The following is a 72,089-nucleotide window of genomic DNA, read 5'->3' on the forward strand; positions in this document are numbered from 1 at the left end:
ATTTTTCTCTCTTATTATTTGGTTTTTCTCTTGTTTTCGGGAATAGAATCCTGGTTATCTTGCAGATTTCAGAAAGCAACCGAGGCTTTCTTGTTGCAGTTTTTTGTTTCTATTTGTTCCTGGTTTAACACATTTCATAAATTTATTATCGAAGCAGAAGCAATGCGGACCCGAACCAGTTTCTCTCTCTTTCCCAAACCACCAGCCATCCAAAAACTGACAGGCCGAACAATACCCTAATCTGACATTTGAGGTAGGCTAAATGGGTATAGGTTTTGTCGGGTTGAAATCATGATGACCGATTATAATAAGAATTGGTGGTTTTTCATTTGATTTCGAAAACGGGTAAGAATTTTTGGGTACATTTTGTTTTTCATTGGAGATTATAGGTTTGGTCCTATTTTTGTGATTTCTTTACTATTTTGATGGAATTTGGATGAATGATTTTCGGATGGAAGGTTGATTTTTGTTGAGTCTTAATTTCCTTGGTCAATGTGTTGAAATTTTTTGGAAATTTCTCTGTTTAAGCCGAATGGATTTGGGAGAAGCTTTCTTCGGTTATTCTTTGGTTTTGGTTTTATTTGCACAAGATCAATTTGCTTCTTTCTCAATGGAATTTGTGTTTTTGTGGAACAAGAAAACTTGCTTTGTGCTGTGATTTAGGCTTCTACCTCTACTTCCTAACTTGAAAATTTCTAACGAGTTTGTTGCGATTGCTACTATATATTTTTTGATTTTTTGGTTTCGGTTTTGGTTTCGGTTTTATTTTAAGAACGGAAAATCAAAACAGCTCTATATGTTTTGATTTTTTTTGTTCACAAATGAAGATTGAAACTATATATGTTAGGAGGAAGACAATGATAAATAAATTTCAAATTTTGTAAGTGATTTATTTTAACTTACCTAGCTCCAAGTTCTTATGGTAAGCCACATGTAGTAGCTTTGATCTTCTTAATCAAAAGAATGATTAACATTGTTGATATGATATTTCTATTGAGCTGAAAACTATAAGTTTTTCCCCTTGCAGGCATTGTTGATCAACTTCCAAAGATGACCATTGTTCTATTAGTTGATGAAGGCACAATTCCTGATCATTGCCAGCTTTGTGACGATATAATGGATTTTCTTATGCTCATCAAGGATGCCATCATAGCAAAAGGTTTGTCAAGGATATTGGCGGCTTCATATTTTATATAATTTTGTACCTTGTTGATTTAATTGATTAGTTTAATGGGATATTTGGGCGAAAGGATTTTTTGTATTGCTGAAGGGTTTGGCATTTATTGGTAATCCTGATACCTTTGGGAGATGATTTTTTTTTTTTTTTTTGTATTGCTGAAGGATTTGAGAATTCCGACTTAATAATAACGGCTTCATATTTATTGTAATGTTAACGGCTTCATATTATTATATAATTTTGTACCATGTTGATTCAATTGATTGGTTTAACTGGATATTAGTGGGAGATGATTTTGTATTGCTGAAGGGTTTGGCATTTCTGGATAATTCTGATAACTCCCATTACATAACAAATTAACTCTCCCATTACAAAACAAGTATTACATAATTTTCAATACACAATACATATTAACACAAAATATTAAAACAAAAAATCAACTTCAAGAAAGGTACATAATTTGTTTTTTTGTTCTATCATCCTCAAAGAGTTACAATAAACAAAACACTAGGAACTATGACTAGCAAAACCCTCCAGGTTTACTCATTTATTTTTCATGTCTTTTATTTTTGACATAGCAAGAATCTTATATATTGAAGGGAAAAACATTATAAGAACTAGACAAGACCATGAGCAATTATCAAAAAAGAAATTTACAGGGTAGATTACCAAAATTAAATCACCATTCGTCTCTACACAGAAATTTTCCATGGTGATCACCTAAAAAATCAAGACACTCCCAACACTAATCCCATCTTATATTACAAAATAAGCCGTGCTCTCCAACAATACTTGGAGCCTGTTGCACCTATGAAGCAGATAGAACTCAATACCAATAATGAAAAAAAAGGAAAAAGGCTATAATATGCAGTAAAAAGATATTGCAAACAACCTACAGGCCGTCAACGTTAATCTGAATACTAAACTGATAATATTTAGAAGAAAGTATGACTACATCAACAGTAATTGAAGTCATTAGAACCACTAGTAACCTTCTCACTATCAACACCTAGAATCATTACACCACAAAAAAGGCTAACTAGTCTATACAATACTAAAAAAGTGCCAAAACATCAAAAAAAAAAAAAAAAAAAAAAAAAAAAGCATTGTAACTTGCATTCTGTCCATTCTAATTACCGTTCCAATAGCTCATGTGGCCACATATCCTACAAAATTACAATCAAGATTTCAGATAACAATGTAAACCAAATAAAATAAAATAATTATTTATTTTCATTTTTAATACCTAAGTACTTGCACTCTCTTGGGTTTCAAAAACATCACAAGGAGCTTTGAATAAATATAAAACATCATCTCCATGGGAAGTCTTTAAGTAAATGTTTTAAGTGGTGCAAAAAAAAAAAAAAAAAAAAAAAAAGGAAAAATGTTAAGAAATGCAAAAAATGTTTTAAAAATAATAATTAAGCACTAGGGGAAGGAAAGTAAGTAACCTTATTTTTTCGTTTCCTCTGAATGGGATTAGTGTTATACGGCTCATTGCATTTTCTTTGTGATTTCTTCACTGTCGCTTTTTCCACTACAGATATATTCCTTTTATGTGGTAACTTTCCTCTTTTTTGAGCTACAATAGGACTATGAACCTCATCACCATCTACCGCCAACTCAACATCATCAATGGACTCATTACATGTTAAAGATATGCCTGGAAGTGGAAGAGAAGGTGGACTAGGTTCACAACTTGAAGCACGTAATTCCTTGGTCAACATATCAATATGCATCCGAACTTTTGTGTAGTGATTCACGTTTCTTGCAATGATATCTGCTAATGTATGCATAACTTTGCACAAGCTATCATATCTTTGTACTTCGGGGTTGGCACTCAACGCATCAAAACTATATTTAATTAAAGTATATCTTCGCTTCACATCACCCCTCTAACGGTCAAGATAATATTTGGGGGGGCAAAGATGTAATGTTATGTGCACACAATAGAGCAAAGATATGTCTGCACAAGATGCCTCTTGAGTCAAAGGAGTCACATGTGCATTTTACTTCAAATTCATCTCCATCTTCCTTGAAATCTTCATTGAAGTAGACAACATATGTTACTACTTTCACGTATGCATCTTCAACTACTTCATTTTGAACTTTTACCTGTTCAATCAGTTGTTAGGTGCAAATTGCACCCTCTTTAGTCAAAAGGGAGACAATACAATAAATTCTGTCAATTATCTCACGCTGAACTTCTTTGAATTTGGCAATCGTCAAAACTTTTTCAAATTTTTCCTCAAAAGGATAGAAGGTTACACATCGAAGCTTGGTATTAAAAGACTTGAAATATGCAAGACTCACATTCACAACCTTCTTCCGCAAAGCAACATTATATTGGTCAACAAATTGCTTCAAAGTGGTAAACGGACGCACATAGCCATCGAAAAAGGCATTCATACTTTCACTCCGCTATGTAGTTCTCATACAAGCCCAAAACACATGTGACATCCTATAAATTTTACAGATTTAAAATAGAATTATAAAGCATTTTGTTTATATATATATAAGTATCTACGTAGTTGCTGAATTTAATTCATGTGATTATACATAGATGTGAATATTTATACACACATATATAGCAATAGCCATTAGAATAGAACTTTTATGTGAGTTTTTATCCAATTAAAATATCATGTAGATCTCTTAGAATATAGGAAGAGATTTTATCTCTCTTCTCAACTGGAAATGCTAGAGATCCGGACATTTTTCCCGAAAGTAATTTCCAGAATGATGTGGAGCCAACGTGGTTGATGCCACGTCTGTTAAATTCAAACAAGTAAAAAAAAAATAGATGGCCCACAGAGATTGCGTTTTGGTTTGGCATTGGAGAAATGGTGTGTCAGGAGTGATGGGCGACAAAGACTATTGGTGCATAAGATGACAAAAATTCAATAAAAAAAATTTTCCTTCTCAAATTCATTCTTTTTCATTTCGCCCCAAAATTTTTCCCTCCCACCAAAGAGCGCCTCCCGCCCTCTGTAACATTCTTGTGACCCACCAGCCTCTCCACTACCAGACACCTTCACCTGCAATCCATCATCTGTAAAGGTAACTGTTTTTTTTTTTTTTTGAGATATATATTTTTTTAGAGATTTTTTAATTGTTGTTGACGACACATATGGTTGTTTGATTGCTTTCTAACTAGGACTCTCCTACAAAAATTTAGACAATTTTTGTAGTATTTCACTTAGTTGATTTTGTTTTATTGATAATATAATATCTCTCTTTTGTTGGTTTTTTTTTTTTTTTTTTTTTTAAATCGTATACTGAATGGATTTTTTTTTTTTTTTTTTTTTTGTTAATCTTGGATTTTTGAATGGAAGAAAATAACTTTCTTGTATAGGGCAATCGTTTTGGTGTATAAAAGTATTTTTTTTGGATTTTTTTTTTTTTTTTTTTTTTTTTTTTTTTTTTTTTTTTTAATGTTGATTGTGGATTGACAGGATTGAAAAATGTTAAAGGGTTAACCTTGGTGCTTAGAACTAATGAACATTGTTTGACTTTTGTTTCTTTGATAGAGAGGTTCTTTTAGCACAAAAGTTAAAGAGTTAATTTCTCTCCATCAAGTTAGGATCTCCTGTAATTTGACATTGATACCGAGTTCAATGATGAACGTGAGCAACAATGAAGCTCTTGACCTTCCTCTTGGCCCTCAAATTGGTTAGTTAAAAAAACAATTTGCTTGTATAGTATGATTTGTTAAATTTATGTTAATTGTTTTCTTTTAACTTTGTTTAGATATAACTACTCTTGAAAATCAAATGGTTGAAGAACCAACAATTGGTATGATGTTTGATTCTGAAGAAGAGGTTTTTTCATATTCTAAGCAATATGCCAAGCAAGTAGGTTTTGGTGTGACAAAAAGATCTCATAGACTTGGAGATGATGGAAATGTAAGATACTTCACCATTGCATGTCTTCATGAGGGCAAGTCAAAAAGCAAGGCATCTAATATCGTTAGGCCAAAAACAATGGAGAGAATGGGGTGCAAGGCAAAGATCAATGCAAAAGTAAGTCTAGATGGAAGATTTACATTGTCTAGTGTCGTGCTTGAACACACTCATGTAGTTAGCCCAAGCAAGACAAAATATTTTAGATGCCATAAGAAGTTAAATTCTCGTGTGAAAAGAAAGCTTGAACAACTAGATGATGCTGGAGTCCGTCCGAGTAAAAATTACAAAGCTCTTGCTATTGAAGCGGGTGGGTATGATAATCTTCCATTTGGAGAGAAAGATTGTCGAAATTATATTAACAAAGTAAGGAATGAGTTACTTGGAGAAGGAGATGCAGAAGCATTGCGTAACTATTTAATGAGAATGCACGAAGTAGGGCAGCATATGAATCTTTTGGAGACGTCATAACATTTGACACTACATACTTGACTAATAAATACAAGATGAGTGAATCACCATGGTCAAATCCATACTTTTTGGGTGTGGGTTACTATCAAATGAGAATACCGATACTTTTGTGTGGTTGTTCGAAACATGGTTGAAATGCATGTCAGACTGTGCTCCAAATGCAATTATAACTGATCAAGATAGAGCTATGCAAGCTACAATTCGGAGAGTATTTCCAAGAGCTAATCATAGATTTTGTTTATGGCATATAATGAGCGAAGTTCCGCATAAGCTTGGATCTTACTCTCAATATGAAAACTTTAAGGGTGTTCTATTAAATTGCGTATATGACTCTTTGACTTGTGATGAATTTGAAAGAAGATGGCAACAAGTAGTTGAGAAATATAATCTTCAAGAGAATGCATGGCTATGTCAATTATATGGATAGCGGCATCAATGGGTACCGGCATATGTGAAAGGTATATTTTGGGCCGGAATGTCCACTACACAACGAAGTGAGAGTATGAATGCCTTTTTTGATGGTTATGTGGGACCAAAGACTCCGTTGAAGAAATTTGTTGGGGATTATAACAACGCTTTGATGAGAATGGTGGAGAACGAGCGTCTAGCTGATTTTGGTTCGTACAATAAAATGTTTCCACTTATAACTCTTCATTCTATTGAGCGTCAACTTCAAGCTATTTACACAAATGAAAAGTTCAAAGAAGTTCAAGAAGAGTTTAGGGGATTCATGATGTGTTTGCCATCCTTACTAAAAAGCGAAGGTGCGATTTCTACATATGAAGTTATTGATCGTGTAAGAGTTAGTGGTGACTTCATAAAAGAAGTAAAATATTGTGTTTACTTTAATGACACTGAATGTGAGGTACAATGCACTTGTAGATTATTTGAATTCAGAGGAATCATGTGCAGGCATGCCCTTATTGTTCTTACCTTGGTGAAAGATGTGAAAGAGTTGCCATCCAAATATGTTCTTGACCGATGGAGGAAGGACTTGAAACGAAAATATACTTTTGTTAAAAGTAGTTATGACAATTTGAGTGGCAATCCTAAAGCACAAAAATATGCTGATTTAGGCAATGATTTTTCTGAAGTAGCATTTCTCACGTCAGATTACAATGAAACCTATATGACAATGAAGGCTTGTATACGTAAGTTAAAGGAGGAATTGCTTTGTAATGGGTTAAGAAGTGAAAGCTGTTTGAGTAGTGCACCTTCTCTTCACATTCCGGGTGCATATTCGATTTGTACTGAAGCAACTGATAGGAGGTATCAGAAATGTAACAAGTTGCGGAGTCCTTTAGTTGCAAAAAGTAAAGGAAAGCCCTCGTCAACACGAAAGCTATCCATTGTAGAAAAGGTTGTTAGAAAGTAAAATTAACGAAGGTGAAGAAATGACAAGAGCAAGTTGCAATTTGTATTCCTATTTTACTCCGTGTATTCCTATTTTGATCCTTGATACTCTACTGTTAGGAATACCTTGAAACTCTATAGTTTGTATTCCTATTTTGATCCTTGGAACTCTACAGTTTCAGTTTGTATTCTTGTTTTGTATTCTTATTTTGATCCTTGAAACTCTACAGTTTCAGTTTGTATTCATGTTTTGTAGATTTGCTTCTCTTTCTTGTTTGTAGTTATGCTTCAAGAAAAGCAAATGTACACAGCTGGTTTTTTTTTTTTTTTTGAGGATGTCATATCCAATGCTATAAAACATTCATAGCTAGAATATAGAAGAAGAAAGATTTATTAATGTCATTTAATAAATATGTTAATGATGTATATAGATCTTCGAGTTACAAAATCCATGTATGATGTATTCAATAGCAAAAAATTCTGATTTCCAGCAAGTGTTTTTTTTGGATGACACTATAAACAAATAGACAAATATTAGTAGTTTCATTGTATATGACAGACTTTTTAACCTTCTTTACAACAACAATGATAAAAATATGAATATGGTCTTCAATCCCTCAAAACTTCAAGGTCTTCAATCTCTCAACGACTGCAACCTCCCAAGTACAGTAGACTACTGCAAAACCAGCTTTTTAATCGGACATACTCCAACTTTATCCATTACTTCAAGCTTTCTTTTCACACAAGCATTTATTCAACCAATTGGAGAGCCAAAATGAAAGAGCTTCATCATTGATCCTACTTCACAAGTTACAATAGATCCTGACAGATTATACCAAGAAAAAAATATCAAGATTGGTAATTTTTTGAAAAATGTATGCCCAATAACATTGCAGATACAATTAATTAGAATACACAAACAGAAAACAAATTAAAATCAAGCATCCCATTTGTGTTTTCAAGTATTCTTAGTCGTCCAAACAACAACCCACTCTACACAGATAAATCTCACAAAACAATCAACATTCAAAAGAAAACTGCCACAACCTGTAACAACCAGAACCCCATTTGGTTTGGATTCCAAAAACAGGAAAAACTGCCCAGAATTTCTCAAAACAAGAAAAGTTGTAGAAAAAAAAACTAACAAACCCAAACCACCGTCTGTAGAAAAAAAACGAGAAACCCAAAAGCAAAAAATAAACAAGCAAATCATCAAACAAAGCAGCTACACATGTAAAACTACCACAAATCCAAAAGCCCAACGGAGCAAACAATAGCCAAACAGTAAGTGGAAAAACATAAATCTTCTCCCAGATGGAATCAAAATCAAAAAATGAAAAGAACAGAGAAAATTCTCATACCCATTCTGTCGGTGGGAATTTTGGTGGTATTGGTGGCCTGGCTCGTCGGTGGTGGTACGCCTCGGGTCGTCGGTCAGCTGCGGAGGTGTGTTGAAAGGAGGGATTTGACCAAAATCCATTCTTCGCCGGTGGCCGGAACGCTTTCGCCGGTGTGAGAGAGAGACAAGAGTGACGGAGGGAGAGCAAGGCCCGTTCTTCTTCGCCGTGGCCGGAACCCTTGCGCCGGAGTAAGAGATACGGTAAGGGGCAGAGGTGGCTGTTGGCCGTAGTGGGAGAGAGGGTGAGCGAGGGATGGAGAGCGGGAGAGGGAGAGGAGAGGGTTTCTTGTGATTTTTGATTTAGAGAGGCAGAGGGAGAGAGAGCGAGTTTCTGATAGAGGTCGAGAGGGGGAAAGAGCAAGAGGGAGAAAGGGAGAGGGAGAGAGGGTGGGGAACTTCTGCCGACAGAGGAGAGAGAGATGGCTTTGCCTTTTCTTTTTTCTTTTTTTCATTTTGAAATGAGTGTGCTGCAGAGGAAAAAGACAAAAGAAAAAATAAAATGATGCAATTGGGACTCGAGACAATGTGGCATCAGCCACGTACGTTCCACGTCAGTTCGGAAAAAACATTCTGGAAAATATTCGGGACGCGTAGCAGCTCTCCTTCTCAACTCAACGTGGTGATAGGAGTATATATATATATATACAAAAGGACTCTTTTAATTAGGAGATTACTAGTGGGGTTATTAGCCAATTAAATACTTGAGAGTCTTCTAGATTCTAGGAGGATTTATTGCTTCCATAAAATCTTTAAAAAAAAAAAAAAAAAAAAACCAACAACCGTAGCCTCCAAGCTAATAATATTAACGTGTCTCTTCCCCTTTCTTTCTTGGACACCTGTATAGCATGCACAACCCAATCGATTTTTGACAAGCCACCTAGCAGCCACTTGTCATTCCAAAATATGTGAGTACTCATTCTTCTCCTCTTGGCTTATTGTATAAATAGCCAGAAGCCTTCATTTTTTATTCCTCACGTACTCAGAAACTTACCTAAAAAATTCCCTTACCTCTGCAGCAGTTTATCTAGGCAAGAAAATTCTACTATTTTTCTCTGTTAATTATTCTGTCACCTTGAGAATGTTTATATTTCTTGCTTCGTATGGGTTGAATATATAGATACTCATGTCAATTTTCTTTATTATTATTGGGTTATATATTTCATATTAGTTGTTGGATCTTGGGAACTCTAGTGGAAATTATGGAGTTTTGAAGTTTGATTTTTTTGATTTCTTGGGTTCTTGTTTAGGATTTCTATATGGGTATTTGTTTTAGGAATTATGTGAAATACTAATTAAATGAGTGTTAGTTATTGGGTGTTAGCTTCTGTAAATTTTCTAGGTTCAGTATTTTAATCAATCAAGCAATTTAGTTATTTCAATATAGGAGTTTTTAAGGGCTGTGCGTATATATATTTATGCAAAATGACTTGGACATAATTTTATATATGTAGGTTAGTATATTTATGTGTAGTAATTTTTGTGGTTAGATTTTATGCATCACGTAAAGATTGTATATATGTAAGACATGTAGGATAATGGAATAGCACCACACATGTACATCTATATGTATAGATTATCTATGCTATATTTTTGGATAAGATTTTGTATGTTCACACGAAAGATCTTCATAGATATATATGTATATTTACAATAGTTTAGACTGGATTATATGCATCACGAAGGGACTAAATAGATATATGTAGTAATCTTTGAATAAGATTCCTATCGTGTGCAGTGATTTTAGGTAGGATATGTGTGTATATATATATATATATATATATATATATATATATATATACCTTGGAACTATAGAATCAATTTAATTTTAATTTTTCCAAAGATTTATGCCTTATAAGATTAAACCTTAAGGGTACCTTTATTTAATTTTAGATTTAAAATTCCAGAATGCTCCTAAGTTTATTCTTGCAATTTATTTAGGTAAAAGAACAACTCAACTTAACCTATCATCAAATGCCAGGTAAGGGGACACAACACCAAAAACCTCAACAGATTTTATTATAAATGTTTTGAAAAATGTTGAGGATTTTATAAATCATTCAAATGATTTTCAATTTCACTTGTTTTCATATTTTAAATGACAAGTTTTATTCATTCATATGTCATTGTTTAAGAATTTTACGTGTTATAGTTACCCTATTTCATGATTTATGCATGATTGTAATTATGAATAAAGAGAGCTCTCAAAGTTTATGGCGTACTATACAGTCACAGATAAGCTTACAGATCATATGAAATGTTAGATGTGCATTCATGTTTATAAATGTTTAACCCGAGGGACGATTATAGTCCGATCAGTGCCGCATAGGGTAGCATGGCAAGCACACCGAAAGACGGTTATGAAAACGTGTGTGCTACTGTCCAGGTGGCCTTTACCTAGGGAAGTTTCCAATCTAGTAGCTCTCCCCTGTGATCACAGGATGAACATATAGGTCCTTCGGACAAGCCAACGTGCGCTGCTTACGGTAAATTTGTGGTGTCGGGTCAAATGGTAAAACAATTGTTTGGATGAAAAGTGAAAGGAAGTGCTTACTCATTTTGCAACTATCATGCTTATTTTGCTAATTATGTTATTCTGCATAAATTGTTATTGTGCATGACAGAGATTTTGACATAGATATCTACATAGCATGTTTTATAGCTTCTTGGTGTTGTGGCTACTTACTGAGTTGTTGAACCCACCCCTTCTCCCTATACATATTTTTTAGATTGCCCTATATATCATAGTACTGAGGACAAGGGTACCGGTGGGCCTCTTGGTAGATAAAGTCTTGATCAATTGGGGCTAGCAGGAACAGTAGCAATAGAAGTGTATGAAATTCCATTCTATAGACTAGACCGCTTGGGACAAGCATAGACTGTGTAACTTTCTTGCTTATGAAATTTTTGAATACTAGTATATTATGTGTTTGTAATTTCATAATGAGAGTTTATAGTACTCTAGTGATGTTATGTTTCTGTGGTGATCATATGATGAGAGTATATTTTTATTTTTATTAAGAATATGTTACAATTGCTCCCAGTCGCTCTTCCTCTAGAACTTGGGGTGTTTCAGGTGGTATCAGAGCAAAGAGGTTCAGTTGATTGAGAGACATCTGTTACCTAAGGATATACGAGTATGGATTAATTTGGTGATGATCACAGCTGAAGCATTAGGTTTTAATCAAATGAGTAAGGATAAGAAGAGATTTTGGGGAATTTGGACTTACATTAATATGCACCCAAGAACAAGTTGATTGATGCGACACCAAAGTGGATGCTTTATAATGGTACCAATTTGTCTAATGCTTTACTGGCATTGATTAAGGGGAAGAATAAGACTCATGTTGTCATAATGACTAGGTTAATAATAGGGGAAGGTTGCTAGGTTTCAACCCCAATAGTCAAATTTTTATGTGGATAGCTTATTTAATATCAATGATTCTTAATATGTTATTAGTGGCCAGAAAGAAGTAATGTAAGTAACAACCTCTAGAAACGATTGCATTTAAGTTGATGTTTAAGGACTAAGGTATAAAGGATCTAGAATTGAAGTACTTACATGAGTTACGTTCCTAAGATTGATGTCGTTGACAGATAATGGTTAATAGGAGATTTTGAGGTCCTAACCAAGGTTAAGAGTTTCTATGGAATGGATTTAGAATATTCTATAATTTGAGGACTAAGTTTTTAAGAGTGTGGATCTTGTTAACACTACAATAAATCTTGCGATAAGTGCGATTTATGATTCTTACAAATGGATATACATTCTGTACTGGTATGGTTTAAATTATCTTAGGACGTGTCTTAAATTCAAGGTATGAGAAACTCGTAGTGATATTGTATTGAGGACTTTGAAAAGAATGCTAAGATTGGTTAAGATTTAAATTATTAGAATTATATCAATAATGGTCATTTAAGTGACCAGATCATTAGTTAGTCATCATGGGTATTGATGTACATAGACTCTGATATCTAGACTGTGCATTTGAGATTTTTCGGGTTGGTGTTTAATGATTAAGGAAAGGATTTGAGGTTTCGAATAAGACTAGGAATTCTTATAAAAATCGGGTTTATAAATCTGCATGATTCAATAATCTTCACTATAAGGGTAAGATGGAATTATGATGAATATGTTTGGTAAAGTGGATAAGTAATTCATTTTGACATATGGGAGTCATAATTTTTTAAACATTGTGGTATTTTGACATTAGACTTTAGTTAAAGACGTATTATATTTTGAGACATCTTATTGAGTCTTTAGAATGTGATTTAGGGTTCAACATAGACATGATTTCCATGGACTAGTATGGGTTGCTAATTCTCATTTTCGAACTCGGTTGATCTTAAGATATAAGCGGCTATCCTTTATTTTGATTATGGAGTATAGATACTAAACTTAATTGATGGTTCATCTTTAATGGCGTTTTGAGGAATATATTTCTTTGAGTAAAATTGAATTCATAAGGACTATAGGATTATTGTTATGGAGCGAAGTGGTGAATTTATGGATGATTTCCTCAGAGGAAAATATATCAGAATTTTATTGCAATACTTTGTTTGGAAGTTGTTTTTCGCATAGGTATGATCAATGTTACAGTTGAGGTAGATAGGAGGAAAGATTACTATCGGCCAACAAGGAAAAATGTTAGTCTACATGTTTAATAGAACTAGGTGCAACCAATGAGTAGAGGTTCAATCAATCATTTATCAAAGATTAATTTGGGGATTACAGAAGAAGATTAAATTCATAAATTATGATATGGGACTGTCTTTCTTAAGGTTATAGGGCAGATTTGGTAAGTGTGGGTCGAGGTACGATCATAGTTTAATGATTTGATTAACATCATGGCAATATGGTAGGAAGTTCATTATTGTATCTTGGAAATTAGGAAGGGAGAAAGCCATTACTTGAGCCCAATTCAAGGAAGCATTTCACCGGCGGTAATCATCTATCTTTTAGACACCATATGACTTGTAGAAAGGTGTAAGCGACTAATAGGAAAAGGCTAAGACATAAGTCAGAGTATGTGGTTTTTAAGCCATTAGTCACATGTTCGGAAGAATATGGGTTAGACATAACTTTTGAGGTTGCCTAAACTGCGTCAATCGTAGGCTAACTGAAAGTGTTGTACTGGAGTGATTGACTTTCTAGGATGAGTTGGCATATAATTTTACTTTAGAGATATAGTCATGAAAAGATATTTTCAGAGACTTAAATTACTGAATTTTGATGCTTACTAAGTTTGCAGATTTATGGAATGATAAGATTGATAAATTAGCTAAGTATCATATTGCTGCTCTATGAGTATATAGAAGAAATTTTTCCTTACTTTGATTTTCTAGAATGGGAATAACTTTAGAATCAGGAAATTAAATATCAAGGTTTTAATAAATGCTTGATAAACTCTAAAAAATTAGAGAAAAATAGGGTATTAAGGATTACTGATTAGAAATTGATTTGGTGAATAGGATTTAAATCAATAAGATATGAAGGTTTCCTAGTACACCAAGAACTTACGTTAAATAAAATTAAGAGTTTGGGAATATGATATATTTGGAGTAGATTTCTCGGAAAGGATCTCTATTATTAGGATAAGCAAATTGTATGTCATGGTTGAGGTACGAGTAAATGCATGATCATGTAGGATCAGAAAGATGTATTTCATTACTGTATCTTTTGAGGATTATAGTAACTATGTTTAAACAAAAAACAAAACATGGTATTATGTAAGGATTGGTGCCTAGATATGAATTGAGGAAATAAAAGTTTGGATAATTTTGTCGAAGGTGTATGATCTCGAATATTAAGAGTTAATTTAAAGTAGTATCTGTACAACATGTTAAAGAATAGTGTTTGAAACATATGCATACATGGAAGAAGAGTTTATGATCATGCGATGTAATAGTACAGAAATAGCTTTAAGATTTGTGGAGAGTATTGGAGTTATGCTATACTTCTAATTGTGCATTTTGTATAAAAAGAAAAGACATATGTCTATAAGGAAAGTTATGGAACTAGTGAATTTGATTGACAAGTGTATAGGTGATGACACAAGCATATTGATATTATGTTGGTAAGACTTGACAAAACATGATGTGAGGCTTATAGGGAATTGATAATTCATATTGATTGATGACGATGTAAATGATCCATTGATGAGAATCAAATATTATTGAGGTTATTTGAGGAATGAATGATCGATATTAAAGTATGGAATAAAGCGTAGAGATCATCTATTGGTGACAGTATGAGTGATGCAAGCTAATGTCATTAAGGTTGTTTATGGATTAGTGTACTAATTAAAATTCTGGGGATTAGATTCTTATTGCAACCAAGGATTGCTTACTAGAGATAATGAATAGTTGATAAGATCCACAAGGAGTAATAGATCACAATTTATTGAATGAAGAGATTAGGTCTAATTAACATTAAGTCATAAGAATGAAGAATGAGCTTCAAAATAAGGAAGGGTGGCTCATGATAATGTTTGTTTTGAGTAAACTAAATTCTCGTGGAATAAAAGTGACTAGTAGGTAGTCCCAGTGGGAGTATTAAGGTTAAGCTAGAGTGTCAAATGTCTCCTTAGGATCAAGAAATAGAAGCATACTAGGATTAAAGGATGATAGCTAGCATTAATACGCAGTACCAGGTATGTTTTGATTATAGAGCTTGAAGAATTCTAGTTGTCAGTTGCATGTCGCATACAAATTGATAAATTGGAGACCTTAGAAAATAAATGGATACATATTAGAGTGATATAGAATAGTGATTGTAAGAAGGATCGCTAGATGTGAGGAGTTATCAAAGTCATAATAATAGTTAATGAATATTGATCGTAAGATATATTGTAACATGTGGGGGATTGTTGTGATGTTACAAATATTGATTTTTATTTACCTATTAATTTTTTGACCATTTGATGATAAAATCCATTCATGAGTTTTTATTATGGAAAAATTAGATTTATGGTTGTTGGGGAATAAATATCTTTTACAAACTATTTTTAATTGCTGGTTTTAATGTGTTTTTTTACCGTTGGTTTTTATATTAAAAACCATTTGTCCTCAACATATAAGCCTTGTTGACCGTTTGTCTTGAATAAATGGATTATATAGCTGTTGCATTTTAACCAATGGCTTTAAGAAAAAAAAAAAAAAAAAAACTCCTCTTTTTATTGCCTTTTAACCGTTGGATTTAAGAGGAAAAATTGCTCTTGTATTGCTTTTTGACCGTTGGTTATTAATGGTATTAGTAAAAGCAAGGAGCTCAATTTCTTTTATAAATTGAGCCCACCTACTAGCTCCAAGTATCACTTCTTTGACTCCAAAAGAAAAGTATCGTACAACATCTTTCTTCTTCCAACAAATTTTATTTTCATAAGCCTTGAGCTATATTTTGCTCTTTCTTTCTTTTTTTTTGGTTTGTCCCTCATCTTCTTTGATCAAACGGTTGTTCATTTGATCTTCGTTACTTGGAAGTGCGTCCTTAACGAAGGTAGACGCTATAGTCTAATCCTGAGAGGTTGCGTGTCAAGAGATCCAATCGCACCGAGTTATACACTCCGAGAGGCACGAAATCAACCTTTAAGGACAACGCTCTTGCGTGATTCTATAGCTTTGTGAGATTTTTCCTTGCTCTATTTTTTATTTATTGTATTATATTTATTTTATTGTTAATTGTTTGGATTAATATTATTTAGCATCAATAAGAATTTTTGCACCATCCATTTAATTTTACAACAAGATGAATATATAATGACCTTCATAAAGCCATAGGTAATATAAGATGTGATTCAAAATGGGGTATACAATATGAGCTATATTATGGTGATAGAACTTGAGGAATTTCAAGGGTAAATCGCAGGTCGCATGAAGTTGAGAAAGTTAGGGACCTCGGAGTATAATATGAAGATTGAGGTACATGGATTGCAGGTAACATCACTGATGCAAGGAGTCACAAGGTGATATGGCAAAATTACTAGATCGCAAGGTCCAAGAGCTACGCACGAAAAGCATTCCACTAATAAAAGTTTTGTGGAGGAATCATGAAATTGAAGAAGCATCGGGGGAATTAGAAGATGATATACGCAAGAAATACCCCTCTGTTTGCTAAGAACAATTAGAATATAAGGTATGCGCTAATGGATAGATTTATGCTTGCTGTTGCGATATGGTGCATTTTTATAGATTAAGCAAATTCCTCGGATGGAATTTTATAAGGGGGAGGACGTGACATCCTATAAATTTTACAGATTTAAAATAGAATTATAAAGCATTTTGTTTATAAGTATCTACGCAGTTGCTGAATTTAATTCATGTGATTATACATAGATGTGAATATTTATATACACATATATAGCAATAGCCATCAGAATAGAACTTTAGGTGAGTTTTTATCCAATTAAAATATCATGTAGATCTCCTAGAATATAAGAAGAGATTTTATCTCTCTTCTCAACTCAACGTGGTGATAGGAGTATATATATATATAAAAAATGACTCTTTTAATTAGGAGATTATTAGTGGGGTTATTAGCCAATTAAATACTTGGGAGTCTTCTAGATTCTAGAAGGATTTATTGCTTAAATAAAATCTTAAAAAAATAAAAAATAAAAACAACAACAACCGTAGCCTCCAAGCTAATAATATTAACGTGTCTCTTCCCCTTTCTTTCATGGACACCTGTATAGCATGGACAACCCAATCGATTTTTGACAGGCCACCTAGCAGCCACTTGTCATTCCAGAATACGTGAGTACTCATTCTTCTCCTCTTGGCTTATTGTATAAATAGCCAGATGCCTTCATTTTTATTCCTCACGTACTCAAAAACTTACCTAAAAAATTCCCTTACCTCAGCAGCAGTTTCTCTAGGTAAGAAAATTCTACTATTTTTCTTTGTTAATTATTCTGTCACCTTGAGAATGTTTATATTTCTTGCTTTGTATGAGTTGAATATATAGATACTCATGTCAATTTTCTATCTTATTATTGGGTTTTATATTTCATATTAGTTGTTCGATCTTGGGACCTCTAGTGGAAATTATGGAGTTTTGAGGTTTGATTTTTATATTTCTTGGGTTTTTGTTTAGGATTTCTATATGGGTATTTGTTTTAGGAATTCTGTGAAATACTAATTAAATGAGTGTTAGTTATTGGGTGTTAGCGTTTGTAAATTTTTTGGGTTCAGTATTTTAATCAATCAAGCAATTTTGTTATTTCAATATAGGAGTTTCTAAGGGTTGTGCGTGTATATATATTTATGCAAAATGACTTGGACATAATTTTATATTTGTAGGTCAATATATTTTATGTGCATTAATTTTTTTGATTAGATTTAATGCATCACGTAAAGATTGTATATATGTAAGACATGTATGATAACGGAATAGCACCACTACACATACATATATATGTGTAGTCACACACACACACACACACACATATATATATATATACCTTGGAACTATAGAATCAATTTGATTTTAATTTTTCCAACGATTTATGCCTTATAAGATTAAATCTTAAGGGTACCTTTATTTAATTTTAGATTTAAAATTCAAGAATGCTCCTAAGTTTATTCTTGCAATTTATTTAGGTAAAAGGACAACTCAACTCAACCCATCATCAAATGCTAGGTAAGGGGACACAACACCAAAAACTCCAACATATTTTATTATAAATCTTTTGAAAAATGTTGGGGATTTTATAAATCATTTTCATGATTTTCAATTGCACTTCCTTTCATATTTTAAATGACAAGTTTTATTCATTCATATGTAATTGTTTAAGAATTTTACGTGTTATACCCTATTTCATGATTTATGCATGACTGTAATTATGAATGAAAAGAGCTCTCAAAGTTTATGGCATAGTATACAGTTACAGATAAGCTTACAGATCATATGAAATGTTATATGTGCATTCATGTTTATAAATGTTTAACTCGAGGCACGATTATAGTCACGATCGCTACCGCATTAGGTAGCATGGCAAGCACACTGAAGGACAGTTACCAGAAGGTGTATGTTACCGACCAGGTAGCCTTCACTTAGGAAAATTTCCAACCTGGTAGCTTTCTCATGTGATGACTGGATGAGCATATAGGTCTTTCGGGACAAGCTAACGTGCGATGCTCAATGTAAATTTGTGGTGTCGGGTCAAAGGATAAAACAATTGTTTGGAAGAAAAGTAAAAGGAAGTGCTTACTCATTTTGCAACTATCATGCTTATTTTGTTAATTATGTTATTTTGCATAAATTGTTATTGTGCATGGTAGAGATTTTGACATAGAAATCTACATAGCATATTTTATAGCATCTTGGTGTTATGGCTACTTATTGAGTTGTTGAACTCACCCCTTCTCCCTATACATCTTTTTCAGATTGCCTTATATATCATAGTACTGAGGACAGGGGTACTGGTGGGCCTCATTGTAGATAAAATCTTGATCAATTGGGACTAGCAGGAGCAATAGCAATAGAGGTGTATGAAACTCCATTCTATGGACTAGACCGCTTGGGACAAGCATAGACTGTGTAACTTTATTGCTGACGAGATTTTTGAATACTAGTACATTATGTGCTTGTAATTTCATAATGAGAGTTTATAGTACTCTAGTGATGTTATGTTTCTGTGGTGATCATATGATGAGAGTATATTTTTATTTTTATTAAGAATATGTTACAATTGCTCCGAGTCACTCTACCTCTAGAATTTGAGGGGTTTAAACACACCTTTCAGATATGCCGGTACCCAAATAGTCTACTCATTATATAACCGGCGCAACCAACCATGGTCCTTAAGCTCATAACTATTTAGTAGACTTTGCCATCCTACCTGAAAGTCACCACATGTTTGAGACTCATAAACACATTTATGTATGGCACTCTTAATGGCAGAATAATTTTTATATGATTTAAACTTGTCTGGAATTTTTTTCAAAATGTTCTTTAGACAATATCTGTGTCGGGTTTTTCGGAAAACTCTTGTGATTGCATTTTTCATAGCCCGATCTTGATCTATTATAATTGCAATCGGCGCTCGGCCGTTCATGCAATTCAACCAATTCTGAAACAACCATATAAAATTTTATGTATCCTCACTAGATATTAATGCTGCCCCAAAAAGCGTTGACTGGCCATGGTGGTTCACTCCCACGAACGGAGCAAATGACATACCGTATTTATTAGTCAAGTATGTCGTGTCAAATGTCACGACATCCCCAAAACTTTCGTACGATGCCCTACTTCTTGCATCAACCCAAAACACATTTTTCAACCTAGAATCATCGTCAAAATCAACTGCAAAGTAGAAACTACTATCGGTTGCTTGCATCTTATTCAAATAGTCTAGAAGTGCTTTAGCACCTCCTTGGCCAAGCCAAATGTGTCTTTCATTGTTAATAAAGTTTATGCTATCTTTTTCTATAAAAGGAAGATTCTCATACCCCCAGCTTCAACAGCAAGAGAGTTAAAACTCCGACTTAGTCTAATCCCAGATATATCATTTACTATAATCTTTCTTCTCACGTTAGAATTCAAATTTCTATTGCATTTAAAATATCTTCCCTTGTTTGGACTTAAATCATAATTGTTGTCAATAATTACACTAGTCACATACCACTTTGTTTCAACCAACTTTGCATTCAACTTTGGCTTACATTCCGTTTTTATTGTGGGATAGCGCTTATTTGTAGTGAGTTGTGGCTTGCCTTGACGTCCACATGCAAGGGTGACACATATCTCTTCCCCAGTGATTTTGTCTTTAGTAACTTTTTTTTTTTATTACCACCTCAAAACCTCTTTTCCGACCAAACTGCCTATAATATGAGAAAAGTTCGTCCATGGAGCTAAACGTCATACCTCGCTGAGGTTGCTCAACATTTTCGTCTTCACTTATGAGCTTCCACTTAGACTTGCCCTTGCCTTCATCACTTTTAGTTTCATTTCCATCTACAACGCAAAATAAATAAATAAACAAACAAACCAAGATGTGTATATAATAAAATTCAACAAATGATGCATAAAATGTACGAATGAGAGAAGAAGAGCCTAACAAACCATTTTCAAGGATAATTTGAGGGTGCAGATCATCACCAACATGAATATGTGTACGTAAGTTGTCATATTCGCATTCATTTTCCGAGTCCATCTAGGAGTTATTATAAGAAAAAATTCAAATTAAAAACATGAACTCAAAGCATGAAAAACATGAACTCAATGGTCCAAAACCCTCCAAAATTAGCACTGAATCTTCGACCCAACTCTACAAAAAATGGAGCTCATTTTCACCTCCAAGATCTCCTTGGCTTCCTCATCCTAACCCCACCAATTTTCTCATTCCCCCACCAAGCAATTTTTGGGGTTTCCCAAAATTTTCTATTATATGTCCTATTCGGCGCCCAATAATTTGCTTCAACTTTTCCTTTTTTTTTTTTTTTTTTTTTTTTTTTTTTTTTTGTTTTGATTGATTTCGGTGGGGGTGTTTCAAAGTTAGTGAATCACAAGCTTCATATTCAGCTCAGGTACAATTTTCCTTTTTTTTTTCTTTTTTTAAAAGGTCCCATTAACCTTATTCTATGTTTGGTTGCTGAGAAAACTAGTTACCAGGGAAAAGGCCATGAAGGGCAGCGGCGCTGCTACTTCATGGTGGCCGGTGCACTGGATTATAGTGGCCGCTGGTTTGGGAGAGAAGGAGAAACTGGGTTCGGGTCGGCGCTCTATAGAAGTATAACGTGGTGGTTGGCGGTGCTTCGTAGTCACTGATTGGTGTGGCCGGCAGTGGTGGACAGTGGTGGCAGCCTGTTGTGGTGGTGGGTGGGAGGAGGTGGAAAAGAATTGACACAGAGAGAGAGAGAGAGAAGGGCGGGAGATTTGGGATTTTAGGGGGTAATAGTGAAAGTCAAAGTCAAACCTAAACTAAACGTGCGTGTAGTTTTTATTTTTATTTTTATTTTTATTTTTTAATAAAAAGGTTGGTTAACTCAGGTTGGGTTAACCAGCCCTTTTGCGGACAGGTTCCGCAAGGAATGCTTATGAATAGCATTACTCACTTTTATGAGGTGGAAAGCTTTAATTCATCCACTCCACCAATATATATATATATGCTAGAAATCAATCAATATTTTGTATTTCTTCTGGTTTACATAAGTTTGTTAATCTGAATTACATAAATCTTGGTATTTTACTATTTTATATAATTGGCTTATTTTATTTGTTTCTTCTCCACTTGTTTGCAATTCTAAATTTTAATTTGTCACAACACTTTGCATAATTTTGCCTTAATTTGACTTGAGGAAGGTGCACTACCACAAGAATCTTCGATCATTGTCGACCTAAAATCATTGATGTACGTGTTGAGGCGGGATCGGACCCCATCCATACAAGTGGGTTTATTAAAGAAGGATTAAGAAGTTTGATAATAATAATAATAATAATAATAATAATAATAAATAGAAGAGAAGAAGCTTGATGAAGCATAAGACCTGCATAATTCTCTCCCTTATTTTTTCCTATTCAAATCAGAGAAAAAGGAAAAGAAAAATTACATGAAAAGTAAAAACGACAGATGAGCAACCCAAACAACAGTAAAAAAACAACCAGCAATATTGAGTACAAAACATGCATAATTGATTGGATACTCTACTCATATTGATAAGACAACCAAAAAATAATAAGAACTCGTCAAACAGAGTTGCATTGTTTGACAAGTAACATGCGCATTTGCAAGAAGGCTGTGTATGTACGAGAAAAATAGTTTTAATATTTTATGTGCCACATTTTGTCATTCCATGAACATGTTCATGCCGTCGATAAGAGGTCAGCAGTAATTGTCATATTCAATATTCAATGAGACCTATTAAAATCAAAACTACTCATACAACTCATTGTATTTGTGATGTTTCTTTTTCATAAGAGTTCTACTGTTATGAAATACCAATTATAATTACAACACTACGAACTGATGTGAAGGTTTATGTGGATTAATTGTATCATATCAACTTCTAGTTTGTTGAGCAGTTGACATATGATACCATATACATAGGCTGTCACATCGATTAATCATAAAGTTTTTGTGGTAAAATTAGTAACATTTCAAACATTTCTGAGCACACAATCATCTAATAAACTTTCAACACATCTCATCCACTTAATTTTAGGTTAAATTTTAGGAAAACAACGGGGCTTGGGGGGCCAAGCCCTCATGTAGGTCCGCCCCTGACTCGCGTCGTGTGCTCTACATATACATAACACAAGTTAAGAGTGTCACATCAGTAATTAAACACGCGTGACAGCTCTAATTAACTTAAGTATTGTATGTACAGACACAAGATAGAAACCAAAGCCTTTTAGGAAATTGGGGTTGTCAAATTTATCTTTATAAAAAAAAGGATAGGCCTAACTCTTAATCAATCATTGTTTTTTATTTTTATTTTTATATATATATAAATAAAAAAATAAAAATTCAAATGATTAATTAGAAGTGTGGCATAAACATTGTGGGTTAAAAGAAAAACCAATTATGATTATTATTATTATTAAAACATATACTTATTATGGATAAGGATTCATCATATATATATATATATATATATATATATATATATATAGCTTTCAGTTACCAATATATGCCATAAATATAGGATATGTGGCAGAATGCCTTTTTCGAGCTTGATAAGCGGCGGAACCTAAGACCTTTCTTATAACTTGAAATTATCGTTTGCATTATTATTATATATATAAAAAAAAAAAAAAAATTTAAAAAAATATAGTGTTGATGCCGTGGATTAGAAGTCAGGCGTAATTGTCATATTGAATGACGCCTATTTAATTCAGAGTAAATTCAGCTCATGGTAGTTGAGTTGTGATGGCATCCAATGTTAGATACTCCTCCTCTTCTTCTTCTTCTTATTTATTTATTTTTTTTAATTTTTAATTTTTTAATTTTAATTTTTTTAATTTTTTAATTTTTATTTTTATTTTTTCTAAGCAATGTTTGATATTCATATTCATAACATAAAATCTCATAAATTTCTTGGTAATATTGCAGCCAGTAACCCAATCTTAATAGCCAAGGAAAAAAAACATTAATTGGGCCTGCCTCTTGAATGGCAAAATTCCAAATGAAACTTTAAGTTGTGTATATTTTGTTTATCAGTTTTAAAATGCGTTGTTTTAGCGATTTTTTTTTTTTATTTTTTTCTTTTTTTTTGACATGTCCATACAAGAGGGGGAAGATTCAAATTAGAGCATTCTGTTTTAGTTGCCTGAAAGTTTTAATAGGAAGTCAACACTTTCTCTCAAAAAAAAAAGTAACATCCGCTTCTTAAAGAGTGGTCATCAGCGGATTGAGCTTTTAACAATTTTTAAATGAGGTTAATGAAAACATAATTAAACATTTAATAAAATCATGCACTTTTTAAAAAGTAGCCAGTAAAAATCTAGTTTAATGTTTAAAATCATGCACTTCTTGCATGTTACGCAAAAACATGAATTTTTTAATATTTTCAAACGCACTCAAAAAAGAGACGCTTTTTACAATTTCATTTAAAAATGTGCGTTTTCCCTGCAAAACCATGAGGCCAACGAATGCGTAGATTCAAAAAGTAAATGCCTATTGGAGATAATGACAATCAACTAATGATGACTTATAAGGTTATGTTTGATACGCAGAGGCTATTCCATTAAAAATATATATATAACTTTTATTAAAAATGGAAGAAAGTCGAATGGAATATTCATTCTCAAATTGAGAGGAATAGTTATTTCTTAATTGAAGGAATGGTTATTCCCTTTAAGCGTCTCCACAATAGTGGCTATTTTAGCTATTAATTTCTAATACAAACTCTACAGATTGTCTATTCAAGCCTCTACTTTCTTTAAATATAATTTTTATTGTTTGGTAAAGGAGGAGATGGAGAGAGAGAGAGAGAGGTGAGAGGGAAATGACTAAAATCAGTGGTGGAGCCAGCTATTTAACACTAGGGGTGCCGCTAAAATTTTTTTGGCATCCTAAAAACTTTTTTTACCCTAAAAATTTGGGAATTCACATAATATATGCATCACAAAAAAATCTATAAAAGTTCATAAATATGTGCTGAAATTGATATATTAGAAATGTAACATGTCGACACTATATCAAAAAGATAGAAATACAAAAAAAAAGTGTCTAAAACTGCACTTTACGGTCTTTTAGAAGTACAAAATCATCAAGTATCGAATCTAAATCGAAACTCTTAGCAATTTCCCTTTCAATATAGAGAACTAAACTATTTGCAAGAAAATCATCCTCCATTTTGTTGCGAAGTCGTGTTTTAACAGTTTTCATTGCTGAAAATGCTCGTTCGGTAGTTGCTGTAGACACTGAAATAGTCAAAACAAGATGAATCAATCTATCAATAAGATCATATGTCTTTGATTTTTTCGCCTTTGCCAATCCTTGGCATAATTCTGCAATGGAAGACAAATTTTGTAATGTCGGATCAGTAAGCATATCAAGTTCAAAATACCTCAACTGATATCTCAAATTAATTTTCTCCTACTCAGAAAAATCTTGAGGATAATACTTCTCCGCAAGGATACATATATCGTCAATTTTAAAGGATTTATAAGCATCTTTTGGATTCAAAGCGGAGCTAAGTGTCAAAAGTTCCATCGCCTTTTCACCAAACCTACTATCAAGCTCTTGCAATTGAAAGTCGATAGTAGTATTGAATATGTCAAAATGATAATGATGCTCCAATGTAATGTGATTCTTTTGACTACGACCTCGACCTTCAATATAAGGAGCACTCAAATCCGGAATACCAATTTCAGCTTTCTTGGAGAAAGAGACAATGTTCTCAAGAAAATTATCCCAACCATCATCTCTCAACTTTTGGATAAGTTTTTTTGCAATAGAAACTGAATTAATAGCATTCAAAATGTCTTAAGATTTTTGCTGCAAAACTTGACAAAGAACATCAGTAATGCCCATAATTTCCTTCATTAAATGTAAAATAAATATGAACTCGAAGGGTGTAAGCATTTTATAAGCAGCCTCAGCATCTCCTCGTTGAAAGTAAGTACCTCCTTCTCTTTGAACATCTTCAAGCACTGTACAAGTAGCATAAAAAATCCTTATTAGGCTATAAATAGAATTAAAATGCGAACCCCAACGAGAATCACAAGCTCGTTTCAAAGTGCCAATTTGATTAGCCCCTTTTCCAATTTCAAGCTCACCAATAGCTTCCATATGTGCAATTTGTGTTGCATGAACAGCTTGTAGTTGATCATGACGTTTACATGAAGCACTAGCCACATTGATAACAAAGTTCAAATTTGTGAAGAACACATGAACAAGAGACACCTCCCTAGATGCAGCAACTAATGCTAATTGTAATCGATGAGCAAAACAATGAACATAGTATGCACAAGAACAATCCTTAAGAAATAATGCTTGTAATCCCTTCCATTCACCACGCATGTTACTAGCACCATTATATCCTTGTCCACAGATATTTTGAATATCAAGGCAATGACGAGAGAGAACATCAGATATTTCATTATTTAGAATCAATGCCGATGTATCTTTAACATAAACTATATCAAATAAACGTTCTTGTATAAAACCATCTTTGTCAACAAATCTTAAAACAATTGTCATTTGTTCTCTCTTAGACTCATCACGTGCCTCATCAACAATGATGCAAAATTTAGAGTCTCCAATATCTTCACGAATTTTCTCTCGCACTTTACTTGCAATGACTTGCAAAATCTCCTTTTGAATTGTATGTGAAGTATACTTCGCAGATTTTGGAGCATTTTCCAAAACAACACTTGCAACTTTATCATTATATGATGCCAAAAGCTTAATCAGCTCAAGAAAATTACCTCGATTTTTTGAATCAAGAGTCTCATCATGACCTCTAGAAGCACATCCTTGAAATGCAAGCCACCGAGCAACATCAATAGAAGTTTTCACACGTAGTCGATTATTTTGAATTTGTTCCATACTTTGTGCATTCAATACTTTATCGATATGCCGTGATTGATTTCGTAAATCCTCATAAGATTTCATAGCATTATTATGAGGTGAACAAGGATCCTCCCCAATATGAGTCAAAAAGGCACAATTTTTTCCCTCATGAACTTTTCTCCAATTTCTAAATCCCTTGATAGTAAATACATCCCATCCAGGACGTCCATCTCTTTTCATAGTAAAAAGATAACATGGTAGACAATATGCAGCATCCTTGGAACGAGAATACTCAAGCCAAGGAAATTGTGTGAACCAAGAGGCTTGAAAGCGACGAGGGTGATTTTCTGGTCCAGAAAGTGGATAATTTGCAAGAATAAATCGATTTGGACCATCTTTCAAATAAGCCTGTCTTATTTCATCACGTCAATTGACTGGATAGTCCCTCATCGGAGGACGTAATCCTGGATCTCGCTCTATAGAAATAGAAGAAACATCAACTTCATTAACATTGAGTGTGGATGATTTAAAATAAATCTCTTGTGTTTCCGCAATTGGAGATTCAAAAGGATGTTCTTCATCTTCAACCCTTGGAGATTTAAGATGACGCTCATTGGGATTTGAAGTTTCGGCATTAGATTCCAACAGTGTATTACTTTTTGAAATGTCGGCTTCTTTCCTTTTGAAGAATGAATCAATAGTTTTAAATTTTGACATGATTTATGAACATAAAATTTTCAAGTTAAATCACGATCCCGTAAGAGACAATCAAAGTTTATAAACATTAAACAACAAAATAAGCAATCACACAGATATTAAAGTTTATTCAATTATTCAAATTAATAGTGAAATTAAATTAATGTTTAATCAAAGTTTATATGGATATAAGCAACAAAATAAACATTAAAGTTTAAAACCCATAAATTAAACAGAGGAAAAACAGAGGATGAATAAAAAATGTAGCACAAAAGTTTAGGGTTTAGGAAATTACTAGTGTTGTGACTCACCTGAGAAGATAGAGAGAGTGTCTTTGATTTCGATTTCCTAAGAACCCGGCGGACCCAAAAGGGCCAAATTAACTGAATTGTAGAAAACACCAAAGTATTTGAACTTTTCTCCCAAACCCTTTTCCTGTAAAAGGAGCAAAATATAAATATAAAACTAGAACATAAAACTACAAAAGCAATTGAGAAGCCTAGGAGGAGGAGACAAGGAGTTACCTGTGAATCTGACAATCTTTGATAGAAAGAACAGAGAACGAAGAGACTAGAGAGAATCTGAGAGACTGAGAGAGAGCGTCTTAGAGATTTTTTTTTTTGGGGCTGCTCTACCACTGGCCATAATCACTCCAAGAAAAACAAGGGAAATTTGACCAACTACACATAACACATCATTGAGATATTACATCAAACATGTGATGTGTGTTAAGTTTGAGCAAGGCCAAAAAAGGAAACAAATGCTTATATCCCTCACAATCAAAAGCTTAAACCATAATGACAATAAACAAGAGCAATTCAAGTCATGAATCAAGGTAAGTGGCTTAAGAATGTCATTTAGGCATTTTGTCAAACATGTGGTGTGCACAAATATTTAGTCATGTGCAAAGAACTCACGGATAATGGAAAATCATACCTAAATACATCACAAACAATGTGTATAACACAACCACAACCAGAATCAAACATAACAATTAACAATTAACAAAAAATGAGACAAGATTAAATCATGGGAATCATACTGTTCGGTTGCAATCTTGCAGAGAAACTTGAAGAAGGTGAAAGAAAATAAAAATGTTAAGCACCAAGTTTATCCATTTTGCTTTCATAGTTACCTGTAGGCTGTAGCTAAAAATTTGACTAAGATTTGTAGCCGGCTTGTTTGGCTGTCGATTCGCTCAATATTGAGGCCTAACGGAGCACCGAAGCGGTGAGAAACTAAGAGAGGGAACAGTTTTTTTCTAGGTGGGACTGGTTTATTTGCCGTCAACAAATTTGGGTTGAATGGGGATGGGGGTATACAGCCGTGCACCGTGCTGTGTGGGTCTTGCGGGAGAACTGGAGAACAGGACTACAAGAGTCAGGAGAAGGGATGGGGGTGCTGGGCAGCTGGGGTGCGGGAGATTGCCCAAGGTAAAATTGTAAAATTTTTATTTTTATTTTTATTTAGGGTGCTGTGGGTTAAAAAAAAAAACAAATTTTTTAGAAATCCTTGGTGCGGCGTGCGGGAGACTTCTGAAGGGTTTGTAAGATTGTAAATTTTTTTTTAGGGTGCTGTGGGTTAAAAAAAAAAAAAAAAATTAGAAATCCTTGGTGCGGCGTGCAGGAGACTTCTGAGTGCTGAAGGGTTGGTAAAATTGTAAATTTTTTATTTATTTTTTTTTTTTTGAGGGTGCCGTGGGTAAAAAAAAAAAAAAAAAAATTCTTTTAAAATCATAGCACCCCAAAGGTACCCAGTGGATCCGCCACTGACTAAAATAGCTGGAGACGAAAAATGGTTGATAATAGCTAATAACCTTTTAGAGCATCTATCGGAGATACTCAATTCAAAGTGTTACAATATATGTATACTTTAACACCAATACTATTTTATCACACATTTTTCCGTTCCTAATAAAAGCTATTCATTTTTTTTCTAATAGAATAACAATTCCGCACGCAAAACGTAACCTAAGAAAGTAACATATCCATAGTTACAAAGTTATTCTTGCATCGACAGTATCATGTACGCTAAAACAATTCCTATCCTTTCGGTTAAACATATTCAGCTTAGACACAAACACGGCCATTCAGGAGTACCCAAATCAAAAAATCAATCTGAAAAATAAAAAACCCAAACGTCAACCCCAACTGTAGAAACAGAAAACAAAAAGATAATTGTAAAGAAGAAATTTGTATTTATGATGTGTGTTCAATTGTACAATACAATAGCCTATTTATAGTTGAATGAGGCCCGAAAAGTAAGGAAATACAATAATTACAAAATAATATAAAATTAGCATATTTACAATATTGAATACGATATTAAATATTTTCGTAATATATTGAGAATATTACGGGAATATAATATTGCGAAAATATAATATTCTAACATCCCCCCTTAAACTCTAGGGGGCGAAGCCAACTTGAGTTTGGAGAGAAGATCATTGAGTCGTCTCGGTGGATGAGATTTGGTAAAGATGTCAGCCAATTGATCTGCAGAGGGGACATAATGAGGATGTAAAATACCTTACTGAAGATGATGGAGGATGAAATTATAATCAATCTCGATATGTTTTGTACGCTCATGGAAAACATCATTATGAGCAATCTGTATGGCACTCCGATTGTCACAATAAATAGGAGAACTAGTGGACTGAGAAACACCCATGTCGGACAAAAGCCATCGTAACCAGGGAAGTTCAGATGTAGTGTCAGCAAGAGCACGATACTCAGCTTCAGTACTAGATCGAGCAACAACAGATTGTATCTTACTACACCATGAAATTAGAGAAGTTCCAAGTAAGAAACAATATCCAGTGGTAGAGCAACGATCAGTAGGATCACCAGCCCAATCAGCATCAAAGTAGACTCGGAGCTCATGAGATGAATGAGAAGAGAAATGAATACCATGAAACATAGTGCCCTTGACATAGCGCAAAATGCGAAGAACAACAGCATAATGAGTAGATCGAGGTGCACTCATAAATTGACTCACCAAATGAACAGCATAGGCAATATCAGGCCGTGTAATAGTAAGATAAATAAGACTACCTACTAGCTGCCTGTAGAGAGTAGCATCTGATAAAGGCTCACCATCCGTGGCTAGAAGTTTGACATTGGTCTCAAGGGGGCTGCTCGCTGTTTTACTGTTTGTCAGACCTACTCGGGAAAGTAGATCAGATGCATATTTGGCTAGAGAAAGATAATAACCATCATTATTCATGGTAACCTTAAGACTAAGGAAGTAGCTGAGTGTCCCCAAGTTCTTCATTTCAAAATTTTGGCTAAGGAAGGATTGAAGAGCACGGATGCCTGAAATGTCATCACCAGTAATAATCATATCATCTACATAAAGAAGGATAAGGATAGTACCATTATCAGTAGTCCGAAGAAAGAGAGCTGAGTCATAAGAACTAGAAACAAAGCCTTGTTAAGCAACCATAGAACTGAACTTGGCAAACCAAGCACGAGAAGCCTACTTGAGACCATAAAGTGCCCGACGGAGTTTGCAAACTTTGTGTGGAGGATGGTGATAGCCAGGTGGAGGGTGCATATAGACTTCTTCTGTAAGACCACCATTAAAGAATGCATTTTTAACATCCATCTGAAAGAACTGCCAATGACGAACAGCAGCAACTGCAAGTAAGGATCTAGCAGGGGTTAGTCTAGCAACAGGAGCAAAAGTCTTCTCATTGTCAATACCATACTCTTGAGCAATTCCTTTCGCAACAAGACAAACCTTATAGCGTTCCACAGATCCATCTGCACGAGTTTTAATTTTATAAACCCACTTACATCCCACTACAAACTTCCCAAGAGGCAAATTCACCAAGTACCATGTATGGGTTTTAGAAAGGGCATCTAGTTCATCAAACATAGCTTTTTGCCAAAGAAGGTCAACACTAGCCTCGCGATAAGAGTGAGGTTCGGGAATAGTAGCAAGAATAGAAAAACAATGATAATCATGGAGATTGGCAGGTGGTGCTCTTACCCTATTGGAGCAATGAAGTTCATGAGAAGGCTCGGGAGTATGTGATGCAGCAGGAGGATCCATAGTCGAATCGGGCAAATTAGAAGTAGCCGTAGAAGGATCGTCCAATGAGCTTGAGTTATTTGCAGATGATCCAAGAAATAAGACAATAAATGGGTCAGTGAAGACAGTAGAATATGCGGAGGAGGAATGTGGAAAAAGCATTTGACTGGTGAACATTTTATGTTCCCAGAACTCCACATGGCGAGAGATCCTAAGTCGTCGGGCAATGAGGTCATAGCAGCGATAACCTTTTTGAGTGATGCCATAACCAAGCAAGCAATACAAGCGAGAGCGGGGTTCAAGTTTAGTACGCTCATGTGGAGGAAGATTGACAAAATAGATACAACCAAAGACGCGAAGCAAAGAATAGTTAGGTGTGCTACCATACAAGCGCTCATAAGGAGTTTGGTTGTGAATAGTCGGGGAAGGCACACGATTAATCGTGTAAATAGCAGTGAGAGCAGCCTCACTTCAAAAACGTTCAGGAAGTGAGGCAGAGATAAGAAGAGCTCTTACAATGTCTAAGATGTGACGATGTTTGCATTTTGCACGCCCATTTTGCTGAGAAGTGTAAGGGCAAGAACAATGAGAGCGGGTCTCATTTTGTTTTAAAAAATTTTGAAAAGATTTCTCATTATACTCCATAGCATTATCTAAACGAAAAATTTTGATGGTATGAGAAAATTGGGTTTGTACCATTTGATGAAAATTTTGATAAACTTGAGTGAGTTCAGAGCGATGTTGTAATAAATATATCCAAGTATAACAAGAAAAATCATCAAGAAAAATAACAAAATATCGAGATCCCCCCTCAGTGGGAACATGGGCAGGACCCCAAATATCAGAATGAACCAAATCAAATGGTGCAGAAGATGAAGACTCACTTTTATTAAAAGATAAATGTGTTTGTTTTCCAAGATGACAAGAAACACAATCAAAAGATTTTACATCTATGGATCCTATATGACCTTGAGATGCAAGAAGTTAGACACGTGGTAGAGAGGCATGACCCAAACGTGAATGCCATAAGTTGGAAGAGGCAGTGAGTGTTGTGACAGCAGCTGCTAAGTGAGTAGGAGTTTGCAAGAATGAAAGTTTAAAAAGACGTCCAATCTTACGGTCGGTCCTAATTAGTTGACCCGTCTGTAGATCCTGCACATCATCACCCCTGTTAGAAAATGTCAACTCCAAACCTAGTTCACAAAGCTGGCCAACTGAAAGAAGATTTAATGACAATTGAGGAATCAATAGACAAATTAGGTGAAGAAATAGATCCACTATGACTAATAGGTAACCTAGAACCATGAGCAGTATAAATGACAAGATTGGGAGAAAGGGCAAACTTTTGGGAAAATAAAGTGGGGTTAGGGGTCATATGATTACAGCCAGCAGAGTCGATGAACCATGAATTTTTACCTGATGTGACGGACAAGGCAGTCGAGGAACGAGATAGAACCTAATGGATTAATGCCTCAACGTCAGATGCAGTGAGAGCAGAGGATTGAGATGGGTTCTCAGTGTAAGATGCAGGTGCAGAGGAACCAGATAAAACAACTGGGGCTGTTTGTTGGAAAGGAGCTCGTGATTGACGTTTGTTTTGGAGCTTGTAGCAATTAGCAATAGAGTGATCAGGCTGCTTGCAATAGTTGCAAATTATCTTCATGGAGGAAGACTGTGGTGTGGATCGTCTAGGAGGAAATTTAGGAACACTCTGAGGTGTAGCAGCAACAACCATATCAGGAGATTGCAAGTGCATAGTGGACCAATGAGTCTCTTCAGAAATAAGTTCTGTTATAGTAGCTTCCAATGTGGGAAGAGGATTGCGGTGTAAGAGAGAAGCCCGAGTGGGTTCAAAATCTGCACGAAGAGCCATCAAGAAATGCATAAACTTCCGAGGATTCCGATACTTTGCAAATATTCCACATCTTCAGGATGCTTCAGTTGAGGATCTGCAGTGGATAATTGCTCCCAAAGACTATTAGCTTGAGAATAAAAACCAGCAATAGACTAACCTGGCTCTTGACGTGTCTGATAGAGTTTAGTTTCAATCTGAAACTCTAGGGAGGCATCATAAGTACAATTTTATTGCTTTGCTAAAAACTCTCAGGCAACCTTTGCATTCCCAAGCTTGGGGAGCAAACTGTGGATGGAAGGAACTGAAGTATTGATAAACCAAGAAATAATCCTATAATTTGCACTGCCCCAATCTTCAAATCGACTGGCAAATTTGTCGGCTGACTCACCGTCTTTTTGTGTGGGTGCAATAGTCTCTCCACAAACATAACGACATAATCTCCTCCCTCTAAAAAAAACTTCCATATTTTAAGCCCACAACATATAATTGGAACCGTCTAAAATATTGTCAATAGGACGGACAATATTATCAAGATTGGTAAACATTTTTTTTTTTGTTTTCGGAAAATATAAAATATTAAATAAATAAACCTGCGGGCAGTAATCCGGTGTGGCGGAGGTGTAGATACAGCCTCAGGGAGCGATTTGGTGTGGTGCGTGCACAGCAGCTATGGTTCACCCGCAAGCAATGATCCAGTGCGACGTAGTACACAACAACAACTATAGACCTGCGGGCACAAATCCAGTGTGATGCGGGACAATGGGGTAGAGTGGATCTGGCGCGTGGAGAGAGTGGAGAGCATGTGGCGCGTGAATCTCACGCGCAGAGAGAATATCTGGCGCTTGGTGGCGCGTGGAGGCGCGTGCAGGGCGGTGGAGGCACGTGACGGCTTCGTTTCTTCACAGACTTTTTGATTTTGCACAATACAACCTCTAAAATTTCCGTCACGTACAAAAAAAACCGCAACAAGCGTTTGGTGTATTGTTGAAACAAAAAGAAACACCAAAAAGAACTCTCAAAAGGAAAAAGAAAATTGTACGGACGGGGAAGGGAGGCTTAAAAGAGGCACCAAGAAAAATGTGGCTTTGATACCATATATGTAGAAAAAGACAACAGAAAGATAATTGTAGAGAAGAAATTTGTATTTCTGATGTGTGTTCAATTGTACAATAGAATGGCTTATTTATAGTTGAATGAGGCCCTAAAAGTAAGGAAATACAATAATTACAAAATAATATAAAATCAGCATATTTACAATAATGAATACGATATCAAATATTTCCGCAATGTATTGAGAATATTACGGGAATATAATATTGCGGAAATATAATATTCTAACACCAAAAAATCTTCAAAAACCCAAAAAATCTTCTTATCTTCTCTTCTTCTTCTTCTCTTCTCCTTTTTTTTTTTTTTTTCCTTCTTCTTCTTCTCTTCTCCCTTTCTTTTTCTTCTTCTCGTCTCCTTTTCTTTTTCTTCTTCTTCTGCTTTCTTTCATCTGCTGCTTCTCAATTTTTCTCTTCACCTTTTCTTTTTCTTCTTCCTCTAGAGGGAGCTGCCGTGCAGAGAAGGGAGATTGAGAGAGGATAGAGAGAGCGTAGGAAAATAAATGAAGAGGGAAAGAATAAGAAGAGGAAAAAAGTTTAGAGGGGAAATAAGAAGAGGGAAAAAGTTCAAAATCCCGCCCATTTTTTTTTTGTGACATGTCAATACTTAGCACATCAGAAAATTCTGACGGGCCAGTTGGACACGTCAGAAATTTTTGACGTGCTATTTTTATCATGTCAAAAAATTCTGACGTGCTAATTTTTCTGACGTGCCTTTTTTAGCACGTCAGAAAATTCTGAGATGCTATTTTTTGCTATGTCAGAAAAATATTTTCTGACGTGATATTTTTTGCCACGTCAAAAAATGGTGATGTGGCAAAAATTATGTACTGTTTGCCACGTCAGAAAATGATAGTTTTTTTGTAGTGATAAGTAGACATGTGCAGATCCTGAATTTCAAGATTGAGGGGGACCAAAGTACTGGTGAATGGTGATAATGAAAGTAATCAAACATAGGGCTGGGGCCACCTATATAAATTAATGTAAAACTATAAATCTTAAAAATTTTAGGGGACCATGCATGGCGACACTTGCATACAGAGAGAGAGCCATGGCTTCTCTTGGTTTTCAATTTTTTTTTTTTTTTTTTTTTTTTTTTTTTTTTTTCATTGAGGTGAATATATATGTTTTTTCAAGCTTAAACATTAAGCTTGACCCTTATCAAAATTAAATTTGACTCATCTCTTACATGCCTAATTTTTTAAGCACACAACAGATAATGTTAATTAGGATAGTTCAAAAATCCTAAACCTCTCAAAATACCTATTAATAGAGTTGAGATAATTAATTCTTACTTTTTTTTACTCCTCAACCCAGTGAATTTTACAAAGAAATGTGATAAAGTACTCTCATCGAGGTGTATCTTATCACTAACACTGGACAACTACTAATTAAGATAATGATATCCTATTAATAACACTTAACAACTACTAATGCGCATGCCTCATCTTTTTACTCACGTAACATCGTCAGTCATATTTTGGTCCCATTGAATGAGAAATTCTGGTTCCGTGCGAGATGGCCACCCCAATCAAGCATGGAGCTCGGATCATCACCCTCATAATAGATGTACACACACACACACACACACACACACACACACACACACACATATATATATATATATACACTTCAATATATATCTTCATTATATTTACACAGAAGCATTACATATAGATCAAAGATCAACGTTACAATAGTACATAATCTACATATGAAGAGTCTCCAACTAAGCTAATCCCAGATTATCATCGATCCATGCAATACTTGTTACATAAAACTACAAGGGTTTTCATAACAAAGCTTAATATATATATATATATATATATATATATAGAGAGAGAGAGAGAGAGAGAGAGAGAGAGAGAGATTCATTGTTGGGAAGGCCAAAGGAAGGCTCCCATGGCGAACTTCCTCTTTTGGGTGACATCTCCAGTGAGAGGCAAGCCGTACTCATTCAAGAGGCAATCAAGCTTCCACTCAGGCATGCTCTCGTAGTCACTCTTTTTGAACCTCGGATAGTGCAGAGGCATCTGGAAGCTGCAGCAGCGGCTGTCTCTCTTGCTCCCTTGCTGCTGCCCATTTGGCCTCAGCACCCCGGCCATGGCGGCATAACCACTGTTGGAGCAACCAATATTTCCACTCATCCTCTCCTTTTTTCTCACTGCTAGCTTATTGAGTAATTGAGCAATATAACTCAAACATCCCTTTTATAGACATCCTAGATAAGGAGAAAAAACAACATGAATGGGAGTGCATTGATGTTTTGAAAGCGAACCATGCATTATGAAAAATGCAGTGGATTTTACCAGATTATTATGGTGAGGGTTGAGAATCACGTACAATTTAATGCATCTGAACTACCCTGAAAGCCACGTATCTGTGTCTAATTAAATTCATGGCAGAGAATTGAATGGTTAGGATTATTATTAGCCCACCATCTATTTTCTATTGCTTTCCGTCCAAGTTATAAACTAGTGTGCCCAGTTGCAGCTAGCTAGCTTTGATGTTACATATGCATCCAAAATCAGAGAAGAGCCCAGAGAGACCGGGACAAGGTTGATTAGCGTGCCCATATTTATCTCATATTATCCTACAAAATTAATAGATTAACCATTAAATTTGTGATGTTCATTATTGACTTGTGCGGGGTCTACATAAGTCTACAAATTTAATTGTTGAATTGTAAGATGAAATGAAAAATATATATATATATATATATATATATATATATATATATATGAGCTCAAATATTAATACATTTCTCCTTCTTATGTCCTCCCAAATGTAATGTGGGTTTTAAAATTATCATTATTGAATTTAGATCTATTGATAATTTTAAAAATTACATCACATTTGAGAGAACACAAAGAGAACAAGAGTCCTCATTCTAGCATTACTCAACATGGGTAGCTTCGTTTTAGCTAATTAATGATTATTGTAATGAAAGAAAACTCATTTTCCGGTATTGTGCGTGTGCAAGAATTGCACTGTAACTTTATTCTATAATTTGGAGACAAAATATCTTACAAACCAACCTTTAAAAGTGACATATGTTCTTAGCATATGACAAACACATTTTTTTTTTTTTAATAACATGTGCTTCTTGTATGCTTTTTTAATAGCATTAATAAAGAAGCATATGTTTCTTACAATATGATTAAAGGACGCAATTTAATTACTTTTAAAGACGTTTCCTACAAACTTGTAGGAAATTTATGTCATTAATTTGGAGGTTGTCTAAGCAAGCACACATATCATGTTATGGCTGAAATACCCTGCTAATTTCCAGATAAATTGTTTTATTCATTACATAAAATCACTAATATAAAAGGTGAGTCCCACGTTAAAAAGACATTATGAGTGTAAATTGTTAATATAACAAATATAGTTAAATCCAAATCTATAAATTTAAGCTTTTAAAATGAGCAATCTCTCAATATGTTACATTACAGTTTTATTGGAAGACCCCACAAGGTATTAATCTACATTCTAACATAGTGTGTTAAGTCTATGTTATCATCTAGCTCATTTGGGCAAGAACAAAATATTTTTCTTTTCAATTCATGTATCTCTATATTTAGGAAAAAAAAAATATATCATTTTTCTCCAAATAATGTAAAATAATGTAATCTTATTTATTAGGAAAGTATATATATATATACTCCCCCTCAAACTACCACTTCATTATCAATGTCTTTCCTAAATTATCAATTGTGTCAATTTCGCACATAAACAGATAAACTACCAACAAATGTCAATGTCCCCCCTAAGGCCAACAAAATGACAAAAATGACCCTTAAAAAGTTTCAATAAGACAAAAATATCCTTATAAATTAGAAGAAAAAAAAAAACAAAAAGTTAAAAATAAAATTTTAATTGGTTTTAAATTAAAATATTCTAATAATTTTTTTTTTCGTTTTTTTTAAACAATCCTTTTTTTTTATATATTTTTAAAATAAAATAAAATAAAATAAACTATCCTTATAAATTAGATTTAATTTTTTCAATTTTTAGTTTTTCTATATTTTTTTTTATAAATTAAATTTATTTTAAAAAAAAAAATCTATGTAAATTGTACTTATTTTAATTTTTTTTTTTTAAAAAAAAATTCTATTTTTTAAAATTTTTTTTTTTTAAAAAAAAATTTGATGAGTTTTTTAATTTTGTAAAGGGTATTTTTGTCCTTTGGTAGGACATTGACATTATGACGGTAGTTTAGGGGGAAACATTGATACAATTGATAGTTTGGAATGAACATTGATAATGAATTGATAGTTTGGGGATGGTATGTGTATTTTTCCCTATTTATTTAGTAGTATCTTTCCTTCATCAGGTAGAAAATCAGAGATATTTTTCCTTAAAGCTTGTAAGGTGTCTTCTATAAGAATCATAGAATTTTTTAATAAGAGCATGATACAATGTTCTACGAGGTCACAGCGCTCTCAAAGCAGCCACCATTTCCAACATTGCTTACCCTAACCTATCACAAAAATAGGTCCTATATCCTCAACGGGTCCATACCAGCATTCTCATCCGGCTCTTCGTTTTGAGAAATTAAATCACTAGTTTCGAAAGCCAAAATGTGAAAATGCATGTTTTTTACTCTCCAACCGACTCCTTACTTTGCTGGAGAAAAGCACTAGTTTGGAGAGCCAAAATTTTAAAATGGATGTTTTGTTACTGTTCAACCAACTCCTTACTTTGCTGGAAAATTTGAGCAGCATCAATAGTACTTTGACTAGTATGGAGCACTATATATTAATTCACTCCCTATATGTTAAAAAAACATTAAAAATTTGACATTCTTTCTCTTCACACGAATAAAGAAATCTTTTTAAAAAGAATATTTACATAAAAGAGAGAAAGTGGATTCTTAATTAGTTTGTAGAGCCGGATATATGTGCTTTGAAAAAGTGGATACCTAAAACAAGGAAATGTGATTTTTAGTTAAAATAAAAATAAATAAATTTAAAGAGTCGGGATGACAATGCTCAAAAGCAAGGCATCAAAATTTCTTCATATTGTTAACAATGGCAGAAAATGTTTTAGACACAACCGCCAATCATAGTCTCATACCATATATATATATATATATATATATATATATATATATATACTAGAAATCAATCAATATTTTGTATTTCTTCTTGTTCTGAATTACATAAATCTTGATTTTTAACTATTTTATAGCTTATTTTATTTAATTGTTTCTTCTCTACTTGTTTGCAATTCTAAATTTTAATTTGTCACAACACTTTGTATAATTTTACCTTAATTTGACTTGAGGAAGGTGCACTACCACAAGAATCATCGATCATTGTCGACCTAAAATCATTGATGTACGTGTTGCGGCAGGATCGGACCCCATCCATACAAGTGGGTTTATTAAAGAAGGATTAAAAAGTTTGATAATAACAATAATAATAATAATAATAATAATAAAAAAAAAAAAAAAAAAAAAAAAAAGAGAAGAAGCTTGATGAAGCATAAGACCTGCATAATTCTCTCCCTTATTTTTTCCTATTCAAATTAGAGAAAAAGGAAAAGAAAAATTACATGAAAAGTAAAAACGATAGATCAGCAACCCAAACAACAGCAAAAAAACAACCAGCAATATTGAGTACAAAACATGCATAATTGATTGGATACTTTACTCATATTGATAAGACAACCAAAAAATAATAAGAACTCGTCAAACAGAGTTGCATTGTTTGACAAGTAACATGCATTTGCAAGAAGGCTAGCTGTGTATGTACGAGAAAAATAGTTTTAACATTTTATGTGACACATTTTGTCATTCCATGAACATGTTCATGCCGTGGATAAGAGATCAGCAGTAATTGTCATATTCAATATTCAATGAGACCTATTAAAATCAAAACTACTCATACAACTCATTGTACTTGTGATGTTTCTTTTTCATAAGAGTTCTACTGTTATGAAATACCAATTATAATTACAACACTACAAACTGATGTGAAGGTTTATGTGGATTAATTGTATCATATCAACTTCTAGTTTGTTGAGCAGTTGACATATGATACCATATACATAGGCTGTCACACATCGATTAATCATAAAGTTTTTGTGGTAAAATTAGTAACATTTCAAGCATTTCTGATATATAGCACACAATAATCTAATAAACTTTCAACACATCTCGTCCATTTTTAGGTTAAATTTTGGGAAAACAAGGGGGCTTGGAGGGCCCAAGCCCTCCATGTAGGTTTGCTCCTAACTAGCGTCGTGTGCTCTAGATATGCATAACACAAGTTAGGAATGTCACATCAGTAATTAAAGACGCGTGAGAGCTCTAACTTAAGTTTTGTATGCACAGACATAACATACAAACCAAAGCCTTTTAGGAAATTGGGGTTGTCAAATTTATCTTTATAACGAAAAAGGATTGGCCTAACTCTTAAAAAATCATAGTTTTTTTTTTAAATAAAAAATAAAAATTTAAATGGTTAATTAGAAGTGTGGCATAAACATTGTGGGTTAAAAGAAAAACCAATTATTATTATTATTTTTTAAAAACATATACTTATTATGGATAAGGATTCATCATATATATATATATATATATATATATATATATAGCTTTCAGTTACCAATATATGCCATAAATATAGGATATGTGGCAGAAAGCTGCCTCTTTCGAGCTTGATACGCGGCGGAACCTAAGACTCTTCTTGTAACTTGAAATTATCGTTTGCATTATTATTATATAAATAAAAATAAAATAAAGTAGTGTTGATGCCGTGGATGAGAAGTCAGGCGTAATTGTCATATTGAATGACGCCTATTTAATTCAACTCATGGTAGCTGAGTTGTGATGGCATCCAATGTAAGATAATTTTAATTTTAATTTTTTTTTCTCTGAGCAATGTTAGATATTCACATTCGTAACATAGAATCTCATCAATTTCTTAGTAATATTGCAGCCACTAACCCAATCTTAATAGCCAAGGAAAAAAAAAAAACATTAATTTGGCCTACCTCTTGAATGGCAAAATTCCAAATGAAACTTTAAGTTGTGTATATTTTGTTTATCAATTTCAAAATGCATTATTTTAGGGACTTTTTTTTTTTTTTACATGTCCACATAAGAGGGGGAGGAAGATTCGAACTAGTGATCTCCACTTCATAAAGCGTGGTCCTCAGCCGATTGAAATTTTAGCGACTTTTAAATGATGTTAATGAAAACATAATTAAACATTTGATAAAATCACGCATTTTTTAAGAAGTAGCTAGTAAAAATGTCGTTCGGCGTTTAAAATCATGCGTTTTTAAAAAGAATTTCTTGCATGTTACACAAAAACATGAATTTTTCAATATTTTCAAACGCACTCCAAAAAAGACGCTTTTTATGATTTCATTTAAAAATGTGCGTTTCGCCCACAAAACCATGAGGCCAACGAACGCGTTGAATCAAAAAGTAAATGCCTATTATTGGAGATCATGACAATCAACTAATGATGACTAAGGTTATGTTTGATACGCCAATGGTTGTTCCATTAAAAAATATATATAGAACTTTTATTAAAAATGGAAGAAAGTAGAATGGGATAACCATTCTCAAATTGAGAGGAATAATTATTTCTTAATTGAAGAAATGGTTATTCCCTTTGAGCATCTCCACAATAGTGGCTATTTTAGCTACTTATTTTCAATACAAACTCTAATGAATTGTCTATTTAAGTCTCTACTTTCTTTAGATATAATTTTTATTGTTTATTAAGGGAGGAGGAGATGGAGAGATAGAGGTGAGAGCGAAATGACTAAAATAATTATAGAATGTGCTGGAAACACAAAAATGGCTGATAATAGCTAGCTATTATCAACCTTTTAGAGCATCTATCGGAGATACTCAATTCCAAGTGTTACAATATATGTATACTTTAACACTAATACTATTTTATCACATATTATTCCGTTCTTAATAAAAGCTATTCATTTTTTTCTAATAAAATAACAATTCCACGTAGCTTAAGAAAGTAACACATCCATAGCTACAAAGTTATTCTTGCATCGACAGTATCACGTATGTACGCTGAAACAATTCCTGTCCTTTCGGTTAAACGTATTCAGCTTAGACACAAACACGGCCATTAAGGAGTACCATTGAAGTGCTTGCCTGTTCATGTAATGCAGCAAAATAAGTAGACGTATATATGCAGATCCAGGATTTCAAGATTGAGGGGGACCAAAGTACTGGTGAATGGTGATAATGGAAAGTAATCAAACATAGGGCTGGGGCCACCTATATAAATTAATGTAAAACTATAAATCTTAAAAATTTTAGGGGACCATGCATGGCCACACTTACATACAGAGAGAGCCATGGCTTCCCTTGGTTTTCAATTTATTTATTTATTTATTTATTATTATTACTATTATTATTATTATTTTCATTGAGTTGAATATATATATATATATATATATATATATCTGTGTGTTTTTTCAAGCTTAAACATTAATTAGCTAATTGAACCTTGTCAAAATGAAATTTGACTCGTCTCTTACATGACTAATTTTTTAAGCAGATAATTTTAGGATAGTTTGAAAATCCTAAACCTCTCAAAATACCTATTAGAGTTGAGATAATTAATTCTTACTTTTTTTACTCATCAACCCAATGAATTTTACCAAGAAACGTGATAAAAATTGTCTCATCAAGGTGCATACTATCACTAACACTGGACAACTACTAATTAAGATAATGATATCCTATATATTAGTAACACTTAACAACTACTAATGCGCATGCCTCATATATCTTTTTAGCCATGTAACATCGTCATTCATATTTTGGTCCCATTGAATGAAAAATTCTGGTTCCGTGCCAGATGGCCACCCCAATCATGCATGGAGCTCGGATCATCACCCTCATAATAGATGTATACACATATATATACTTCAATATATATCTTCATTATATTTACACAGAAGTATTACATATAGGCCAAAGATCAACGTTACAATCTTACATAATCTACAAAATATATCAGTACTCCAAGCTAATCCCAGATTATCATCGATCCATGCATTAATACTTGTTACATAAAACTACAAGGGTTTTCATAACAAAGCTTAATATATATATATAGAAAGAGAGAGAGAGAGAGAGAGAGAGAGAGATTCAGTGTTGGGAAGGCCAAAGGAAGGCTCCCATGGCGAACTTCCTCTTTTGGGTGACATCTCCAGTGAGAGGCAAGCCGTACTCATTCAAGAGGCAGTCAAGCTTCCACTCAGGCATGCTCTCGTAGTCAATCTTTTTGAACCTCGGATAGTGAAGAGGCATCTGGAAGCTGCAGCAGCGGCTGTCTCTCTTGCTCCCTTGCTGTTGCCCATTTGGCCCCAGCACCCCTGCCATGGCGGCATAATTACCACTGTTGGAGCAACCAATTCCACTCATCCTCTCCTTTTTTCCTCTCACTGCTAGCTAGCTTCTTGAGTAATTGAGCAATATAACTCAAACATCCCTTTTATAGACATCCTAGATAAGGAGAAAAAACAACATGAATGGGAGTGCATTGATGTTTTGAAAGCGAACCATGCATTATGAAAAATGTAATGGATTTTACCAGATTATTATGGTGAGGGTTGAGAATCACAATTTAATGCATCTGAACTACCCTGAAAGCCACGTATCTGTGTCTAAATTCATGGCAGAGAATTGAATGGTTAGGATTATTATTAGGCCATCTATTTTCTTTTGCTTTCCGTCCAAGTTATAAACTGATGTGCCCAATTCCAGCTTTGATGTTATATATATCCAAAATCAGAGAAGTGCCCAGAGAGACCAGGACAAGTCTGATTGGTATCAATATTTGGCCTATATTTCTTTCATATTTTCTTACAAATTTAATAGATGATCTATTAAATTTGTAGAGTCCATTATTGACTTGTGTGAGGTCTACATAAGTCCACAAATTTAATTAAGGGTTGATTTTGTAAGATGAAATGGAAAAAATATGAGCCCAAATATTGACACTAAGCATTTCTCCTTATCGTGTCCTCCCAAATGTAATGTGACTTTTAAAATTATCATTATTAAATCTGGATGTATTGATAATTTTAAAAGTCACATCACATTTGAGATGACACAAAGAAAACAAGAGTCATCATTCTAGCATTACTGATCAACATGGGTAGCTAAAATAAAGAAATGTGGAGTCGGATATATGTGCCTTCAAAAAGTGGATAGCTAAAATAAAGAAATGTGATTTTTAGTTAAAATTAAAAAATAAATAAATAAAATAAAGAGTTGGATGACGATGCTTAGAAGCAAGGCATCAAAATTTCTTCAGATTGTTAACAATGGCAGAAAATGTTTTAGATACAACCGCCAATCATATAGTCTCGTACCATATATAGCAAATTTCAGTAAACACAACATGAACAAAGCAGAACCAGAGAATTCTCAAGTCAGAGAATCTGATTCCCAAGCAACTTCTTAAGCATTTCTATGATTTAAGAAGAATCTGGATTACTAGAAGATGGTACTAATTCCAGCTGCATATGCCTATAATATTCCAATACAAGTTAGGGGCAAATCTTCCAGTGAGCATTTGACAAAAGCAAGAGTTTCTTGCATCAGGAATATGTGCTTCTCAACAGAAACTTCTTTTGGATTCTCAGGAGCTGCTTTATAGCAAGTGATGGCAAATCTACCAGCATGTTTGAAGGGGAAACATACATGTGGAAGGACCAGAATTCTTTATATTCTACAAAGGCAGACAAAGTTCGAAGTACATCAACTTGTCATTCCAAATTTGAGCATTAAGCAGATTCCGGGATATACACGGAAACAATGCAGAGCCGAAGACGCGTGATTCAGAGAATCTGATACTCAAAAATTTCTTGCTGCCATTCTTTAGTGATCATGTATGAAAAAAAACACAGGAGGAATATGATTTTGAACGAGTATATTCAGCACTTACTGGGAAAAGAATCTAAGAGACGAATCTACATTAGTCTATTCATGTAAATAATGGAACAAATTTGTTCTCTCACAACTTTGGGACAGTAATTGTCAGTGAGGGAATTGTTTTCTTTGACACCAATTGTAGGCCAGGAATTCAAATGTTTGTTAAAGTAATGATTAAGTAATTAAATTTACCTCTTTCTATCAACTTAAATTTTTGGGATATGGACATCACCTATTAAAAAAGAGTTTGAGTCCACACGTGAAGGGAAGTGTTAAAGTAATGATTAAGTGATTAAATTTACCTCTTCCTATCAACTTAAACTTTTGAGATAACTGATAATTTAACAATGTCTATAGGATGGCTGATATATCCCAATGGCACCTGATATAGGCTTTGTTTTGCCACCAACTATCAGCCGTTTTAACAGTTTATTGGACAGTTGTCACAAACTATATTGGCAAAATGTACTGTTATTGGTTCACATACATCAGATGTAAGATAACAAAAACAAGTACTTGGAAAAGAAAATATCTATGAAATAACTCCATAGTACTAAGGTTGTTTGTAAGGACTAAGCAGCCAAAACTCAAAAGATACCAGATAAGAAAGGACCTAATCTAACCAAAATGGAGGAAGAGAAAACTCTAAAGCCCAAATGATCTCAGGACTACAGCCCATAGTAGCAGGTTCCAAAGTAATTATGACTAAGATAGCAATGGCTTATAGCCACTAAGGACAAGCTAGCCAACAACCAACGTCAGGCTTCTGTTTTCTGAATAGGAAGGCCCACCAATAACATCACCCTTTCCCCTCAAAAATCTTCTTTGTTTTTTATTTTTTTCTTTTTTTTTCTGTTTTTTTTTTTTTAACGAGGAACCCCTCAAAGGCAGGGTCACTTTGTGTACCCACCCCTGTTAGGTAAACCTCAAACCTATGTAAAGCGTCTCCTCCACACGGATCAGGTAATATTCCGGCTTTGCCGGCAGGCTGGCCCCAAAGAATTGTTTGCACCCAAGGAGATTCGAAACTTAGACCTTATGGATTACCACAAAGAAAACCAAAGCTCTTACCACTCGAGCAAACCCCTTGGGCTTAAACCTTCAAAAATCTTATATCCCAGTTAAAAGGAAAAAGGTCTACATTTGCAAATGATTAGGTCCAGTACTGAAATACACTAACCCCCCATAAAAGTGATCAAATACTTCTACTGAAGTGGTAAGCTGGGACAAAAGAGCACATTAAAGGTGAGATTGGCATCTCTCTTGATCATGAGCAAGTACAACACAGATTGTAACAGGAAAATTTCCCTGGGACCAAAAGTTTGAAAGAATTATGACAAATAAATAGGGTCAAATTCAAAAACCGTTGACTTTGAGAATAGTACAAAGACGTGCAAGAACACTTCTTCAAGCAACTTTCATAATGGTAGTTTCCACATGAAGTCACTGAGGAAACGTAGTCCTTTATTGAATAAGAGAGCATTCTTTTGGATGGTAAGCAAAATTATAGAATCGTTTAAAGTTCACTCATTTGCATTCCTACCTTGCTAATGTGGGTCAATAGACTCTTAAACAGAAAGCATCTAAAAGGTTACATAAAATCTAAGGAAAAATGAAAGAAAAAAAGAAAAAGAAAAAAGAACTAGTAGTATACTTCTGCAATATGCATTTCAGCGTGGATATGAAAGTGATGAAAACTTTGGAGAAATATGATAAGAAATCTATGGATGTTAGTCTGAATCTAAAAGCAATCACCTTCACAATATTGTCAGCATACTTCATCAACCATGAAACCAGCAAGCCCGTGGATCCAAGGTTTAACACTACCATCCAAGTTGTAATACTATAACCATTGAAAATTCGGTGCCACCAAGGACCATTCTCAAATCCACCTCGGAAATTATCCACAAGAAGCCGTGCCAAATTGAAAAAATCGCACCGAACCTAAGAAAGAATCATTGTCTGAAGATTTACTAGTGTAGTGGATACACTTAACAAAGAGAGAGTTGACACATGAAAGCATAATAAAAAAAATTACTTCAAGTGGATATCTCAAAAGAAAGGAAATTCGCAAATATTTTATGATAATTTTGAGGAACTGCCATAAGATTCATGATTCAATATTTCCCTTTTAGATTTTAAAAGGACTGTAAACAGGGTAACACTTTATAATGATCATTGCGGTATATGGGAGGGCACTTAAGGGCTAACATCTTTCAAGAATTCCAATAATGAAAGAGTTCTGGGGTGAGATTTGAATGGCAGCTACTCAAAAATGCAGATGGATATTACGTAAATGATGTTACCATTGCACAAGCAAGTTGGTGTGTGGAGAAAAGACCCTACGTACATAATTGTACATTCTGCCAATACAAGCTATCATTGTTCTTCTTCATTAGAAACTCCGTGTAAACCCCTGCCAATGCTGATGGACAAGCAGATAGGATTCCCAACATGTAGCCTTGGATTGGTGCTGAGAATAGAGAGTCACACGAAGCTTCTCCACAACCTTTTATCTACAATAATTGAAAAGGAAATAATTCAACTACATTGTTACATAAATAATTAACTCAGATAAGAGGCGTTACTCAAGAATTAATCTTAGTTAAGTTTTTCATCACCTTTGTGAAAAGAAAGGAACAAACATTCGTACATAATAGATGGTATTTCATATAGGCTGCTATATCAAGCGTCATTGATCAAGGCAACAGTAGAAGACTTTTCTCTACAATACTTCCAAAGGCATAGAAATACTGCAACAATGGAACTGTGATGTATAATGTCACAACAACAATTTGGGTTATCTTAATGAAAAGAATATGATATACAAAGCAGAGAGTGTGTTGTTGAAAACTTTAGAACCAAATAAATGGTTACAACATCTTCCATTAGCACTTTACATGATTTGTGCAATAAGTAGAAAAAACATGAAGGAGAAATCCATTAACTGTCTAGAACATTAAAATGGAAACTGGAAGTTTGCTTCATGATTCAATTTATGGTTATACCATCACAGCCTAAAGGGAAAGTATTTCATTCACCAAAGAGTTATGTGCCAGAGGTCCTACAATATTACTAACTCAACATTTAAATTGTGGAGATCTTGTTTGAAAGATCTCAGGCAAACCATAGTAGTCCTTACCAAATCTTGCATCCATGTTATTGTAATGACCCACTTTATGAATGAAAAGAAAATGAAAAAGGCAACTATCTTTGCATGATATCTTGATTAGCTCTACTCCTGATTTTTTAGGTTTGTCCTCGTAAGTACCCATTTGAAACCAATTCAAACGAAGATGTAAGAACTTAAAAGAAAAATTTATATGTATGAATGCAGCAGATACAAACAATACACATTTCAAGTGGATTCAGCCAATGTAGGTTTCAGTCCCCTATAATGAATACCATATAAACACCAGCAGAAAGCTGCCTCTGAATGCTCTCATTAATTCAAGTATGTTTCAGAATTGGCAAGAAGATCATCATTCTAAAAACATTAATCTCCAACACAATTATGACATCACTAAAATATCACATGATCAGACCAGTATAGATAATGAACATGCAAGAATCCACAGTTTCAAGTATGAAACCAGCTTCAATTACTCTATAAAATAATTCCAACTTATCACCTGGCTTGTGGTTGTTCCAACAGCTAATAGAATAATCGCCATCCATTGTAGATTAGACAGCTTCCTCCTCAGGCCTGAGCATGATATAAAGTAATTAATCAGTAAATTAACAACAAGACTCTAGATCAAACAAAACATTAATCCTAGTAAAAAAGTAATAAAAGAAACTAAAACAGTTACAGCACAACCAAAATCGCAAAACATCAGAATATACGGGACCTCGAAAAGCACAATGTAGGCACACCTGAACAAGATGCCAGTAGTAACAATCTTCAGATTACCCATAATCTGATACGTCGATGTATCCACATAAGTTAGCGTAGCAAACTGAACATTGTTATGAATTAGATATATGATTGAAGGAATGGGGTATAAGCGCACAGTTTTCCACTCTGTGGTCATCCTTGGAGACGACGAAACCCGGCACTCTCGCCATAGAAGTATAGTAGAAACCACTAGCTACACCTTTCCAATTCCGTATTTGCACAACTTAATCAAACAATTTAGCTTGAAAATCACCTTAAAAACCTCTGCAAGAAAAGGAACAGTTGCATAGTCGTACAAATACCGTCCATTACTTTGAGACAGAGTTGTCAAAATCCCCTGTCACATACAAAAACATCAATCTCTTTCAAATTCTTAATTAGCATTTAATCAGTCAACATTAAGCAACTAATTGTTGCCAAAAATGTCACTTCCTTCGCTATAATCACCAGATTAAATAAAATTGGTACAAATTGGTTCAATTAATCTGAATGTATGAAGTTTTAGACATTGAAATGAGCAACGAATCTAATAGAATGCGCATTCAGGCTTCGGAGCGGTGGAAGAAAAGAGATCTATGCAATGGCAAAGCCGCACACACAAAAATGGATGAAATTATGACGAATCGAGCGGTGATTGTGTACAGAGGGTTCTAGGGTTTTCGCTGGCTGACCTGAGAGCTTGTGAGAATGGTGAGGAATATGGCCGGCAATTTAACCCATAAGACGCGAACCAAATACGAACACGACACGTAAAGTTCAGGTTAGGGTTGGACTTAAACGGGTTCGGGTCGTAAACAGGTCACTCATTTACAACACGGTTAGTAAACATATCATGTTGGGTCAACCTACCGGGTTCACGAGTTGACACGTTTGACCCCCTTTTTTTTTTCATTAAACTTTGCCTTGCCTTTGATAGTTTGTTACTTTGTAACGTTTGCCCTTTGATGGTTGTTTTTGAAGATTTTGTTTAGGAAGTAGAGGAAAGACTGCTTAGAAAAAAAAAAAAAAAAAAAAAAAACCATTTTGGTATGGCTATAAAAGGTTAAAAACTATAATGAGTTTACATTCAGGTCGGATCGAGTCGATCTATAGCGGATAACACGACATGATTACAACCCGTTTATATAAATGGGTTCATGTCGTGTTACCCGTTTATGGACCATGTCGTGTTCGAGTTGGGGGTTCGACACGTTTAGTTAAACGTGTCGTATTCGGGTTGGGCTTAAACGTGTCGGGTCATAATCAGGTCGAACATGAACCTAACACGCAAACACGTTTTGCCAGCCCTAGGAGCGCCACAACAAAGTACCACTGCATCATGAACTTCTACGTCGTCGTTTTTGGCAGTTCTTGCAATCTGCGTAGCGTTATGGCCAGCTAGCTTAGTGAGTTCAGTGACAAAGACTGGGCTCATAATTTTATTGCTAAAATAGAAAGGGGTTTTTTATTTATTTTTTGGAGGAAAAAAAAAAAAGAAAAGAAAGTGTTGTGATTATATGATTAATTACTTTTGTTGATGTAGAAAGTAGCATTGACCTCGAGCCACCTTTTAGGAAGAAGATTCGTGTGCAAAAAAAATGTAAAAACCGTTAGAAACTCATTGGCCCTAGAGGGCTAAAGGGACTCCGATGCCCAAGCCAGAATGAGGTGCGATGGAACACTATAGAAAAGTGAGAATATTATTGATAAAGTGTTCATAAGGTAGTCTAAAATTTGTGCACCGTAGGCCTTATATATTGATATATAGAGTCATCTAAAGTCGTCTAGAGTTTGTTGGAGGAATTATGGTGTCTTGGATCGGGTCGGGTCACCGACTGGCTAGGCTTATTATGGAGTATGGGCATTTTTCTTAGGTGTGTTTTCAATGTGATCTAATGTTTTTCTTCTACAAATTAAGTAGTTACAGAGATTTCTCAATTTTTTTTACTTCAATTTCTTGAGAAAATATTTTCCCACGATTTTTTTTTTCCCTTTTTACAACTAAATATGTTGTTCTGAATTTTATGGTGCAAAATGTAGCTGTTGAAAATGAACAATCAACAAAGCACCAAAAGGGAGGACGTGGTTTTGCAATGAGTAATGTTTAAAAATGATTGGCAACTAAACTTGGAAAACAACCAGTTTGTTGGTTCGATTGCCTAATTAAGAACCTAGTATTTATTTTAAATTTATTAATATGCTTTTAAGTTTATATTTAAACCAAAACAAAAAAAACACGTTTTTTCTGAGCAACACAGTGATTCAAGGACAGAGGAAAGGGAGAGTATAAGATGAAAATAAAAAAAAAAAAAAAAATGATGAGTTAAAAGAAATATGCCCAAAGCTATAGTGGGCAGCAGCCCATTTTGTAGCCACATGAGTTCTCTCATTAGCGGATTTGTGCACTTTAGTGGCTTCCTAGCTCCTCAACGTGTTTCTTGTCAATCGAATGAGTTAAAAGAGACTGTTTGAGATTACGTTAAGCAGCTAAAAATGTGTTTTTAGTAAATTAAAAGTTGTGTCAAGCATAAATGGGTCTATTTGGTAAAAAAAAGTTAAAAATTGCTTTTTTGCAATAAAAAGTGCCCAAAACTGAGTTTGGAGGAAGCCTTTTTTAAAAAAATAAAAATAAAAAATAAAAAAAATAAAAAAAAAAACTTTTCCAGAAAGCTATTTCAGGCTTTTCCTATAAACAAAAAACTATATTTCTCAATGCAACCTCAAACAAACTTTAACAAAGATTAACATCAATATAGTCAAGTCTAATGGAAGTAACTGCAATAATCTCATCCTTGTCATTGCTAATGGTGGCAGTACCAAAAAAAAAAAAAAAAAATTCCTAACTACCACATGTGCTCCATGATGTCCTGAAAGCTCAATGTTTTGTTATTATAGGCTACCTGGTTTCTAGAGAACCATATTATGTCCATACTTTCCACTTTCAAATTCTATCATTTCTTTGAATTCATACACCCTTTTGTGTGCTAGTTTGGAATTTTTCTAATTATCTGTTAAATTCTGCTACTTTTTCTTCGATGGTGGGTTGATTATTACTTGGTGTAATAGTTTTTTCTTCTGAATATGCGCTCTAACCTTATTATGTAATGTTTTAACATAGGTACATTGATCTAACCTTATACTTACAGCATGCTTAGGATTATGTTTGAGAAATAGAATTTTTAAATCAAAAATAGCTTATTAGATCAAAAGTGCATTTTAACCATTTTTAAAACCTATTTGGGATTGCGATAGAAAATAGAGCTTTTGCCTATGAGCTTTTGTCAAAAGTGCAATTATTGAAAAGTTGTTTACGAGCATGTTTGGTATTGCGGTGGGATGTAGAGCTTTTGTTAAAAGTGCTTCTACTGAAAAGTTGTTTACATGTTTGGTAATTACATGTCTTAAGCGGTTTTTTGAAGTTATTGATGTTTCGTAACAAAACTAAAAATGTGCTCTTAGTTGAAAAATGACAACAAAGGATATATAGTGTTATTGATGTTTTACATTTTATTAAGGATAATACTAGACATCCCAACACTTTTTCCCAAATTCATTTTCCCAGATAATCTGGTCCATTCAATAAATAAATAGATTTGTATATATATATATATATATTTTCTTAAATGAATGTGGAGTCCACATCATTTGAGAAAGGGGATTTAGGAAAAAGTGTTGGGATACCTAACATCCCTCTTTTATTAATGTTAACTTTAAATACAAAACCATAATAAAAGTATAAAAAATAAAGAAACATGAATGGGCAAAAAAAGAACTATTCAACCGAGAAAAACAAATATGTTCTAGGAAAAAAAAAAAAAGAAAAAAGTTAGAGGAAAAATCTGACAACCATATCTAGCCCACGTCTCTTTGCTGGAACTTCAAATACCAAGGGAATAAAGTTTTATTTTCGATTATCAAAGGGTATAGCACAACGAGACATCCAAGATAGAGATAAAAAAATCAGTCGGTTCTCTCCTCTCCAAGAACTCTCTACCTCTCCAAAACCTTCAGTCACAATTTTTTCTCTCGCCCAAATCAAAAGTTCTCTCTGGTCTTTTAAAGAACCATCGTCTCTCTCTCTCTCTACAAATCCCTTATATTCTCTCCAAGAAAACTAGAGTGTACTAAGAAATTGATAACCCCAAAATTCATCTCTTTATCTCTGACCCTAAAAACCCATCATTCCAATGGAAGCTCGTCCATACATTAATGGCCGCCGAGACCCAAAAAGACCCAGTATCTAGCTATCAAAGAGAAGCAACGGGCCATAAATTCTCCAATTCGTAGAAGGGTTTGCAGCTCGCAGATTCATTGAAGAGGGTGTAAGACGTAGAAAAAATATGTATATATATATATATATATATATATCAGTATTGTTGTGATTTTGTGAATTTTGTTCGAATATTTTTGCCCAATTGTGATTTTGATTAAACCAAAACCGTGGTGTGCATTTTGGTTGGTACTCCATTTTGTCAAAAGCCTCGAATTTGAGCTTTGGACTAAACGTGGGTTTGGAGTGTTTGAAACCTCAAAAGCCCTTTCAAAAGATTTTACCAAACGAGTCAAACGACCCTATTTTTTTTCTAAAACGGGCTTTCCAGGGTTTAGAAGCGCTTTTTGGGTTTGCAACCGCAAACCCAAACAAGTTCATGTTTGGTAACTGCATGTCTTAAGTGCTTTTTTTATGTTAGTGATGTTTGGTAACAAAACTAAAAATGTGTTTTTAGTTGCAAAAATGACAATAAAGGGCATACAATGTTTTTTTTTTTTTTTTTTCATTTTATAGCAACATTTTTATATAAAAATGGTTAATGTTAGCTTTTTTAAAAAATAAAATAAAATTTAAGTAAAAAACCATAATAGTAGTAAAAAGAGACCCAAAAAAAAACATGAATGTGCAATAATTATCACTATTACATCATTAAAATAAAAATATTTGTCAAAAGCAGCATCACAACACTTCAAAGTATTTAACATAAAAGAACAACATTCAAGGAGATCCTTACAACATTTTTAAAAAACCTAATTGGCTCCAAATTACACATATTCTGATTGTATAGGTGTTTCACAAAAACAATGTGCAGAAATAGATCTGACCTAACACAGAATAATCAACCTAATACATATATGCAATGAATATTAAAGAACACAAATATTTGGTTACGAAGATGAATCCATTTAGACAACTCTCTAAATGTAAAACCTCTTTGGGGCAGTCAAATCCAAGAAATCACTTCACTATAGAAAAACAAGAATTTACACAATGTCAAACTAACAAAACCTTTGCTCGTGACAATCTAGTGTACTAAACAAGCGACCCACTTATTCGCTACCGCAGTAGTTCTTCCAGAACCTCTTGGAGTTTCTTTTATGTGATCTCCTTCATCGGAACTCCGATTGGCTTCAAGTGTTGATCATAAAACCAATGATGAGATTTCTCACCTTTACTCTAAGAGAGATACAAACGCTCCAATTCGATATCTCTATCACTCTCTCTTAGCTCACATTATTATCACTCTCTTTTAGCTCACATTATTCGTTCTCTGAATGCATACATAACATTGAGCATACAGATGGTATAAATATAAATTCGCACAACAATACAGCGGTTGTGTCAGGAGAGGGTTAAGTACGTGTCTTGACACGGCTAGGGTTATGTATGTGTAAACCCTCAATGTCCGGACATGACAAGCCCAGTGTCCAAACAGGCCAAGTAAAATGGACTTTCTAGAAATGTTGTTCGGACATGGCTTCTGGCTACCCGGAAAGGTCTTGAGAATGAACTCTTTGGAAATGCTTTCCGGACACGGCTTCTGGCTGTCTGGATAGGTCTTGAAAGTGAACTCTCTGGAAATGCTATTCGGACATGGCTTTTGGCTATTCGAACAAGTCTTCAAAGTGAAATCTCTAAAATGTTGTCCAGACCTATATTTTGGATGTTTTGACAAGCTACCCTCATTTTCAGCTGATTACACATAAACCACCGAATGTGCCAAAACATCAACTAACAAACTCCCCTTTTGGCCATTCGGGGACAAAACATAACATGAAAATGAGAACAAAAATAAACTCTCCCTTTTTGTCAATGACGGACAAAAGGAAATACAAAATAATTCACCAGAATCTAGAATTCAAGAAAAAACATCCCATAACATTAACAAGTATATGGAAAAGAAACAAAGAACTAGTCACGGAATCAAATCTCGTTGATCTTCAGGAAGAATGTGTTGAAGTGCAATCCTGACATTGTGCCTAACTTGCTCCACATCTTTTTCCATGTCCCCAAGCCGTTTGTTGATAGCGTCGATACTAAGGCCTTGAGATTGAAATAACCTAATGATCATATTCTACTGAGTTGAAACATCTGAAGCTGAGGACCCGGAGGAAGATTCAGCTTGTGGATCAAGAATGATTGGAGGATCAATGTCTCCTAAAGCTTGAAATCTCTGAAGCTAAGCATTTGATTTCATCACTATTCTTTTGCCAAAATAACCTTCAGGAATCTCCACAGGTTCATTTCCATCAATCTGAGGCAACTTTGAGATCAAGATTTTGGAGATGAGGCCGCCAAATGGTAAGGCAATGGAATGAACCTCATAAAGCTCGATCATGGTCAGCACCATATGGGTACACAAGCAAAACTGAACATGCCAGATGATGCCATAAATCATGGTAGCCCAGTCAAGGGACACATCACTGTTGCTAGAGACGGGCTAGATATTTTGCAGCACCATCCGAGTCAACAGATGCTCTAAAGCCCAGACATAGCCAATGGGAATCTTGGTCTTGTTATCGTCCCATTCGAGATCCCCTCCAGGATTAAGAACCTCCAGAATTTCAGTTTTAGACGGTTATGGCCTGTTTTCTGGAAAAGGGGTTGACTTTCCATTCGTTAAGGGAATCGAGTGACTTCACTTATCAACCTTGGAGTGATGGTGAGAGTTGTCCCTAAAACCTTGGTCTTGAACTGCGAAGCCCCATACTAATCAATATTTTCAATGTTGAAATAAAATTTTCGAACTAACCAAGTGCATGCGTTCACAATTGGAGGAATGATGTCCATTGGTTGTCGTGGAAGATGTCAGAAATGAACCGGAAAGGTTCAACAAGGAGATCAGTATGCACCACTCCACATTCAATCACAATCAAAATCAAAATTGATTTTTCCTCGTGAGTGCGCTTCCGTGTAAGTGTGGAGCCCGAAATTGGATTCACCATTGTCTCCATATATCATGAACACTACACAAATGGTCATCAAACACTAATGATCAAAACACATAGACATGCCAAAAGAAAAACAATGATATAGGTGGAGTTGGTATTTTTTTCAAACATATGGTGTACATGAATTTTAAGCATGTGAAGAATCAAATAAGACTAAGGAACAAGCATGCTTACATACATCATAATCAAATCTTAAAGCATAACCACACCACAAATGTAGCATTTCAAGAGGAGAATTGAAAAATGGGTGCAAAAACTTCATTTATGCATTTTATCGAACATGTTGTATGCATTCAATATAGACATGTGAAAAATATTGCATGCACAATGAAAATACATGCCTAAGTACAACCCAAACACTAGCTAAGACATATCAACAACAGATGGTTATCATTCTTACAAGAGGAGTTCGAAAAAATTCAAACCAAAATCACAACCCAACCTTGAAAACCTAGGTTTCAAATCTTATAGAAAATGAGACATGAGAGAAGACTGAAGCTTAGAAAACATACCTTGGAGTTGAGAGGATTATGTGCAAGGACCACCAAGAATCAAAAACATCACACGGCAAAACACACAAAAAACATTTTGAAGGAGAAGAGAGATGGCGTTGAGAGAAAAATGAAAGAAACAAAATGAGGGGCGAGGGTTTAAGAAATCGTGAATTTGGGCCTAAACCATGCGTGTCCAGACAGGCTAGTGACATGTCCGGACACAAGCCCTTCGCATGTCCTAACACAAAGAAACCTATCTGGACATGACACATTCTCCCCCTCAAACTGATGCCAAAAATAACAACAACAACAAAAATTGACCACAAAAACTTGTATAGATGCCCAACACCTCATGCACGTCTCATGAACACTCTAGCGAAAAGAGTGATCAACATGTTACACAGACACCTGAGAATCAACACATGTATGAAGTAACCTATCCCGCGAACTTAGCAAAGTAAGCAAAAACTCATTAAACTTATATGAAATGTGTAGTGTGTGAAAACTCCCATTAAATAAGATTGCAACAGTAAGATGGAAGGAGCATAAACAGAAAACTTGTAGAGGAAAACAAACACTCTAAACTAATCAACAGCCAAACCTTATCATGCTAGGGCCTAGACTCCCTCATCCCATACACTCCCCCTAAGACATATCATCCGCTTTGACTATGTTTGTTAGTGACCATCTATTTCCGCAATGATTTGGTCACTGATTCTTTCTATAGGGACACACTGAAGCAACCAAAGTCATTGATTATATTTCATGCTTTTAGCATATTGAACTTTTTTATTTATTGAATTATTAATGCTTTTAGCACAGATGAGAAAATGCTGGAGTGTTTAGGATCTAGGTTCAACTAGCGAGTTGGCCAAGTTGATTGAAATGACACTACCTATTTTTCTTAACAAAAATATCTTATCAGAACTTCCAAAAAATTATCAAAAATACAAACTTAATAGGGGAATAGAGTGCACAAATTCGATCATGAGTATAATGACTCTTACTCCCTCAACAGTATCCATATGAACAAGGCATATCATAAACATATTAATCATCTAATGTCAAGTATAGACATGTTGACCCCACACAAATGCAGGATATTCATTTAGTAACAATACATGAGACAATGAACATCTAACAAAGAAAAAAAAAATTCACACCAAGGACACACAAAAATAATGTCAAAAAAAAAAAAAACCCTATAATGCCAAAGAGTAATGAAATATGCATGGATTTTAGGCATGTTATGCAGTCAATCATGAGAGATCGCATACACCAATAGCATTCCTGAGATACTCAAACCTAGAGCCATCTAGGAGTTTTGTAAACAGGTCAGCTAATTGATGTTCAGTAGGCATAAATTCAAGCGATACCACCTGGGTCTCGACCAAGTCATGGATGAAGTGATGACGAATGTCAATATGCTTCGTGTGAGAGTGTTGAACCGGATTCTTCGATATATTGATGGCACTAGTATTGTCACAATAGACAATCATCATCCCTTGAGCAAATATATAATCAGCAAGAAGTTGCTTCATCCAGATTAGTTGCGTGCAATAGCTCTCTACAACCAGGGGTAGAGAGCAAATATATACCTTGAGTCCTAAAACTTGAGTGATTGAGTATTTGTGATTGTAACTTTCAGGAAGGTCAGAACTCAGAAGGTGTAAGGTGGAAGATGAAAGTAAGGGTGGAAGAGAAAAAGAAAAAAAAAAAAAAACAAAAACAAAAAGTCTTCAGAGTTAAAAAAAAAATAAAAAATAAAAAATAATAATAATAAAAGGTGTACAGGAGTCATCATCATGCAAAGCAAACGATAGACAAAAAAAAAATAAATAAATAAATAAGTACATACAGGCGTGTGTGCAAGTGTACAATATGCAAACAATGATATAGAAAAATAAAATTTGTTTCTAGTCTTCTACACAAGCATGCGTGCAAGTCAGCAAGTGTGCAAGTGTGCAATGTAAAATGAGATAAAAAGATTTTAGGAAAACTTCAGTTTTCCCCTCCGAACTTCCAGCCAATTTGACAAACACCCCTTGAACTTCAAACTCTCTCACTTTACGCCCCTGAACTTTCAATTTCTATCATTTTCCCCCCTTCTGTTAGTTTTCACCGTTAAACTCAAACGGTTTGACATTTTGTGCCCATTATACCCTCAACCAAAACTACATCGTTTTGGGCTCCAAAAACACATCACCACCCAACCCAAAACGACGTCGTTTTGAGCATTATATATATATAAAAGACCAAAATCATGGTGGCTCCATCCACCCCCTTGGCCAAAATGGGGTGGCCTGACCACCCCATTTTTGGCCATTTTTGGAGCCACCCCCTGGCCGATCTGGGGGTAGTCGAACCACCCCCAAAAGGCCAAAAAACAAGAGGGAGGAGGGGGGGGATCAGGTGTTTTGGGGGTGACTAGACCACCCTCAAGGGGCTATGGGTGGTTTCGGCCACCCCCGGCCATATAGGGTGGCCGAAACCACCCCCAGGCCCTTGGGGGTGGTCCCCAAAAGCCCAAACCCATTCTCCTGTGCAAATTTTTTTGGGCTTTTGGGGGTGGCCAGTAGGGGTGGCCGAAACCACCCCCAGCCCCTTGGGAGTGGTCCGGCCACCCTCAAAACACCCGATCCCCCCCCCCCCTCCCCCTCCCCCCTTTTTTTTTTTGACCTTTTGGGGGTGGCCAGACCACCCCCTTGGCCATGGGGTGGTTTGACCACCCCCAGACTAGCCATGGGGTGGCTGGAGCCACCCCTTTGGCCAAAAATGGGGTGGTCTGGCCACCCCATTTTCACCAAGGGGGTGGCTAGAGCTACCCCAATTTTGGTCTTCTTCTTTTTTTTTTTTCTTTTTTTTTTTAATATTTGCTTTTTCTTTTTCTTTTTCTTTTTTTTTTTTAAAAAAAATAATAATAATTTTAATCCCTAAAACAACGTCATTTTGGGCTGGGTGGATGTTGTAGTTTTAAGGCCCAAAACGGTGTAGTTTTGGGATGAGGGTATGATGGGCATAAAAGAATCAAACTGTTTGACTTTAACGGTGAAAACTAACAGAGGCGTCCAAAGTGAAAGCAAATCGAAGTTCAGGGGTCCAAAGTGAGAGATTTGAAAGGTGAGGGGGGCTTTGTCAAATTGGCTGGAAGTTCAGGGGGGCACGCTGAAGTTTCCCCAAAGATTTTTTTAGAACTACACTACACTGAGCTTAGTACACGTTTTGTTTTGTTTTTTTTTTTTTTGTTTTTTTTTTTTTAGAGCTATTATCAATTAATTCCAAGGAGTGGAGCTGTGAAGGAGAGGAATTGTCAAGCTAAAGGATTTTTTTTCCTTTGCGTTTTTTCTTTCACTTCCCAATTTCAAGCATTCAAGCCCCAACATAAAAATTGACGTATGTAATTAAATTTTATATTTAGATTTAAATTGTTCTTTTAAACTAATTATTTTAATATTTATATTGTTATTCTTATAATTGCTTTTGTATTAAATTATTTATGAATTTATATAGTTTTTGTATAATATTTTAATTGTATAAATATATAATTGTAGTTTTTGAGATTATGGAGAAAAACAATGGTTCTATTGAACTCCTGTCAAGTTCTAAATGAGCTCGCGTTGAAGTAGATTTAGCAAATTTGCCAGGAGATCCTTTCTTAAGAAAAAAAATTTGTGATTATTATTCTAGTGATAGCGATCAAATCCAAAAATCATATCTACAAATTGGAGCTTGTCAACCCTTTGGCCATGATTTTTTATATTTAATTATTTTTTTAATATTTTTAATTAATTTTATTTTTTTTCATAAAGAAAATTTTGCCCCCCCGAGTGAACATCCTGGCTCCACCCTTGCCTACAGTTATATATTCAGCCTCAGCAGTGGAGAGGGAGATGGAGTTTTGTTTCTTACTCATCTAGGCGATCAAGTTTGTACCCACATCGAAACAGCCGCTAGATGTACTCTTCCGATCATCTGCATTCGGCCCAATCGACATCAGACTAACCTGCAAGATCAAGATTTGTGTTTCTAGAAAAACAAATACCAAAATTGACAATGCCATTTACATACCTGAGGATCTGTTTAACGGCTGTCAAATGGGATTCCTTGGGATTAGCTTGAAATCGCGCACAGACACCCACACTGAAGGATATATCAGGCCAACTAGCTGTAAGGTAGAGGAGGCAACCTATCATTCTGCTGTACAAAGATTGTTCAACAGATTTCTCAACCACATTTGCACTCAGCTTGACACTCGTACTCATGGGTGTGCGAGCATGACTTTTTCCATCCAAACCGAATCTTTTCACAAGATCTTTGGCATACTTCAGTTGGGACACAAAAATACCTTTAGTGGATTGCTGGACTTGGAAGCCTAAAAAGTATGTCAGCTCACCAATCATACTCATTTTGACTCTTGTTTCATTTCCTCGAAGCATTGATGAGCATACGAGTCGACCGTAGAGCCAAAAATAATGTCATCAACATATATTTGGGCAATCAATTTTTGGTCACCTTTCCCACGGATGAACAAAGTACGGTTAGCATGTCCTCAAATGAAGCCATGTGCAAGAACATATGTCGTGAGACGCTCATACCACACTCTCAAAGCTTGCTTCAATCCATATAGCGCCTTCTTCAGCTTGTAAACATGTTCCGAATATTGAGGATGTTGAAAGCCCCTTAGTTGTGCTACATACACTTCTTCTTGAAGAATGCCATTGAGAAAAGCACTTTTGATGTCCATCTGATACAATTTAAGCTAGAGCTAACATGAAATGCTCATCAAACTTCTGATGGATTCCAATCTAGCTACTGATGCAAATGTCTCATCAAAGTCCACTCCTTCAACTTGAGTGTATCCCTAAGCTATCAATCGTGCCTTATTCCGTACCACTGTACCATGCTCATCGGATTTATTCTTGAATATCCATTTGATACCGATGATATTTTGATCTTTTGGCCTTGGAACTAAAGTCCACACATCATTCCGAATGAACTGATTTAGTTCATCATGCATAGAAGCAACCCAAATTTCATCCTCTAATGCCTCATTAACTTTCTATGGCTCAAACTGAGAAAGGTAACAGGAATAAGAGACTTGATTAACCAACCTGTTTCACAGTCGTAGACCTTCATCGACATCTCCGAGCAAATTTTCTCTAGGGTGATTGAGTTTAACTCTGGTGGAAGGTCCGTTGGATACCATGTTCGGAACTGGTGGCCAACACATGTTTCCATCTTCTGCACCTTGAGGTATGGTCGAACTGACTACAAGGACATTCTGACTAGGAGGTTCATGGGTTTCTTCAGAAATGCCTGCTTCCTACCCCTCAACATGGGGTTCTTCTTCCTTAATGTGGTCAGAAATAGTTTCACCATCTATGACAACATTAACTAATTCCATCACTGTCTTGGTTCTTAAGTTATACACCTGACTAGCTCAACTTGTGGTGGAATATCCAAGAAAAATACCTACATCACTCTTCGCATCAAACTTCCCCAAGTTCTTCCTGTTACAAAGAATATAGCACGTACTTCCAAACAGCCGAAAGTATTTGATTGTGAGCTTCTTGCCTAGCCATACTTCATACGGTGTCTTGTCAGTTGTCGGCCTAAGAAATACTCACTTGATAATATGACATGCAGTATGGACTGCTTCCCCCCAAAAATGTTGGGCCATATTCTTAGCATGTATAATGACTCTAGCCATTTCTTGAATCACTCGACCACCCCATTTTCTTGAGGAGTTATGGGAGATGAGAATTCTTGTTGGATACCATGTTAAGCACAAAAATCTTCAAAGCTGGAATTCTCGAATTCTCTGCCATGATCACTACTGATTCGTTTGATTAGACAATCTTGTTCATTTTGGATTTTCTTGAACAAGATCTGAAATTGGTTAAATGCCTCTAATTTCTCTCTCAGCAATATTACCCAAGTAAACCAAGAGAAATCATTCACAACCACCAGAATATATTTCTTGCCTCCCAAACTAGCTGTCCGAGTAGGCCCCATTAGGTCCATGTGAAGAAGCTTTAAGCTTCTAAAGGTGAAAATGCTTGTAGTTTTCTTGTGTGGAGTTCTAGTTTGCTTTCCCAATTGGCATGGTCCACACTTTCCTTTTTCAACCTGATGAATCTTGGGTAAATCGACTATAGCTTCTGTCTTTGAAACCTTGACAAGATCATGAAAATTCAGATGCCCCAATCGTTGATGCCATAGTTCTCCAGTGTCCAAGGCAACAAGTTGCCTTTTTGCAACTTATCTGAGAGTTTGGGGAGAGACAATAGCAGTTGTCAAAGTGCATTCTCCTCCCATCAACCATTTTCCTTGAAAGTATAATATATTGCATTCTTTCTTAGAAAACTAAACGACAAGATCATGATCACAAAACTGGCTAATACTCAATAGATTTGCCTTGAGGCCTTTAACATACAACACTTCCTGAGGAGTAGGAGCACCGGGAATTTCCATTATTCATTGACCGATCACCTTTGATTTGCTGCCATCTCCATAAGTGATGTTTCCACCTCTGCCTTCCTTAAGTTCTTTGAAGAGGGACTTATCACTTGTCATATGCTTGGAGCAAGCACTATCCAGATACCACAAACAAGAGTTAAGCACACTTAAGGTAGTTTATACAACTAAGCACAAATGATCTTTCTTTCTCACCTAAACATGTTCTTGTTGAGGAGTTGTTTTCATATGATTATCAGTCAAATTAAACATATCTTTCATATCTGCAAAATTTGACAAAGCATTTAACTTCTCACTAATGAGTTTAACCTTGAGCAATTGATAACTTTAGTTGATTCCCAATTCCAGGTTCATCTTTCCTAAGGATGTTCTGTTGAGACCCTGGTTGTTTAGCCCTAATTTGAAAACAATTTGGGCGAGTATGACCCATGACACCATAATGATGACAAATATGGATAAACTTAGAATTTATGTTTTTCCTTACTGGGACCTTGAATTTAGAGTTACTATTCTTGTTCACATCTTATGGGGTTTCTTTTGGTAATCATGAATTCCCAGTCACCACATCTTTCATTTTAGGTTTCACAAACATGATCTTAGAAGTGAAAGCAACATTAGAAGAAGAAGAAGTAGCAAAATTATTAAAACCCAATCCCGTCCTGTCATATGAATGTTTCTGACTTCCTAACAATTGATTAACTTTATCACTTGAAATATTGTTTTAAATGATTCTTGGAATCATTCAGATCTTTTTCCAGAGATTTAACTTTAGCAATTAACATGTGGTTTTCAGAAACCAAGGTGTTATGAATAGCAAGACATTCATCCATAGATTTCATTAACCTTTCTTTCTCAAATTCGGCTTCTTTAAGACTTTTCAAGTTTCTCTTGTTTTGCTTGTTCAACTTATCACATTCTTCAAACAAGTTATTATAAGCAATTTGTAAATCATCCTTATAATCAGATTCATTTTCTAGATTGTTTAGCAAATGAAGTGAGTTAATCATCTTATAATCATTATCATAGGTGGTAGCAAAAGCTAGATAATTTACTCCTTCAATTTCCTCTTCAAATTCCTCATTATCAGACTCATCACTTTGAGTGACATTACCTTTCTTTTCTTTTTCTTTTTTCTTTTTTGAAAGATACCAGTTTCATTCATCTCATAATTAAATATAAAACATGTTGCTCTAACAAAACAATGTGACATATAACACATAATTTTCTTTCATCCAAAAAAGATCTATAATTTGTTTAACTTGAAAGGATTAAAGCTAGATATATTATAATCACTTGAACAATACAATGAAGGGGCACACGACCTTATATACACACTAGGTCTTGCTATACAAGGTTACAATCTAGAGAATAAGAATAACATACGTGAGATTACAAATATTCATTAACTAAGGATTTTTTGGATTGTGAATCAATAGTATTTTTCCTGTTTAGTTCTAAGGAGATTGCATGCAATATTCTCCTCTCTTTTAGGCTTGCCTTGATCATCACACTTTGACAGCTTGTCAAATACCGTAGCTGCAGTGGGGTTCTCCTTTTTAGAATTGGTGAGATTCTTTCCATCTTGAGGTAACTTGATTTGGTGAGGGTTTGCATCATGACTATACTTCTTGCTGTCATAAGTGATTCATTTGCTGTCATGGGGGATTCTCTTGCTGTCATGAGTGGGCTGCTTGGCATTTACGTTTGCATCCCCCCACAAGTTGATAGGGGGTGAAACTACCATCAACTTGGACTTTAAGAACAGAAATTGAGCTGAGGATAGGCCCTTGGTAAAGACATCTGCCACTTGATAACCAGTAGAAATGAACTTGAGTAAAACATCACCATTAAGCACTTTTTCCTGGATAAAGTAATAATCCAATTCAATGTGTTTAGTGCGAGCATGATACGTAGGATTAGTAGCTAAGCAATAGCACTAAGGTTGTCACACCAAAGAATAGGACCAACTGAAAGGAATACTTTGAGTTCTTTGAATAGCATGCAAAGCTAAAATACCTCAATTGTAGTTATGGCAAGGGAGCGGTATTCAGCCTCAGTGCTGGACCTTGAAACTACTAGCTGCTTCTTGGCACTCCAAGAGATAAGACAATCACCAAGGAAAACATAAAATCCTATGGTGGAGCGACGGTCATAAGGACAACCTGCAGAATCAGAATCACAAAAGGCATTGAGCTAAAGATTACTCTTGGTGTAATGAATACCATGATCAAGAGAACCTTTTAGGTAGCACAATACTCTTTTAGCTGTTGTCTTGTGAGTAGAAGAAATGGTATGCAAATGTTGACACAACTGGTTAACAAAATAAGCAATCTCTGGCCGTGTGAGTGTATACTACAGGGCTCCCACTATTTGCCAATAAGAAGTAGGTTCACCATCATACTGAGATAACTTAAAACCAGAGGGACATGGAGACCTTGTAGGCTTGGCCCCATCCATATGTGTTTTAATGAGAAATTCTGAGATATATTTCTGCTAACAAAGATGAAATCCATGCTTGTGATGTTTAACTTGGATGCCAAGAAAAAAGTGTAAGGAACCCAAATCCTTTAAGGGGAATTCATGTTGGAGTTGAGTAATCATATATGTGATCAGTGAGGGATGAGCTCCTTTAATAATGATATCATCCACATAGACTAACATATAGATGTGAGCTTCACCATGACAATAAATAAATAAAGATGTATCTACCAAGGAAGCTACAAAACCAAGGTCAAGGAGAAAGGAAGACAATCTGGTGAACGAAGCTCGTGGAGCTTGCTTGAGGCCATGGATAGCCTTGTGTAGTTCTTATCAATGAAGCCCTGAGGTTGTTCCAGGTAAACTTCTTCAAGTAAAGAACCTTGCAAGAAAGCATTAGATATATCCAGTTGACGAATTTCCCAATCAAAGTGTACTGCCAACACCAAAATACCTCAAATAGTAGAAGGTTTGATAATTGGACTAAAAGTCTTAGTATAATCTATCTCACTGAGTTGATCAAACCCTTTTGCAACCAACCTTGCTTTAAACCTTTCCACAAAACCATCAGCCTTGCGTTTAATTTTGTACACCCATTTGTTTCTGATTATATTGTGGATTGTAACTCTCAGGCACAAAGTCCAGGTTCCATTAGATATGAGGGCTCCATACTCAAGTTCCATAGCATCCCTCCACCGTGGATCAAGAACAATCTTGCTATAGGTGACTGGTTCATTCTCAAGTTGAATGGTATGAAAAAGCTGGTAATCATAAAAGCTCTTTGGTCTAAGGGAGCCTGTCCGGGACCAGGTGACCATAGGATGTGTAGGTGGTAGCAAAGGCAGTTGTGATTGGTCAAGGGATGCATGGGGTGTGATGTGGTCGTTTTGTGTACAAAAATATCAATAATCAAATTACCACTGGCAATAGTACGAATCCTGTACGATAGGGCTATATTGAGGGTGTCGAACCTTCAAGGACTACGTAGATGTTATCAAGTTTTCAAGATCAAAAGTAACTTAACTTAAAATATGATTGAGTTGTTTTTATAACTAAAGTGCATGAAAGTATAAGAGAGAGTGTAGGGTATTGACTTCACCTCTATCCGCACAACAATAGTTAATCATATTTAATCACAGACATGCATTCTATGCATGTTATAAATAAACAAAAAAAAAATACTTTATTAAAGAATAAGTATAATCCATCTTCGGTTGGCACGGATCGTCCACCTAACCACTAAGATACGGTACGACCCGTCTTCCCTAGGTATAGATTATCTAATTCTTTAATAGGATACATACAATCAAGAGAGTAAGTATAACCCATCTTTAGTTGGCACAGATCGTCCACCTAACCACTAAGATACGGTACGACCCGTCTTCCCTAGGTATGGCCTATCTAACCCTTTTGATTATATGTCAGTTAAAACCATTGTATAATCACCATCCCCATAATCACAGAAAATAAGGATGATTTAAGTTCAATAAAAGTACAAGACTTTCTAAGACAAGATAAGAATTTTCACAAATATTGATTTTGAAATTTAAGAACAATTGCATTTAAACACTAAGAACAATTACAAATTGTAGCAATTCTCATAATTATACAACCAACATGCATAAATTGAAAATCAATAAATTAAGATACAATCAAACCATTGTACTTGGATTGGGTTATATCAATACCTCACTAGGGGGTTTAGCCGCTCATGACTCTGCTAGGCCTCAAAGAACTATTTGTTAAATTCTTGCTCGAGGCAGTGGTGTCTTTCTTCTATGTTTAGAGGCCTATTTATAGGGATTAGGAAAAGCCTAGAAACCCTAGGAAAACCGTAGGTCATTCTCCTAGTCCAAGTGGGAGACTGACCTACCAAATCCAAGGTAAAAAAGGATTGTTGTCGTATTCTGCACGCCCAAGTGCACTTGATCGCACAACATGTGCGCTCGATCGCACATACGCTCAATCCAAGAAGATGCGCTCGAGCGTATAAGCACTTGAGCTTGGCTGGTTCTGCGTGCGAACGCTACTGCGCTCGATCATAGACTGGAATGCACTCGAGCGCATGTGCGCTCTATCCCAAGTGCTGCTACGCTCGATCCCAGGTGCCAGAATGCATCCAAATGGTCTTTTTAAGCCCAATTTTCACTGGAATTCTTGCATCTATCAAATAAAGCTCTAAAACACAAAACAAAACAAAACAAAACAAAAACAAAACAAAACAAAACAAAATCAAACAAATAACAACGCTAAGGAATTAACATATGCGAGTTAAGGGGCTTGAATGTGTAACATTCTGCGCTCATCAGGGTGAGGTGACAATGGGAAGAGGAGAGGCAGAGGAACCTGAAGCTGTAAGAGCAATGGGCTCAACTGAAGTGGTTGGGGTTGTGGTTGAGTCAAAGGTTGTATCTAAAGGAGTAGGAGATGTGCTGGATGATTCATATTGAGCAGGGATATTAGATAAGTCCCATTGTACGGAAGGGTTAATGGCAAAGGGAATTGTAACAGGGAGAATAAAAGGAGCATCACCTTGAGCATTAATCTTGGATGGGAGCTGTGAAGTGGTTTGATCCTTTGCAAGGAAGAAATCTTCATTGAAGATGACATGTCTTGACAAATAGACTTTGTTAGTGCTAGGATCCAAACATTTATATCTAGCATACTTGTACCCTAGGAAAATGCAAGGTTTGGATCTATGCTCTAATTTGTGTGCTCCATATGGTCTGAGAAGAGGGTAACAGAGGCAGCAAAAAACTCTAAGGTTTTGATAGTCAGGTTCTTGTTTATAGAGTTTAAGATAAGGAGATTTATACTTAAGAGTTGGTGTAGGTAATCTGTTTATCACATACACAACAGTTAAGAAGGCATCAACCCAATATCTATTGGAGAGATACGAATGAGCTAGAAGAGTTAATCCAATTTCTAAGATGTGTCTTAATTTTCTTCTGCAAGACCATTTTGAGAAGAAGTATGAGGACAAGATTTCCTATGCAAAATACCATTCTTGGTTAGGAAAGATTGAAAGTGAATGGATGTATATCCCCCTCCACCATCTGATTGAAATTGTTTGATTTTGGTAGAAAACTGATTTTCAACTAAGAGCTTCAATTTAACAAAGGTGTCAAAGACTTCAGAGTTGTGGTAAAAAGGATAAATCCAAGTGTATCGAGAGTAATCATCTATAAAAACGACATGATATTTGCATCCACTGATAGATTGAATTAGGGAAGTCCATATGTCAGATTGAATTAATTCCAAAGGGTGTAGGGAGACTCGATTGGATCAATGAAAAGGCTGCCTCTTACTTTTGCCAACTTGACAAGAAATACAAGTAGAAGTTTTATTGAAAAGGCAAATTTTTATTCTTAAATCTCTAAAGAAGGATGTCTTAGTCTAAAATGCCACACTAAAGAGGTGGTCCTTATTCCTATCAAAGAAGCAAAAGTCTTGGTCCCTTTATGAAAATTTCTTCCAAACCGCAATGGATATAGGCCATTTTCACTCCTCCCTTCCAGTAGTACCGTGTGAGTCAGTAGATCCTTGACATAGTAATGATCATTAGTTAGGATAAAATAACAGGAATTGTCAAGACAAAAGTTTTGTATTGAAAGCAGATTTGCAGAGGGTTATGGACAATGTAAGATGTTATTAAGTCTAAAAGAGGAATCAAGAGTATAGATAAGAGATGAACCAGTCTTTTCTACAACAAGAGGAGTCCCATTCCCCACTATGACATCTTCAGTCTCCTGGAATGGTTGCTAGATTTGTAGGTTTTCCAAGTCATTGGTGATGTGTGTGTTGGCTCCACTATCTGCTAGCCATTGTTGATCCTCATACGCAGCATTAGTGTATGCTACCATGGCTGCTAGCTATGGTGGAGGATTCCTTCCCTGAAAAGCGTAATCCATTCAATAATAGCAGTCAAGGGCTAGATGATTGATATTACCGCATATTTGACAAGGTACTCGGGAATTGTTGGCAAATGAGTTCCCTTGCATAAACCCTTGATTCTGCTGCATAGGGCTATTGTGATATGGTTTGTTGGGAAAAGGAGCCTTTGATTGGAGAAGTGACTTCCTTGAGACTGATGCCGATATGTCTGGTTGGAGAAGGAAGAATTGCCTTGATTGAACTAAGGATTGTACTGCTGAGGTCTTCTGGTGAGCTGCTGATAGTGGGCACGTGGTGGTGGGAAACAACTACTAGGTCTGTTGTGGAAGCTTCTAGGTGCATATTTGGAGAATGGAGGGGCGTTGCCTTTGGTGAATGGAGGTTGTGCAGGTCTACTTGCAGTGAGAGCAAAGGTGGAGTTGTCTGTGGCTTTTCTCTGCTGTTGATTCAATAACATCTCGTGGCTGAGGAACTGGTCCTAGAAATCTTCAAAGTTGAAGTTGCTCTCTCGGGTTGCAAAGGAATAGGTAGTGATAAAGCTAGTGAATGATGGATTCAACCCATTGATGATGAAGGCAATGAAATCTGCATCATCAATAGGCTTCCTGCAGCAGTAAGTTGATCTGCATATTGTTTGGCAGTTTGTAAGTAATCCGAGGTTGACTGTGGACCTTGGGATAGGTTTTGCAATTGCTGCTTCAGGTTTGTGATTCTGGATTTGGATTGTGAGGCAAACTTAGTTGCAAGGGTTGTCCATGCCTGTCTTGATGTATTTAGTCCATAGACTATGGCTAATACCTTTTCAGTTAAAGAGGCAGTAATAATACTAAGGATAAATTGATCATTTTTGTTCCATCAATGATACCCATCAGGTCATGGGTACGCAGTATAGGAAGTACTTGCGTTAACCACATGAGGTAATTGTTGTTGTCGAGTATGAGGGAACCATTCTGGTTGGTGTTTGGTAGAGTGAACGTGAGGGCAGTGTTTGAGGATGAAGCAGCCATAATGAAAGTAAGGATCAATGTAAGAATTGGTGTATGGCTAGAGAGGCTCTGATACAATAAAAGGATTTAAGCTTGATATATTATAATCACTTGAACAATACTATGAAGAGGCACACGGCCTTATATACACACACAGTCTTGCTATACAAGGTTACAATCTAGAGAATAAGAATAACATACATGAGATTACAAATATTCATTGACTAAGGATTCTTTGGATTGTGAATCAAGAGTATCTTTCCTGTTTAGTTCTAAGGAAATTGCATGCAATATTCTCCTCTCTTTTTTAGGCTTGCCTTGATCATCACACTTTGATAGCTTGTCAAATACCGTAGCTGCAATAGGGTTTTCCTTTCCAAAATTGGTGAGATTCTTTCCATCTTGAGGTAACTTGATTTGGTGAGGGTTTGCACGGTGACTATACTTCTTGCTGTCATAACTGATTCCCTTGTTGTCATGGAAGATTCTCTTGTTGTCATGAGTGGGCTGCTTGGTATTCACATTAGCATAACGGCCATTTTTAACCCATGGGCAACAGAGTTTACATCCCTTCTAACATGACCAGTCCACCAACCATGCATCAAGTTATTAGTACCCCTTATGCATCATCCACAAGCTGTCCATATCTACGCCAATTCTGTCAACTGGCTTTGACAAGATTCACTACTTGTAGAGCACCACCTTCCATGATAATCTTTCGAAAACCCAAGTTCTCTGCTAAATTCTACTACATGTAGAGCAGTCAAGGCTTCCTCCGCTTTAGGCTCTAGGCTCCTCAATTTAGTCAAACCTTTCTCTGCAATTACATTTCCTGAATGGTCCCATACTATAACTCACATGCCCCATTTACTTTATCAATAGCCACATCCCAGTTTACTTTGTACATATTTGCTGGGGGAGTTTTCCATATGTGTTGTTCCACCTCTCCATTTTCAAGCATCCTATCACTTTCCTTTGTATTTACCTTCTTGTATTCGTTGAAAGACTCCTTTGACCCCCGCACCACCAAGTTAGGATCTAGAAACTCCCCTCTATGAATTACTATGTTTGTCGGAACTATATTTGTAATGCTCCAAAAACTTAATTAACTAGCAATTAACTAAATATTGATTTATCCCTAAGATATATCTAAAAGATATATGAGCCTCATCTAAGACCCAACTTTTACTTACATGGCAAAAAGCTCCATTTAAAACCCAACTTTTGTGAACATATATTTTGATTTTTCTCTCTTTTTTGAAATTTTAATTTTGAACCTGACACAACTCTTATGTGGTTTTGTGTCATGTAAGTAAAAGTTACGTCTTAGATGGAGCTAAGTTAAACCCCTAGCATATCTCTATCTAAAATAATTATTTCCTCCAAAATATATATAGATAATAATTTCTGGGTATTACAATATTTTCCTTAAGATCACATCAAATAATTCAAATTCTATACTAGTACACTTGGTGGACAACCCCTCTACAATCCACATAAAATCAGATTCATCTCAAGAGCTTTTCTGAAAATTTTCCCACCAATTCCCCAAACACCCATAGCTGATGGGCAGCTCCATATATAGTACCTAGCTATTTCAATCAAATCTAATTCAAATATATATATTCTTTTGTATAGGTTGACGCTAAGATTTTGAGTCCATGCATTGGATGCATGCATAATTTGTCAATATATATATATATATATATATATATATATATATATATAAGAAACCTACACAGACCTGAAAAGGAAAGAATAGATTGATCAAA

The 72,089-nt window shown here is 35.1% G+C and overlaps 5 pseudogenes; 1 reads left to right on the forward strand and 4 right to left on the reverse strand.

Annotated features, from left to right (window-relative positions):
- Positions 1-2,598: 2,598 nt before the first annotated feature.
- LOC132174298 (protein FAR1-RELATED SEQUENCE 5-like) lies at positions 2,599-20,454 on the reverse strand (annotated as a pseudogene).
- LOC148586827 (protein FAR1-RELATED SEQUENCE 5-like) lies at positions 4,798-6,925 on the forward strand (annotated as a pseudogene).
- A 4,017-nt stretch (positions 20,455-24,471) lies between the features above and the next one.
- Positions 24,472-32,295, reverse strand: LOC148586828 (uncharacterized; annotated as a pseudogene).
- Positions 32,296-32,446: 151 nt separating this feature from the next.
- On the reverse strand, positions 32,447-33,390 carry LOC148586829 (uncharacterized; annotated as a pseudogene).
- A 12,736-nt stretch (positions 33,391-46,126) lies between these two features.
- LOC132174296 (CMP-sialic acid transporter 1-like) lies at positions 46,127-50,102 on the reverse strand (annotated as a pseudogene).
- Positions 50,103-72,089: the final 21,987 nt, after the last annotated feature.

The sequence above is a fragment of the Corylus avellana genome, chromosome 3 (genome assembly GCF_965113065.1).
Source record: "Corylus avellana chromosome 3, dhCorAvel1.hap1.2, whole genome shotgun sequence".
Taxonomy (NCBI): Eukaryota; Viridiplantae; Streptophyta; class Magnoliopsida; order Fagales; family Betulaceae; genus Corylus; species Corylus avellana.